This window comes from Eucyclogobius newberryi, unplaced genomic scaffold (genome assembly GCF_026437365.1).
Source record: "Eucyclogobius newberryi isolate DKJ021-1_F unplaced genomic scaffold, fEucNew1.0.hap1 SCAF_5, whole genome shotgun sequence".
NCBI classification, from domain to species: Eukaryota; Metazoa; Chordata; class Actinopteri; order Gobiiformes; family Gobiidae; genus Eucyclogobius; species Eucyclogobius newberryi.
Window position 1 is genome coordinate 10,423,377 of NW_027316167.1, and position 61,654 is coordinate 10,485,030.

A 61,654-nucleotide genomic window follows, 5' to 3' on the forward strand; every position below is an offset into this window, starting at 1 on the left:
ACAATCTTTAAAACAGAGGCTATGAAAACAGTGTTACATGTAGAGGTGTCAAAAGTACTGAATATCTGATACTTATCAAGACTAAAACTAGTATTGAAACTAGACGTTTGAAAAAGTATTGATCATTTAAACAAAATCACATCAACGGGACAACATGTGAACAGTTTTATAATGATTTAAAGTTTTATCAGAACTAGTTTCAGACCATGTAACAAAGAAAGTACTAAAATTGATTACAGTCTATTGTCTAAAATAAAAGGTGCTTTTTGTCCCGATTATAGTTACAGGTCAGGGGTCTCATTTAATGTACAAGAATGTTAAATATGCAACTTTCCACGACAAGTTCATGATCTATAAAGAGATAACTTAATGTGGAAATGAGAGATCTGGCGCTGAAATGCGGAACTTTGTGCGTCGGGTTTTCAGAGAAGAAGAAGGTTTGTGTAGTTTAGAGTTTAGACAAGAGCTCCAGGTAAAGTTGAATAAATGAGATCCTGATCTGTGGAGAGGCGACCCCAACAACACAACTGTAATCAAATACATGCATGAAGATACGTTTTAATGTCATACTTTGGACCATTCCTGGTAAAGAAATAACGACAGCACCTTGAAAATGTCGTGTATGAACTAAAGACGTATCGATAATGGACTGAAAAAAAATAATCTGATATTTAAAGTGTGTTTCAATCTCCCAAACATAACGACCAAACTAAACTCTTCTTACAGCCCCACCCAAACCGCTCACGAGCCTTTGTGTAGGTCACACTGCACTTAGCATAATTTTAATTTTGTTTTCTTTAATCTTAAATGTGAAGGAGGCCATTTCCCCCCCTTTATTATTTGGCATTTAAAACATTGCTGATAAAAGCCAAATTAATTCCTTAACGTAAAACTGGAAAATACTTTAACATCATTAGAAAGCATTTGATTTAGAGTAAATTTAGACAAAACAGGTCGCGTGGAGACGTCTTTTTCTCCTTTTTCTCCCTTTTCTCCTTCTTCTTGGGGCCTGTTTGTTGAGAAGCGCGCAAACAGGTGTGGCCCGGCGCGGCGCACGCGAGACACACGGTGCGTCCAGGTGCGCAAAGGTGCGACGTCCAAGCGCGACACTCACCCAAACATATGAAAGTGGCAGAAAACATCCACGTCCCCATCGCTGCAAATGTGTGGAGAGAATCCGGGAGAATCCGAGTCAACGCAGGCAGCCGCGGCCGCCCGAAACCTGCAGTAAATTGCGTCGAAACCCGGCGGCGTCCGTCACCTGTGCGTCAAAGGTGCGTCCCGACACGCGCAAAAACAAAAGATTGACAGGTTCTCCAGCCAATCGGGAAGCGCGTTTCTCGTGGCGTTGCGGGACCTGTTCAAACCTGCCTTTTCGCAGAATAAGAAAATAAGAAATGTGAAGGTGGTAAAGACGCACACGCGATCCGACTGGTCCAGGGTTTGAATGGAATAAAGCTCAGAATGATGGTGTTGTTTGTGCAAATTGCAGAGGATAAACAAATGTCAACAGGTGCTGTAAGAAATGCCAGTGCAGTTACTGGTTTAACGTTTAGCTCTGTGTGGAAACAGACAAAGCGGCGTGTAAACACTTTGGAGTGTGTGGGGGTGGTGCGGTTAGGTGAGGAGACCTGTCAGACTGGTTTGATAATGACCTGAGGCTGACGCATGCGCGATGAGAGAAGGAATCTGGCAAAAAAACAAACAACTATGACCGGGGGGATTATGGACATATTTGAAAGTGTTATTGATCATAGCAGTGGTGGGGACAGTAAAGATTCACAGAAGCAGCAGATCAGATGGACAGCGAGTGGACAGGCTGGACTATTGGGATGTATTGTAAAAGCAGGTTGTTTGTCGACCTCTAGTGGACGAAGCAAAGACCTACACTGAATAGTATAAATGTTGATAAAATGAAGTATAAACAGGTTAAAAAAAATGGAGTTGAAAGGTAATGTATTGGGGGGGGGGAACTAAAAACATAAATAGGTTTTAAAGTGTGTTTTTTATTATTTATTTTAATTTTTACTTTTTGTTTTGTGGTTAAAAAAAAGTTAAATTATTTATTTATTTCAAAACTGAAATAAAAGAGAGTAGATGAAAAGAACAAACAAAACACAAGACAAAAAAAAAAAAACGACTAGAAAATACAATATTCATCATATTTTTAAACATTGGTCCAGTTTGTGAAGAAACATTTTTATATGAAAGAGGGAATTTACAGGAGGCTGGGCTGATTTCAACAGCATCGCTCTGTGACATCATCACCAGGAAAGCAGGAGGAGTGGAAGTTTGGTGAGAATCTGAATGTGACAGGAAGCAGGTGTTAAAGGGACGACTAATAAAAAGAAGAGGAAAAAGAAAAGTGACAGGGCAATTCGAATAACCAGGAGTCGCACGGGAATAACGGACTGTGTTTCTCAAAGGCGGCAAAAATAAGCGCTAAAGATGCATCTGCGTCCGATGTTTCCCGCTCGATGGAGAGCTAAGAAGTGACTATTGATTTTGATGTGGAGGACTTTCTGGAGGGTATTTCGAAGTATTGGAGGAGAGAGTTTTTAGTAGGGATGTCAGATATAAATGTTATTATTACGGTTATTGTGGGAAAAAAGGAAAATCTTGAATTTTCTTTCGTTCCCGTGGTCTGACCTGTTACCATGCCCAGAATCAGAAAGGTGTTTATTGCCATTGTCAGGGAACAGAATTCACAATTTAGCAACTTGATTTGGCTTTAAGGTGCAAAATACAACAATGAATAATAATCGCATCAAAATATATCAAAAAGGGAATGCATACAATTTCGAAAACAAAGAGCACCAAAACACCAGGGCTTCTGTCTGCGGCGCCATCTTGGAATCACAAGGAATTCCTCAAGTTTGTGACCGGCTTTACAACATTTAACTTTGTGAAAGACAAAATAAAGGTTAATAAAGTTTAATGTGACAAAAACAGCAATATACAACAAGTTCTTTTACATTTATGTCTATTTTGGGGCAATAGATTGAACCAAAAATACTACTAAAAAGTGTCATGATTATTATATTTTTGTATATTGCGACCTGAAGATTCACAATTATTGATTAACCAAAGAATCTTGACTTCCCGCGTCTGTAGAAACTATGTCAGTGTGTCAAACGTTTGAGGGGAAGTTACAGGGGAAAATATGATTGGATTATGCGCATGACAGGGTGTGAGTTTGAGGAGTGTGTGATTGATCTGCATCGTTCAGAAAATGGACAATGAGCTAAATCGAGGTTAGAGAAGCAAGTGTCATATTCGGGAGCTGAACCGAAGCAATCAGAAAGAGACAAAGCCAAATCCGAGATGAATGTTTGTGGGCGAAGAAGCGTTTCTTTGCATTCAGAGCTGTGGTGATCAGCTGCTCTGTAGAAAGGCCGAGCGTGTCGACATGATACTGCACGCTGCAAGAACGTTTTGGGTGTGGGGGATATTACCGGGGAGGGGCCGGATTGAGCTGTAGGAGAGGGATTTTTCACTTCGGAGATCACTGTAAATAAATAAACAAAAAAAATGCCACAAGAAGAAAAAGATGTCATCAATAAGCCACATTCCACATAAAAAAACACAATTTGTATGTGACTGATACAATTTTCTGACTGTTTAAAGTCAGTTATAAAAAAACAAAAAAAAGTGTTATCAGGTGTTGTCCTTTGTCATCACATAACTATTTATATGGATTTTATTTTGGGATTTTTGTTTAAAGAATATGGTTGCTAGTGTGGCGTTCCGAGGGTCGTTTAGCTTAGCCCTCTGTCCAGTGTGGCTAAACCAGACTAAACCATCTCATGTTTTGATAAAAGCCAACAACGCCACCTGAGAGTTGGCCCAGGACCAGCTAAATGTACAAAGGCACGTAGGTTCGTCGTGATAGGCTGAGACTTGAGGTTAGCAAAAATAAATGTTTATTCGTACATTGTCAATAAATTAATCGGACATTACAGTTTGCATAAATTACGCGTGGTTCAGTGTTCAGCACCAAGCAGGAAGGACACAACTGCAAGGCAAGAAGACAAAGAAGGCAGCAAGTAGAAGGCAACAAGGCAAAGAAGGCAGCAAGAAAGCAGCAAGTAGGCAAGGCGGCGACAGTGCACCCTAGCTCCATGGTTCAGATCTATAAAAGACAACATGGTCACTAAATGTACTGTATTATTTGAATTACCCGCTACGCCCCGCACCTGCAGCTGGATAAATGAGACGGAGGACTGGACAGACTAAATAGCAGACTAACGGGCGGCACACAGAGCGCGCGGGCCAATCAGCGTTAAAGGACGCTAACGGTCTCACATCTGAATATAGGGAATACTACCTGAGAGTGGCGTGCGCAGCGCAAACACCGGGAACCCGGAAGCAAGAGCACGAGGTCAGGTAAGCGCGGAAGCGCTTTTAAGAGTGGTTGACGTCACCGTCAGCCAATAGAAATTCTGCTTAGGCAAGGCAAGGCAAGTTTATTTGTAGAGCACATTTCGTACACAAGGCAATTCAAAGTGCTTCACACAGCAGGAAAATGCATTCAAATCACAAAGAAATTACAGAAACAGAAATACAATAAAATTAACTAAATTAAGATTCCCCATGTTTTGTCCTGACTCTGGGCACCAGCAGGAGGCCGGTCCCTGAGGTCCTCAGAGTCCGAGATGGTTCATATGGCACTAACATATCCAAGATGTACTTTGGTCCTAGGCCATGGAGAGACTTGTACACAAGCAGAGCTGCTTTAAAGTCTCTTCTCTGAGCCACAGGGAGCCAGTGCAGAGACCTGAGAACAGGACTAATGTGATGGTACTTTCTGGTTCTAGTCAGGACCCGAGCAGCAGCGTTCTGGATGTACTGCAGCTGTTTTACAGCTCGTTTGGAGAGGCCAGTGAGCAGGCCGTTACAGTCTAATCTACTGGAGACAAACGCATGGATAAGTCTCTCTAAATCTGGTTTTGACACTATATTTTTGATTTTGGCAATGTTTTTTAGATGATAAAAAGCTGCTGATGTTATTGATTTGACGTTGCTATTAAAGTTCAAGTCTGAGTCCATTATTACCCCCAGATTTCTAATTTGGTTTGTAGGTTTTAGAGCGAGACTCTGGAGGTGACCGCTAACACTTTCTCTTTGTTTCTTTGGGCCAAAAACAATTATTTCAGTCCTGCCTGAGTTCAGCTGGAGAAAGTTGTTTTGCATCCACAAACTGATCTGTTGGATGCAGTGACAGAGTGAATCTACTGGTCCATAGTCACCTGCCGATAGTGAAACATAGATCTGAGTGTCGTCTGCATAATTGTGATAGGACACATTTTCACTGCGTATCAACTGACCTAACGGCAGCATGTAGAGGTTGAACAGAAGGGGATCCAGGACTGACCCTTGGGGCACTCCACAGGTCAGAGTCATGTGGTCTGAGACACAGCTACCAATTTCAACAAAGTACTTCCTGTCTTCCAGATAGGACCTTAACCAGTTTAGGGCAGTGCCAGTGATGCCCACCCAGTCCTCTAGTCTCTGTAAGAGGATCCCATGATCGACAGTGTCAAAAGCAGCACTCAGATCCAACAGAATTAAGACTGAGGCTTTGCCCGTGTCAGTGTTCAGGCGGATGTCATTTGTCACCTTGACAAGAGCAGTCTCAGTGCTGTGATGAGGTCTAAAACCTGACTGAAAAAACATCAAATGAGTTGTTTATTAAGAGGAAATCTGTGAGCTGTTGGTAAACAACCTTTTCAAGGACTTTGCCCCAAAATGGCAGATTAGAGATGGGCCGGTAATGACTCAGTACTGCGGCATCAAGACTGCTCTTCTTTAGGAGAGGCTTTATGACCGCAGTTTTCAAAGACATTGGGAATGTTCCAGATTGAAGCGACATGTTAACTATGTGAGTGAATGGTGCTAACAAACTGTTCAGCACAGACTTTAGAAATCTGGTGGGTAACAAATCGAGGCAGCATGTAGAACTCAGACTGGTGATGATCTCATGGACAGTTTTGTCAGTTACTGGTGCAAAGTGAGTTAGCTCTAAGTGTCTTGGTGATTTTAGGGTAATTTTTTGCATTGTGGGATTCATAGCATTTTTAATGCCCTAAACTTTGTCATTAAAGAATAATGCAAACTCATTACACTTGGATGTGGAAATGAGTTCTAACGGCAGCTGAGCTGGAGGGTTTGTTAATCTGTTTACTGCGGCAAACAGGACACGCGAGTTGTTACTGCAGCTTCCAATAATTTCAGAAAAATATCTTTCCCTAGTTCTACGTAAGATTAGGTTGTACATGTTCAGCTTCTCTTTGTAAATCTCTTTTTGAACCTGGAGCTTTGACTTGCGCCATTTCCGTTCGGCCCTGCGGCACTCCCTTTTCTGTGCCCTGACCGAATCATCATTTCTCCACGGCGCCTTCTGCTTATTTTTAACCATTTTAGCCTTCATAGGGGCGATGGTGTCCAGAACATTCAAAACACTAGATGTAACAGAGTTAAACAAATCATTTACATTAGAACATGAGACATTTCCATAAACAGTGCACCTGTGCCATCACTTATGTGTCTCCTCTGAACAACTGCAGGACCAACCGGTGGTTTGGGAGAAACAGACAGGTCAAAGAAGACACAGAAATGATCAGACAGAGCAACATCGATCACATTAACATTTGAAATATTTACCCCCTTTGTAATTATGAGATCTAGAGTGTGCCCTTTGCTGTGGGTGGGGCCTCTCACATGCTGAGTAAGACTGAAGGTTTCAAGGACAGCATCAAGCTCTTTAGCGTTTCTGTCGCAAATATTATCAACATGCACATTGAAACCACCTGTAATGACCAAACCATCAAAGTCTGTGCATTCGACTGAAAGCATCTCAGTAAAATCATCAATGAAACTTTGGCAGTGCTGGGGAGGCTTGTATAAAACAATGAAGAGAATGGATGGAGACCGTTTTAGCTCCATTTTAAAGGATACATACTCAAATGATGAAAACACCCCAAAAGACAACCGGCGGGTAATTATTTCATCTCTAAAGACAGCACAGACTCCACCCCCTTTTTTGTTTTCTCGTGTTTCAGATTCAAACTTAAAGTTGGGTGGAGCAGATTCTATCAGAACTACATTTCCTGTGTTTTTGTCAAGCCATGTTTCAGTTAAAAACATAAAATCAAGATTATAAGAAGAAATAAAATTATTAATTAAGAGAGATTTGTTACATAAGGATCTGACATTTAGCACAGCAAGTTTCAGACTAGTTTCAGTGAGACTGGGCTTTATCTTTTCACAGGGAATATGAATCACATTTCTCAGATTGGGCCTGACTCGCATTTTGTTTTTCCATCTGTGTGATGATGTGACTACAGAAATAGCACTAGGGGGGGCTCTTTTTACATAGGGCCCCGGGTTGGTTTGATTTTTAATGTGACAATAAGTCCCGGCAACGCTGAGACCCAGTGCATCCTAGCTATGGGAGATACCAGGTGAAAGGGGAGGTTGGATGGGTGGTGGGGCTTTTGTAGCCAAGGAGAGTTTGGGACCAGGTGAGAGGCGAGGGGGGATGGGTGGTGGGGCTTTTGTTGGTGCAGTCGGCTTGTGCTGGGAAGAGTTGATAAGTATTGACATAGCCCTTGCTATATTGGGCGTGAGTGGAGCCATCTTAATGCCTGATTTGATCAGACTTTCAAAATGGCTGGGAAGGCCCATGGGTGAGAGTGGAGATGAGAACCCTGGGAAATGACCTGCTGCAGTTTTCTTCCCCATCAGAAAAACGTGTCATAGAGATGAATTGATTTAATTTCTTCATTTGAGTGTCATATTGTTTAAGCTTTCAGTTATTAATCGGAACATAAATGTCAAACGGCTTTCCAGCTCAACAGTTGTTCACACTGATTGCGCTAATAAACACCTGATGGACCACGGCCAGTACATTTTATAAATAGATGTAATTGTCTGCCGCATACAGAGTTTCTCAACTGTGTGACTTGACCTGTACTTTTTTAGTCCTGCTCGTTTCGTCTGCTTTATGATTAAATATTGATTTCATGCATCGGTTTTTATATCAAGCCAAAACTATGAAATATCCCGGATGAATGAGGGATTACACCCACTTCCCATTCAGAATATGGTACATACACTTAAAGATAAGATAAGAGAAGCTTTATTCGTCCTACAGTGGGGAAATTCCACTGTTGCAACACAGATAAGGCACAGAAATACAGATTAGAAACAGAAGTAGCATAATAAAAAAAACGTCTTTAAAGATATACTTAAATCTGTATCAATGTAAATAAGAATAATAGAAAAATGACACACTCTTATTTAAAGGTGCACTATGTAACTTCTCTGCTTGTCTAAGGGAGATGTAGAATTTTCTACAGAAGAGCGTTTAACTGAATCCCCATGGAGATGCGCAGGTGACACCATTCCAAGCCTCCAAGAGCATCTGAAAAAACATCCAAAACCTGTAGAGCCTAAAAGTGCAGAGCTCTACTTCCTTCTCCATTCAATCCTTACGGGGAATTAGCAGAGTCTGGCTGGAACAAAAATCAATAATGAATGAACACAAAGCAGAGTTACAGATGGATAATCACAGGCAGCATGTTAAGACCATGTCAATACCTCACCTGAGACATGGATATGTTTATAAAATGCTAACATACAGTAAATGTAATCAATAATGTTGCAATAACGTCACAAACTGGACTGACCTGTTCACAAAAACACTCCACTTTGCATTCTATGTACTTTTATACGAGTTTGTCTGTTCTAATGTGTGTTAACCTTTAGCTGTGAGAGAAAAACACTTTCTTTTATAAACACGTCAGTTTATTCCAGTGAGAGAATTTACAGTGCTGACGGCTTTCGATGGTTTGTCACTTAATGTAGTACTTACATTAGGTTTATTCTAAAGCAAATACCTTTTATATGTCAAACTGCTCTGGCCCAACCCACTGTAATGTTTTTGGCCTGTGGCAGCTCTTCAAAAGTCGCCCAATTCCTTTGCAACACCGGTTTGCTATAAAACAAGCTTAATGCCTCATTGTGGAAAATCCCTGGCTAAGCAATAAGATCTCCATGGAGACATCTAGTGATAAACCCCCAAACAGACACGTATCTGAGGCATGCTTATTTGATTGTCCGTTCAGGTGCATTTTTGGTCCATATTTTTCTGCTGCAGTCGGTCAAATCCATGGAAGAAGAAGAAGATGAATCAAAGATGGCGTTGTATTGGTTTCAATGGCTATGTTTTCTTCTTCATTACTTCCTCAATAAGGGCGAGCGCCGCCCACTGTGTGACGACAGAATCAGTTCTTCAAACAGCGTGATGGCGCCAAGAGTGAAATTCAACGTGAGCTGAGAGCGAGGCGAGGCTAAATGTCACCGAATAGTGTAGAGTACCAGATATACTGTACGCAGAGCAGTAGTGAGCAATATAAACGCAGTAATAGATGAGTTATGGGCTTGGGACCTGAAGACTAGTTTTCAGGAGACAAGGACACAAGGAGGACGTGGCAGGAGACTGAAGTTTGCTTTTGGTTTGGTACCATATGTTATTAAGTGTAAGTTGAGCCGGCCGCAGTGTCGTGAGTGCAATTCCTGACTGTTTACTGCATGTCCTTCCCCCAATTCACACTACTTTCCTGTCAATAAATCCTAAAAAAAAAAAAAAACATATAACTCAAGCTCAAAGTGAATGACCATTCAACAATAATCAGATTCACAATTCAATTCTCTATGCACAACAATTCATTTTCGGTAGATTATATTCAAAGAAAATACAGTTCCGAGATGTAATTACCTTTGACATAATATTTCGGCTCCTCTCAGTGACTCCGAGCCACCTTCAGATGTGTCAGGTCAGATCGCACCACAGCTGACCCTTCTAAGCCCCGCCCCTCAGCCCCGCCCCTCACAATCTCTGGCCACAAGCACAGTTTCTTTCCTTCTGCCTTTGGACTCTTCACATTTTATTTTGCGTGTCCTTATTTCAGTGTATTCTAGTATACTTTTTACTTTTATTCATTATCATTCATTGTTGTATGTTGCACCTATCGTAGAAACAACTTCCTAGTTTGTTGAATTTTATTGATCGTCATTGGAAATAAAACTTTGGTGATTTTAGCTTGTGTCCGTAACAAAGATTACATGAAATTAATGAAATAATAGATTAAATAGCTTATATTTTACAGATTGCAGTCCGGCCCTCCAACACTGGCCCCGGGGGAAAAATAATTACCCACCGTGTTTACAGAGCATGATCTTGCTCTGTAAACTTTTCTATGGGTTTCAGAGAGATGAATATAAAACGTAACACCACTGTCATAGTAATTAGCTTTTGAATGGTCGAGAGTACACAAACTGGTGCCCAACCTCTTCTAAACCTTAGCTTAAGCTCCATGAGAAAGGTTACTCCTCTTGGGCTATAGCCTGCTCTGACCAGAAAGGTTGGACGAATCTTTGATTGCACTGAGTAAATATCCACGTTTCAAAAGATCCCCTAACGTTTCTGTGAAGTGCACCGGCTGTTTTAGTCTCTTGACCTTTTCAAAATCAACTTCGATCTCCCAGTTAACGCCTGCACACTCCACGTCTATTGGCCACATTCCCCTTTCAACGGAGAAGAGTTTTTGCATGACCGTTGACACAAGATGACGCCCTTTTTACTTCACGTAGTTTGTTCGTGCTGAGAGAAAAGACATCAACCAGTATTAAATAAGTATAAACCCCAAATGAGGACTGAATGTCTGCATTGTGACACGTAAAAAAATCAAAGCTCTACACAAATGCTCACTATTTTGTGTTATTAAAAACTGATCAAAATGGCTTTCAACATACATTTCCTGAACATAAACAATATACTTGGTTCTCCAGAAGATTCCTCATTTGACCTCCTGTGATCCCCCAGAGTCCTTGTCTCCTCTCTTCCAGATTATTTTGGTTCCTGTGGTGGCTTCTCTTAAATTATGACAAAACTCAGATCTTTTTCTGTATTTAATAAAGTTCAAGAATCCAGGTAGTTTACGAGGTGCATCCAAGGAGAGAGAAGGCACTGCGTCTGTTCGTGACCCACGGAATCTTACCTCTGTCCTTTGACCGAGCCCCCACAAGGGGCGGGGCTCCATCCTCTGTGGATCAGTCTATCTACGTGTAATCCGGATTTATCTGTTTTACAACCTGTGTTACAAGCCCTAAAGGTCGGGCCGTGTTCTTTTATCAACCTGGAAAAATGTAGAATAGAGTATAACATGGTATGGTGTATATATTGTAGACCTAATCTGATATTTATACTCTCAAGTCTTCTTCATCCTCTTCGTCGTAGTCTTCATTCTCCGCGAGTAGAATCACTTCCTGATAAGCTTGGTATGGTGGTGGTTTCTTGTCATTTGGACCTATGGCTCTCTCAATTGTCTGCTCAATTAAAGCTCTAAACATGGGGACACAACAGCGTCCACATAATACAGTGTAGAAATATGCAAATGATTATGGTCAAACCCACTTACCAAGAGTGGAGTTCAGCCAGTACTTTGGATTATTTATGCCAGACATTTATTTTAGTTCAATTGAGATAGCTCTAAGTTTCTGCAAGCTTTTTGTCAGTCGTCCATCAGGTGCAGTGTTTTTTGCTATAACAGTACAACCCATTGATCCGAATAAAGCAAAAACTCCGCCCTTTTCTATCTAAGGAAATGAGACTCAGATTTGGCGCCAAAAATCCTCCATAATTCTTCTAAGACATGTACCTTGTCCCCATTTGCTCCTGCTCCTACTGTAACGTCATCAAATTTAGGATCATCATAACTTCCACAGGTTTGTACGAGACTGTAATAGCACAGGCCATCGTTATCATCTGTAATTATTGTTCACATTCACTAAAATGAAAACAAAAGCCTACTTTTATATTTAAAACATCATGCAAAAAACGTATTTGTGATGTAATTTTATTCCTCAGTAGATATTAAACTTTGGGCGCAAAAATTTAACCCTTCTACATTATTTGAAAATACTTCACATTGAATTTATGCCAATGGCTCAAAAGTCTGAACTCTGCTTCAAATCACATTTTTTTAGTGTCCTCCTGATTAAAAAGACACAAACTGATCATTGACGACGATTGAAAATGATTAAAATTTGATTAACTGCACAACCCTAAGGGCCATAAGTGCGCAAACGTCTTGTCTGATTGTATGAACGCTCTCACACATAGTCGTAGTTTTGTCCCGGTTTGATCCCGGTTTAGTCCTGATACAGTCCAGGTTTACTGGTACTTCTGGCTCATAATATGAAGTGTTAACATGGCCCTGCAGTGACTCATATGCTGCATGTTGTCCTCCTGGAACACACTGTGAGGCTTGTGGCACTACAGAAAAAAGAAAGGGGGCTTATATGAGCTCGCACAAAGCACTCAAGTGGACATCCGTGCCACAGACACAGCTAAGGCTGTGTGCAGAAGGACACAGTGGTGAGCACAAAGCAGTAATCTTGGATCACTTACATGCTCAATCAGTGTATATCTGAGGAAGAGCAGATGCTGTATAAGAGCTTTAAAGGAAAGGGTTTTGCAGCAAATAAAGGGTTTAGAAAGGAGAGCAGGTGTCCTGATCAACTCTATCCTGGTGGAAAAACCCTCTACCGTAAAGCTCTTCAAGAGGTTTTAGTAACAAATTACACACAAACACACACACTACGCCACCTGATCTTTACAACCTTCCTTTTGTAAATATGAATTCACGTTGATATTGGTTCTGTAAATTGATAATTGTTTTCGAGCACTGTAAACCTGTCTCGTTTCCCCTCCATGTTGTACCAAGCGTGAGTCACACCATGTTCTCCTCTACTTTATAGTGCAGAATGCTTCATGTATATTATTTATAGTGTTGAAAGATGATAATAATGGCTGATATTTTCATACCTGAGCCAGGTGGCATTCCCGTATGTTTCTCAGCCTCTTTTGCCATTTGAACAAACTGAAAAAAATAAATGTCAATCTGTCATCTCAACATTGTCTCATTAAAAAGACAAATTGTGTCGAAGTATTGAAAAGAATCAATTCACCTAAATATTGCAATACTCCCATTGTGATATTTTGATAACATATTTATGAGCCTGCATTGTTGCCTGGATTTCAGTTGATTTTTATCAATACTTGAACAAACATTCCAGATGTGAGTTAGTAAGTATTTTGTCTGTGAATCATTCATTATCAATACCGGAAAGTGTATCTTATTTGTCTTACTTTATGACTTCATTTATGGCTAATCAACAGTGTTGGGCAGCTTTACTTTTAGAAGTAACTTGTTACATTACCTCGTTACTGCCCTGGAAAACTAACGTGTCAAGTTACTGTGTTATGAAAGCAATACGTTCGCTCACCTTACAACATTATTCCATAACCAATATAATTTGCCGACAATCCCTTTGCATTGCTGAACACAGAAACATAATCATTCAAATATAAAAACATGCAAAGTAAATGCGTCTGACCTGAGCTTTATTTATCTTCCATGTTGACTGATTACTACAATACAATGCCATACAATAAGCACGTGTAGGTCTGTCCTCAAGCAATGGAAAACATCGCTAAAACAACATTAGTGGATTGACAAGAGCTCAGAGGCACAACAACAGAACTCGCTTGTTTTAGACCTGTATTTTATTTCAATCAAAGTCACCACATCGCTGTTACCCTGCATTTACTCCTCAGCTACGAAATAGTGACATTAATAATAAGAGTTTTTCAAAACGTGCATCTGAAAGTTTATTTCTCTTTGGCATGAATCTTCCTAGTGGCACAATGTCTCACAACACGACGAGTTTTTGCTGCTGCGGCTCGGAAACAAACCTCACCACAAACTGGGATTGTGATGAGCAGATGAGGCAGAAGAAAAAAAGTAACTAATACTAGATTACATAGGTGCACAAAACTAACGCATTACATTACTCGTTACTCTAAAGAAAAGTCGCAGTAAATCGTCCTTGTCATCATTAGTATCGGGACAAATCGCGAAATACTGTATCGCGACACGTGAATCGTGATATGATCAATATGAATATGATCATTATTTCTTGTCTACACTTTTAAACCCAGAGCCTGTCCTGGATTATACAAATGTCTTTTAGACCTTTAGATTACGGTATTAACTGTTTATTTACGTTTTATATTCAAAGTAGACATAACCACGTGATTTTATTAAAGCACATGTTTATGCAAAGACCATCATTAACACAAATAACTCATTTTAGAAATGTTTGAAGTCAAATGTTGCAGTCACATCACGGGGCATTTTGGTGTTTTTGGTTGAAATTCCAAAGCATTGAAACACAACTCAAAACTCTGAAAGAATGTGTACTTCATAGAAAACATTTTTGTGCTCTGTTGAGTTGAATTTTGGAGGACGAAAAACATTGTTTAGAAAAACATCACTTCAAGTAGTGAAGTGTCTATATAAATGATATAAAGCCAAACTCTTACAGGTGATGTGTCTTCCCAAAAGAGAATACCGCTCACAATTATTCAATAATCATTCACTGCAGAAGCTCGAGGCCAATTTGATCATATTTTTCAACAGAAACATTGCCCACGCTCAAATAGCCGTTACCATTTTAACAACTTTAAACCCTGTCTAGAACATTTTGCAAGATGAAAATAGTGATTCGTTTTTTCCGTTGATGGCAGATGACAGCAAACATGTCCGTGCCGTTCTCTCCGGCCTCATGATGTGTCAAACTGTCAAGCTGCTTGTTTTGAACTCAGCCGCGTTGCTCTGTTGTTCTGAAAAAAAGTTGTACCTTTTATGCAGGGAAAAGCCAATAACTGTAATAAGTCTATTTAATTATCTGCTTGGCATTTCAGACAAAATGTAATAATGACAATTCTGAGCATGCAGCATAGATTTTTAAATTAGATTGATTGGTACAAGTATTTTTAGAACATGTCAAAGACTCTACAATGTCAAATGAGGATGATAATAGTAATAATAATAGTAATAATAGTAATAATAATAGTAATAATAATAATGATAATAACAGTGATATTTATAATAATAATAATAATAATAAATATAGCCGCAAGCGGCAATGATCGGCCCTCGCCACGCCGCCGCCACACCGCCGCCACGCCGCAAGAGGAGGGGGCGCTAACGCGCCCCAATTGTCCTTTTATTACGCCTACTGCTGAATCTGTGACGCTGTCACATCTTCTCCCCTTTGTTTTACCATCAATAAGCTATTTTATTTTGAATTCTTGGCAAAATGTGCGGCTTTGCCGCACAGACACCGTGACTCTTTGAATGAAAATGTGGATAACTTTTGATGGTCCTGAAGATGAGTCTCACCAAATTTCAGGTTAATAGGGCTGACGCCCTGGGAGGAGTTTGTGAAAGTCTAAAGTGTAAACATGTTCTGGCGATTTCCCCATTGGAATAACATGAAAGGTTTCGGTCATCGTTACGGCAACGCCATAACAATTATGACATGGGTCTCATTGACTTTTTTGATGGGGATGCTAAAATTGAGTTGTGTGTCAAATTTCATATAATTTCGCAAAACTAAACATTTAACCTCCATATAAAATCTGTAGGGGGCGCTGTGGCGCCAAATGAATTTATTTCACTTCAAGTAGGTTTAGGGCAAAGAGTTTAACAACTGATTCTAATTTGACGCAATTCGGACTTTATCTGCGCAAACGGTAGAAATTTTAAATATGGGAGATTTCTGAAATTCTAGCTACAGTTTGCGGCTTCGCCGCACCGAGACCGTGAGAGGTATCAATGTAATTTGGATAACTTTTGATGTCCCACTCCTCAGTAGCATTTTCACCAAATTTCAGCTTTTTAGGGCCAACGCCCTGGGAGGAGTTCGTAAAAGTACGACGTTTGGAAAAACTCCGAAGTCATGTTTAGCCATTTTTGAAGCAATATGGCCGACATTTGGTTGGGCGGACGGCGTTGCCGTAATAATATTTTTTACTTCTCTTGTCACCATCTACCTCTGCGCCAAATTTCATGATTCTACGATCCTATTTTTTTTGGGTCATTTCCCATCTCTCAATGCATTTTTGGTACATTTGGGGGCGCTGACGCGCCAATTTTTTTATTTTAGAAAAGGGAAATAGCCAGAATGTAGAGAGGCACGATTTTTAGAGGTGTGAACATTTTTGTGACTTTTCGTCAATGTTCACTGGGTGAAAAATAGGGGGGTTGGTCCCGAGAAGAAGAAGAAGAAGAAGAAGAAGAAGAAAGAATAATATTCCGATGCGAAAACAATGTTTCCCATTTTTCAAATATCATAAACTATACATTTTCGAAAAGCGCTCGCGCTTTCCTACCTCATGGTGTGGGTCCCTGGTCACTGACGGGTACTTTCGTTAATTTTGAGTGGGCTCCGCCCACTTTGTGTTTTTGGCCCTCTATACAGTAATAATGTTCAATTTTTGCATTACATGCTTATATGCACGGAACATGCAAGAGATGGGGAACGTATTCGTGAGCTACTTAGCGCAAATGAGTGCTTTATATGGGGATGACGACCGCTTCGCGGTCGTCATCTCAATGTAAAGTGCTCGTTTAGTGCGCACTTTTGCACGGGCTTCGCCCGTTTACAACGGTAATGTTCCATTTTCCTACTACTAATTAGTATGCACGGGGCGTGCATGAGTGAAGGAGTGCGTTAGTGAGTGTTTGGAAGTGGGCGAGCGCTTCGCGCTCGATTTCGTGCGCACTACGTGCGCACTTTCGCAGCCGTGCTTCGCACGGCCTTACGAGATTAATAGGCCTCTTGCCAGCTTGTGGCGCTCGGGCCTAATAATAGTAGAGTAGTGATAAAAATAATAATCTTGAAAAACATAATAATAATAATGATGATGCGATGTTATTGCTTTGCCTGGAATGTTCCATGACACGGTATTAAACCTGTATATCACCGTAAAAAACATTTACAGGAGAGGCAAAGCTCGCTCACTGTAAGAATGCTTTTCATTTTCGAGCAATCAATAAACACTTGCAACTGAATAACTGCAAGTATAACGTCTCTGTGGAACTTTCAAGGCAAAGCAAAATTTAATTACAAAGTGCATTATTAAGCTTATGAACAAAAAGGACGATATTTTGACATACCAAATAAACCTTCCTTTATCTGTGCCATCATATTACTGCAGATACAGAGTTTATTGAGATTATGAGATAAAATTGGATTCAAATCTATTGTATACATAGAAGGGACATTTTTATTTTGATGATTCATGAAAGAATGTGGGGTCAATGAAATTCCTGTTCTTTTTATTCATGCCAATTATGATAATGCACATATATTTGTGGGGACTCATATTTAAGTATGTATTTATGCATATTTTTCCCCTCCCAAGGGATTACTAAAGTATAACTGCACCTTTTACTGTCCTTTGCACAAAACCTATACAAACTGTATATCAGTGGTCCCCAAACTTTTTGACTCGAGGGCCACATTGGGTTCTAAAATTTGACCGGGGGGCCGGGCCAGGAAAATATGGTGTGTTTGTGTGAATTAATGAATTACTATAAATTACACGCAAGATTTGACCTGTAACTTGTAACAAAGGCTCAATGTACAAATTGTTTTCCAAATGCATTAAATAATGATTAATTATCTACTGTCTTCTACTGTCCACAAGAGTCTTCTTCAGTGTGTCAAACACTTGCGCTTCCTGCTTGTATTGGCCCCGGTGGCCGTTTGTGGTGAATTTTATTTTCAGCGCGCCATAGATTTTCTTGTGCGCGCACTAAGTGCGAGCAGTGCACTAAGTGCGAGCAGTGCACTATGTGCGAGCAGTGCACTAAGTGCGAGCAGTGCACCATGTGCGAGCAGTGCACCATGTGCGAGCAGTGCACCATGTGCGAGCAGTGCACCATGTGCGAGCAGTGTGCCAGTGCAGGGAACAGCGGCCATCTCTTGGGGAAATGTGGGCATTACAGGCGAAAGGTAAAATGAAGTATTGTGAGTTTGAATCCCGACTCCGACATTTGCTGCATGTCCTCCTTTCTCTCTCATCATACCCCTTCCTTTCTTTCTCATCCCATCTACTGTCTAATAAAGCCTGCGGCAAAAAAATAAATATATATATATATATATATATCGCTTGGCGGGCCGGATTGAAAGGCCCAACGGGCCGGATGTGGCCCGCGGGCCGTAGTTTGGGGACCACTGCTGTATATAGACAATATTGATTGGAATTAATATTAGAGGATTCAATGCATCTGACAGTTCAATCCTATCAAAAAGTCTAATCTTTCACCTCCTAAATCATAGTTCACCCGCTCTTGTTCTGCCACAGGTGCTGACAGTGCCATCAGTGAAGTGTGTCTGAAGAGAATGGGCACGTCAGATGGAGGATTCAGTTAAGGAACTGTTCACAGTCTCTTTTGCACACACACAGACACACAAACACACACACACACACACACACACAAACACACACACAAACACACGCACGCACGCACACACACACACACACACACACACGCACACACACACACATACACACACACATACACACACACACGTTAGAAGATAGATACATAAATAGAGACTGACTGATAGATAAATGTTAGTGATGGAAGTTTATTAGGATATTTTGAATACCTACATGAAAAAAAACTAAAAACCCAATGTTTACGTATAAGAGCTAATCACTATTTATTTCAATCAAGAACAGAACTATATACAAAATGATTTACCACTTCCTCTGCTTAGATACTTTACCAATATACAAAATTAATCACTGCATTCCTGAGTTTTTTGTGTCACCTCATACTAAAATGGCACCACATAGAAAAGTTACATGCACCTTCAAAGTTGTTATTTACAGTTTTTTACCATTGAATAAACACTAAAATCTAAAGTTTAGCCCAACTATCAAAACCTTACACTCAAGGAGCAAAACTCTGCCTCAGATCTGCACCACTGTAAACACAATAAGTCAGTTCACACTTTGGGCAAAACAATACACACAGTGATTTGCAACACTGAACACACACACTTGTATGTATTTAGACACAGAAGTTTATCAAGATGTCACTTCTTTGCAATTCTAAAGCACTGACTGTCAAATGACCACACCCATGTGCCAAATGACCACACACATGTGCCAAATGACCACACCCATGTGCCAAATGACCACACCCATGTGCCAAATGACCACACCCATGTGCCAAATGACCACACCCATGTGCCAGCTCATTGGACACTGTCATCAGGCGCACAAACACAAGATCCCTTAATTGTAAACACACCAATCAGATTTAAGCACTATAAAAATGCAGCAGGTGAGTTCACCAAACTGAACCAAAATGGAAGGAAGAGGAAGAGTGAAAATGAGAAGGAGGAAGAGGAGAAGGAGATGAAGGTGGCAGAGGCCGTGCCAGAGGTGGAGATGGAGGTGGAGGTAGAGGAAGAGAAAGAGGAAGACTTCAAGCAGGAGGAGGAGGGGGAGGAGTTTGGGAGGGTTCTTTTTTGTACTGGATAAAATGTTTTGTTCATGAAAATTGGGAAATGTTGTTTTGAGTATATGGGGAAAAAAAATACATTGAAAACAGCATTAGTCTTGTGTCCTGTGTGGTGTCTACAGTGACGCACACAAGTGTGTGTAGTGTTCACTGTGTGTGTTGTTTTGCAAAAAGTGTGAGCAGACATTGTGTTTCCAGTTGTGCAAATCCGAGCCATGTTTTGCAAATTCTCGGTGTACTTCACCCACACGACTCTATGCACTTAGAAGCAGAATTAGCCGAAAGTGTTTAAGGTTTTCAACAGCAGTGTGTAACTGGTGCAAACATAGTTAAGTCATATGCAACGTGTGTGTTTCATATGGTAAAAAAATATGGTTTTGATCAATTAGTGTAGAGTTTTTACAAGAGTGTTTCATTTTGCAAAGGAGCTAAGGTGTTTTGCTAATTGGGTTTGTGGTTGTGCTAATTGTGTGTAGGGTTTGCTAAATAAAACAAAACCATCAAAATTGTGTTTATTCAATCGTAAAAAAACTGTAATGGCGTTTTTGAAAATGTCCTGAAACATTTCTATTTCATGTTTATGAGCTAAAACGGGAATGATTACACACAATTCTCTTGTGTCATTAGGGTGCATGATGTGTACAAAGGACAATGTTGTCGAGTATAAATACTTAGGAGTACTCATGGACAGCAAATTATCATGGAAAGCCCACATCACTCATACAAAAAACAAAATAGCCAAGAGCCTTTCCATTACAAACATATAAATTATATATATATTGCTCATTAGGTCTCCCTTATTTCATTTATTGTGTTGAATTATGCAAAAAACAATTATCAAAGCTCAACTAACCCATTATTCATTTTTTTTTAGAACACACATGTGATTTTTTTCAGTCCAAATGATCAAAATTCTAGTACTTTCATTATTCAAAGCCTTCAATAGGTTTTTACTAAGTATTGTTTAAAAGTTATTTGCCCTCAAAGAGCATATATATAATTTGTTCGAACCACTTGTAAACGTTATTGTCTGACAGTATTTGGGGTGAAAATGTGGAAGTCTCTGGATCTCCAACAAAAGCGATGTTAAAATATCCATACATTTAAGTTTTTATATAAATACATGGCCTGGTCAGAATACAGAGAGAAACCGGCTTGAATATATTGCAATATTGCTCTTATTGTTGGTATGTGCTGTTTTTTTTTTTTTTTTATCATATCTGGTTATTTTGTGCTTCTATGTCTTCTCATATAATGATGTGACTCATATTTGTAAATTGTTAATCATAATTGTTTTATACAGTCCTATTTGAGAAGGGAATTTGATATTATGTTGTTGTCTTTTTGATGTATGCTTTCATTTAAAACAGGGGAGGGATTCATCAACTTTTCTTCTTCCCACTCCTTTTTAGTTTGAATAAGAAACCAAATTCTATATTTTTATTTGTTTCAGTGAAATGTACCTATTTGTACTTATTTGTATTTATTGACTTGCTTGAAATAAATAAATAAACAGATAAATCAAATCAAATAGATAAAACTTTCATCGAACCATCAACTGGACATTATCTCTCCTCAAACTGAAGCAGTAAACTGTGACTATGAGTTTAAAGTACAGGAAAGTATTGTTATTCCAGGTTTGTTTGTTCCCAACAGAAAGAACTGGAACCTCAAAGGTAACGTGGCTCTTATTTTTGAGAATTGTAAATGTGTTCCACTCTGTGTTACCCAATTAAGGGGCCGGTGTGTAAGAGCCATATTGAGGCCTTTTTACATGTTTGCAGCAGCAGCCACTGTGGCACTGTAGGTGGTCGAGGTGTGGGCAGGTCTGCCTATTTGAGGCCTCATTATGGTGGTTGTAGGATTACAGAGTGATGCAGACAGAGTTTTTGATCGTGGTGGTTTTGCAGGTGTTGAAAATGGCCAAAGCTGCCAATAAAAGGATTCTTCACTAAACACTAGTATTGGCCTCTTATTTCACGTGTCCTAACACCTTTAACTTGGTCAGTCTAGTAACTGGTGGCACAGGGCTGCTGGCCGCTACACAAAGAAAATCACATAATCACACAAATCTAATACTGAAGTGTATTTAGTTAAAGTGCCTATGACTGTTGTGTGCTTGTGAAGAATAAAATGTATAGCTGTCTGTCTCTGTAATTGTCACATCTAAAAAATTGATAAGCCATTCATTAAGTTGTTCCTTAAATAAAACAAGGGTGGCGCTGTCCCTGACCGCCATTGGCAAAGTGTTCCATCTTCACAGAGAGCACATTCTGGGTTAAAGTGCACTTCCTAAACTGCCCTTCACAGTCTCTCCTCATTGTGGGTCTCACAGGTTCTGTTTTTGACAAATTCCCCTAAAGGTGGTGCTGCAGAGACATTTAGTGCCTGATACACAAGACAACTGTTTTTGAAATGTTTCTGATTTTCAAATGTTAAGAAATTATATTTCTCTAGAAAAGCACAATTATGTGAAATGACCAAGTTTCCCGATCTAGTATCTTGACCTCTTGTAGAGTTGTTCAATTGGCATCCAATTGGCGAGTGCAGTAACACCAGCAAACGGCCACACTATAAAACAATAATCAATATGAGAAAAAGTATACAGTGGAGGTAGGACTTTGACTTGATGTCAAGTTTAACTGAATGGCATTTGGGACTTTTTGAATGTGTTTTTTTGAATGTGAGGTTGGACACAACAACACAATGTGCAATACTGTGAAATTCATGTGTAATCTATGTGCCGTCGTGACACATATTCATGTGCAATTACTGTCGTGATCACATGCAATGGTATTTATGTATTTATTTATTTGTCTATGGAAGTTTTTGTTTATAGGAGATCTTCTACTGAAAGTGTTTTTCAGACTTCCTATAAGTGATCTGTTCTTCTGCATCTACCTCTGTATCTTCCTGCGTTGCACCAATGAAATTTCCCCATGTGGGACAATAAAGGAATATCTTATCTTATCTTACAACCCCAATATATTTGAACTGAGTTACCAACTCCAGAACACAAAAGACTGATTTTATTTTTAATTTTTTTTTTTTTCACTGAATGTCATGCAAACAATCTTCTTTGAGTTAAGCAAATGGCAGCATTGTTCTAGCCAATCATGCACTTGATGAGCCTCATCTTCAACCTGCTCCATGGCAGCTCCCAACCAGTTCCTCCTACTTAGTAAGCATTTACTAAGCATTTAAAAAGCCTCTTCAAGACGGTCTTCCAAAGAAACAGTCAGATCCAGAGTGACTACCTGCTTTGTGGAATGTCAAAAAATAAAATGAATCAAAATAAAACTCTCCCATGGTTCCCTGTGGCCGCTGCACCTTGCGTCCTTTCTCTCTCTCTTCACAGAGGAGGAGGTGGTCTTCTATGAAGTGTGCGATATTTTTTCCAACGCTTCTTCTGCCCTCAATCACTGCCTCTTCTGGGCTCGATTTCACTCACATTCAACCGTCCTGGAAATTGCTCCAAAAAGGGAAAATCTACAGTTTTACAGAATTTTAATCTCGTTTATCTTCAAGATTCTTATCTTTTTTTCTAGAACTTGCAAGTTAAGAATTAGCCTATAGTATAGAAACACCAAAATCTGAACTAACCTACACAACATTGCTGAAAACAAAGTGATCATTGTGAATCCAGGTCCCTTTAGTGCGCGCAGGATGGAGATGGAGTTGGAGATGGAGATGGAGAGCTTGTGCCAAAACGCGTCGCGCGCCGCTTCCCCCTCGTCCATGTGGCTCACCGGGGCGGCCATCGCCTCGGTCTACGGCGTCATCAGCGTCCTGGGACTCGTCGGGAACGTCACCCTCATCCGGACCTTCTGCTCGGCCAAATCCATCCGCAACGTGCCCAACCTGTTCATGTCCAGCCTCGCGCTCGGGGACGTGCTGCTGCTCGTGACGTGCGCTCCCGTGGACGCGAGCCGGTTCCTGTCCGAGGAGTGGCTGTTCGGTCGCGTGGGCTGCAAAGTCATCCCGTTCATCCAGCTCACGTCGGTCGGGGTCTCGGTGTTCACGCTCACCGCTTTGTCCGCGGACAGGTATGGAAATAAGTCAATCATTTACCCGGAGACAGTGGCAGAAAAATACTTATAAAAGCACGTTTTGTTTAATTTATTTGATCATTTAAGATGTTTGTGCTGAAAAACAAAGAAAAACTTGCATCTCCACAAACCTGACTTGTACCACCTGCTTGTTTCCATGGAAATGTGGATCTAGAATGCACGCCTCTTTAATTCTTTCCAAAGAGTGGGTCTGGTCACTGCTGGTCACTCCCCCTGTCCCACCCGAGCCAGTGCAATCAGATGTGTTTCATTCCATGACGCATGTGGACACAGAGCAGTTCATTGGTCATCTGTCATGTAGAACAAAATTAAACATCTCTCACTTTCTTGTTTTGTGCTTCAGTCATTTATTCTGAAGAAATCAGCAATGTTTTTCATTCACTGCCTTTCTATTTTTCCCAGTAAACCGCCTTATTAGTGGGTTAAGGATCAGTGGTCTGTATAGAATTAGAAATATGTGTGAATGCGTGGTCCTCCATTGAGAAATATAAGCTGAGATAAGATAAGATAAGCCTTTACTTGTCCTACAATGGGGAAATTCCAGTGTTGCAACACAAAGTAGGTACAGAACCCCGCCTAAGGCCCGAAGTCACTGGGATAGGCTCCAGTCACCCGCGACCCCGAAAGGGAACAAGCGGTAGAAAATGGATGGATGGATGGATGGAACAATAGTAACACACATACATATGTATTCCTATTGTTTGTCTCTCAAATCAAAATTACCCTATCTTTTCAACTTATTTTTAATATATACAGGATAATTGTGGTCCAGATTATACATTCCTTTATATAATTTAAATATTATTCCCCTTGAAAGTTTTAATTTATATGCATTTATAAATATTACAATTAGAGAGTTATAATGGTCATTGCTCTGTTTAATTTCTTGGTTATAAATACCTATATAATAGCAACTGGTTTGCAGGAGCTAATGGGGATCTTAATAAACTAAACCTATTCACCTTATTACGCCCCGGCCACTTTTTACTCTTTTTTTTCCTTCTTTTTTTTCTTCTACTTATCGGCACTTCTGTTGTAATGACACTTCCGGACCAGCGGGAACTCCGTTGGTTTAACTGGAGAACGAGGAAGAGCTCTCACTGCTAAAAATGCTATAAAGTAGATGGATTTTTGTATCTAATGTTCATGTGACCAACAAGCCAACGATGCACCGATTCCATGGGCGGCCCAAAAACAGCTTTGTAGAGCAGAACTTGTTTTCACTCGAGGTCGGCAGCTATATGTAACTAATACAACCGGGAGAAGGATTACGTGGAATGGCGGCGCCTGGAATAAGGAGAATAAAAGTACTGTTTCTCCAGGCCAGAGGATTCCTTCAACATAACAAAGCTTTTCATTTGATTTTCTTTAACAATCTGGTAAAAACCTTTTGCTATTCAGACTTTAATGAAATTTCCCTGTGTGGGACAATAAAGGAATATCTTATCTTATCTTATAAATCTCAGGTCGGTGCTGTTTGCCACAAAGCTTTGATCATAAACCAACCAAATTTTTACATTTTTTTTTAGTTTGAATTTTTGGATTAGTTCTTTTCACGTTGTAAACACAGATTTTACCAAGAGATTCTTAACTTCCTCAAAATGACTCACTTTGATAATAGGGGTTTGAATCTGATGCAGGATTCTTTGCCTTGCCATACTAATCTAGAGATTGTTTTATTCCACTCATCAAATAGCCTGTTGGGGATGGAATAAATAGAGAAATCCATCACACAAACTCGTCACAGATGAGGGATAATCCAGCAGGGATTAGAAGCATCAAAACTCACTGGGTCTGTTTGGGGAACTTCGTTGTTAATTGTGGCAGAACAATAAAACTTGAAACTCGATGGCCACTCAGGTCAGGTCGCAGGTCGCAGTCAGGCAGCAGTCAGGGAGCAGTCAGGCAGCAGTCAGGGAGCAGTCAGGCAGCAGTCAGGGAGCAGTCAGGCAGCAGTCAGGGAGCAGTCAGGCAGCAGTCAGGCAGCAGTCAGGCAGCAGTCAGGCAGCAGTCAGGCAGCAGTCAGGCAGCAGTCAGGGAGCAGTCAGGCAGCAGTCAGGGAGCAGTCAGGCAGCAGTCAGGGAGCAGTCAGGCAGCAGTCAGGCAGCAGTCAGGCAGCAGTCAGGCAGCAGTCAGGCAGCAGTCAGGCAGCAGTCAGGCAGCAGTCAGGCAGCAGTCAGGCAGCAGTCAGGGAGCAGTCAGGCAGCAGTCAGGCAGCAGTCAGGCAGCAGTCAGGCAGCAGTCAGGCAGCAGTCAGGCAGCAGTCAGGCAGCAGTCAGGGAGCAGTCAGGGAGCAGTCAGGGAGCAGTCAGGCAGCAGTCAGGGAGCAGTCAGGCAGCAGTCAGGGAGCAGTCAGGCAGCAGTCAGGCAGCAGTCAGGCAGCAGTCAGGCAGCAGTCAGGCAGCAGTCAGGCAGCAGTCAGGGAGCAGTCAGGCAGCAGTCAGGGAGCAGTCAGGCAGCAGTCAGGGAGCAGTCAGGCAGCAGTCAGGCAGCAGTCAGGCAGCAGTCAGGCAGCAGTCAGGCAGCAGTCAGGCAGCAGTCAGGCAGCAGTCAGGCAGCAGTCAGGGAGCAGTCAGGGAGCAGTCAGGGAGCAGTCAGGCAGCAGTCAGGCAGCAGTCAGGCAGCAGTCAGGCAGCAGTCAGGCAGCAGTCAGGGAGCAGTCAGGCAGCAGTCAGGCAGCAGTCAGGCAGCAGTCAGGCAGCAGTCAGGGAGCAGTCAGGCAGCAGTCAGGCAGCAGTCAGGGAGCAGTCAGGGAGCAGTCAGGGAGAAGTCAGGGAGAAGTCAGGGAGCAGTCAGGGAGAAGTCAGGCAGCAGTCAGGGAGCAGTCAGGGAGCAGTCAGGGAGCAGTCAGGGAGCAGTCAGGCAGCAGGAGGCGGAAAGACAGCAAAACGACCAGGATCAGGAGATCAGGGAGGATAAATGATGTGTGTAAAAACAGTAGATGTGTTGCATTCATGTCATTTGATCAGAGGAAGGTCGTGACATCATTTGAGTTCTGCATTTGTACTTTTTATAAGTACTTTCTGATCGCCTACATTACTTAAACATTACGTGTACACATGTAAAATGAGTTGCATGCTTCCCAGTGTCGAGGGGTTAAGGCGGTGGCACATATGCCTGGCTCCATGTGCTACCGGCCGCAGTGTCGTGAGTGTCCTCCCTTCTCTTCTTCTGAGACAGTCGTGGTTTACCATTGAAGGGGCTGGTCATCTTAAAACTATCAGAATGCAGCTTTCTTTGAGTCTGGTTAATAGTTAATAACTCTGCAATTGCTGTCTGTATGAAACATAAACTGGCCCAAATTAATAGATGACATAAAGTCCTCACAATTGTGTCAAAAAGTGATTCCACTGTTCAATTAAAGGTGAAACTGTAATCAGCTGAAAGGATTTTGAGTCATGAGATTAATACAGCAAGTTTGGGACCTGTCTCTGAAAAGATGATCAGGTCAACATTTGTGGAATAGAAGAAATATCAGACCGAATACTGAAGCTCAAGAGAAAAAAGGAAAGAAAGTAAAAAAGTAAAAACCTGAAAATAAGATGTACTGTACCTCACATTGGCACTACCCCCTCTTTGTGCTTTGACTTCTTTTAAACAAAATTGAACATGACTTTCTTTAATGCAGCGCTGCTTTTCAGTGGTAACTCTCTGCATGTCGCATCATTTTAAAGTGTTCTGAGGGTCGAACGTGACTGGTGTGTCTGTGCAGAGTTTGAATGTTTCCTCCTGGCTCCAGTTTTCAATCATCCACATGCACATGAGTAAAATCCTCCTGCTAATGTCCTGACCAGTTCTCAAGATCCGTAGACGTGTCCCTGCATGGACGCTGCACTTTCCCCATGCGGCATTGAAGGATGGGTCAGAGGCAGAGGACGCATTTTCCAACAGGGACAATGGAGTCGCATGTTTGGTGGCACATGCACATTACATAGTCGAACAGCAGCAGCAGCAGCAGCAGCAGCAGCAGCAGCAGCAGCAGCAGCAGCCGCAGCCGCAGCAGCAGAGATGGGGTTCTTTTTCAAAGTCTACTAGAAAATCATCTTCTTTTCCCTCGTCTCTGTGGACTTGACTGTTTACCTGTGGTTTGGACAATGAAATGAGCCTCTGACCGCAGTGACTCATATCTTCTCCAATCTCAACATAACAGCAGCAAAAGCAGGACCTGAGGCATCGACCCAGCGTGAGATATAAGAAAACAGCCAGACGGATTATTGATCGCATGCTCAACAATTGTAAATGTGTCATCATCGTACATCCTGGCACTTCTAACTACCCCCACAAATGGTCGACGAGACCTCGATGCCACGATGATGAATGGTATCAATACTTTCGTTCGTATGGATGTGTTTCTATTTTATCTAACGTTACACATGGGAACCGTAAGAGCTGACCATTTACAAAACAGTACTGGACACAGCTTAAAGCATTGGTTACGACGGGGTGTGGTTACTGTCAATCAAGACCCGCATGACGAATTAAAATGGCTGAATATTTGTTTATATCTGTACATAACATTGATTTTGTATGTACTTAATCAAGAGAATACAAATTCAAAATACGTAACATTTCACATTTTCGTTCTTTCTTCTTCTTGTGCTTGTGTTGTGCTCTCAATATACAAATTATACAAAATAATACCCGTCGATATAACACCTTTTTATTGCCTTATAATGATACATTTACTGTGGATACTTTCAATACCATTGAAGTTATATAACTAAACTGACTTTTTTGAATTAACAGCAGCTGCCACCTGGTGCTCATTGTTCACACGTTGTTATTAATATTCTGTTGAATAATTTGATTCTATGCAGATATTTGAAGACTTTTTCCATTTCATTCCACGTGCCCAGTTGTGCTTGAGAGTGAACTGTTCGACCTGCTTCTCCCTGGTCTCGGTGCCGTTGTTTCCTCTGGTAAAAGCAGCAGTTGCATTGTAGAACCTGTCTCTTCTCCTCCACACTCACATGTTCTGTCAGGGTCTTTCCAATCAGAGCCAGCCCAGTATGTCCCAATCTTATCTTAGCGATGACTACTGACTCCCTTCTGTTCCAACCGCCATTCTCTTGTTCCCAGCTGAGAATATGATCCCCTTTTGTGTCATTTGTCCAACTGTGTTTTGGTTTTTACTGAGGAATTTCTGATCACACTGAGAGACTAAATGTGATGTGGAATCTGCCCTTTCATCCTCACCCATGTCCCGGGATTCAGATAAATATGCTGCATTTCCCTCCGCCATGGTTCTGGTGACAATCACAGGAAATGACACAGGCCGGACCAGATGCAGTTCCGAATAATATATACACAGTTCCTTACATTTTCTAAGCAATGGCCTGAATTTATGTAACTTTTCTGGAGCGCCTGGTTGTCTCCATGGAGGTGCACTTATATATAATGCTTCACATCTGTTCTTCACTTAAAGTCTATTTTGGCACCTTTTCATTAAGTGGCAGTTGGCGAGGAAATGTTGCTGAAATAAAAATGATGAGTTCTAAAACAGAATCCCTCTGTGAAGGTCACATGCCATTGAAGATACACAAGTTTAACAAACCTTCAACAAAATAAAGGTTGTTATTGTTTGCCAAATCATAACTGATGTATAATTGTAATGGATTTTTGCCCTTGTTTACAATATGGTTGCTAGGTAGCTGCTGTGGAATTACATCTACCTATGTCTTATTTGCTGCTCATGTCCAACCAGGAAGTACAATTTTAAACTTTACACCCCCCCGACCTCGCGAGTGCAGGGAGTCTGCATTTCTGGGTTTGAGAGCGGAGTCCAAGATATTGGTGATATTTTATAACTATTATGTTTTGGGTGTTATTATTATCTAATATGCCCTTAGGGTAGACTACGAAACGGGAAAAATAGCATGATATGGGATCTTTAATGTGTGTAACTCTAACATTGTTAATATCTACAAGCATTGTAGAAAAGGATTCAGTTGTAGTCATCTGGACACAAGTAAAATTAAAGCCGCAAGCGGCATCCAACGGCCCTCGCGGGCCGCCGGCCTTCCGACTCTGCGCTTTCGACTTGATAAAGATGGCGCCCTTATTGTGTGTTGAATAAAAAAAGAACTTGACAGACGGCGACACAATTGACATGGCCAATCCAGTGCAAATCAACACAAGTGTCAGTCAAATTTGCTGCGCCGCCGAACAGAGACCGTAGCACTTGGAATAAAAATATGGATAACTTTTGATGCCGCGCTTGTGTAGATGATTTTTCCCAAAGTAAAGCTTGATCGAGCTATTGCCCACGGAGGAGTTTGTTAAAGTGTGAAGCGTAAATGTGAACATTTCAAGGATTTGGCGTTTTTCCCATTTGTGACAGTATATTTGCAGCTCCACGGCACAGAGACCGTACCACTTAAAATCAAAATATGACTAACTTTTGATGCCCCGTTTGTGTAGATGATATTCTCCAAATATGAGCTTGATCGGGCAATCGCCCTAGAAGGAGATTGTTAAAGTGTGAAGCGTAAAAATGTGGTCATTTTAGAGATTTCGCTGTTTTCCCATTTCTGACATATATTTGCGGGTCCGCCACACAGAGACCGTAGCACTTAGAATCAAAATATGGGTAAGTTTTGATGCCCCGCTTGTGTAGATGATATTCTCCAAATATGAACTTGATCGGGCTATCGCCCTAGGAGGAGTTTGTTAAAGTGTGAAGCGTAAAAATGTGGTGATTTGAGCGATTCTACGATTTTCCCATAAGGATAACATGGGATGTTTCTGTCAACGCTACGGTTACGCCGTACAAAATATGACTTTGGCTCTCATACTTTTATGATCAGGATGGCAAATTAGAATTTTGTTCAAAATATCATGTCATTTGGAAAAAACTCTATTGTTTATAGGCCACTCTGAAGGCCAAATAGTCAGAATTCTGGGAAACGTTTGCGGCTCCGTCGCACAGAGACCGTAAAAGTTATCCTTAAAATTTGGATAACTTTAGATGCCCCACTTGTCTAGAGGACGTACACCGATTTTGAAGTCGGTGGGCAAAACGCACTAGGAGGACTTAGTTAAAGTGTAAAACATAAAAATGTGGTAATTTGAGAGATTTTGTGGTTTTCCCATAGGGATAACATGGGAGGTTTCTGTCATCGCTACGACTACGCCGTAAAAAATTAGGCATTTTTGTGATTGGCTTTTGTGATTGGGACGGCAAAATAGAATTTTGGGTAAAGTTTAGACAATTTTGGTAAAACAAATTTTTGACCTTCAATGTTAATTTAAAGGTCACTCTGTAGGGGGCGCTATCGCGGCCATTTCAATTTTGTCAGGCTAAACTGGTCCAAACTAGAAAGTTTAACAACTGATTCAAATTTGGTCCTAATCGGACTGGTTTTGATCAAATGGGAGCAATTTTTAGATCTGCAATATTCCAAAATAAGTTGTCCAACTTTGCGGCTGCGCCGCACACAGACCATAAAAGTTATCTCAAAAAATTTGATAACTTTAGATGCCCCACTTGTCCAGAGGACGTCCGCCGATTTTGAAGTCGGTGGGCAAAACGCCCTAGGAGGAGTTCGTCAAAGTTTGACGTAAACAAAATGGCTAACTCAGCTTGTTTTCATTTTCAAAGGAAGATGGCGGCCATAGGGTAAGTCTGGGGGCGTGGCCACAATAATATTTTTTTTTTGTCCTCACGAGAGGAATGCGTGTCCCGAATTTCGTAGCTTTACGCCAAAGTTGACCTCGGGGCGTCTCCCATAGGCGCAATGTATTTTGACTTTTGTCGGTGGCGCTGTCGCGCCATTTTTTAACGAAAAAAAAAATGGCCCAGAAAAAATAAAATATTTCGCCGATTCTGAATTTTGGGCAAAGTTTGGTGAGTTTTTGAGCATGTTCAGGGGGTCAAATTAGAGATCAAAAAGCAGAAGAACAAGAAAAATAATAAAAATTAAAGCCGCAAGCGGCATCCAACGGCCCTCGCGGGCCGCCGGCCTTCCGACTCTGCGCTTTCGACTTGATAAAGATGGCGCCCTTATTGTGTGTTGAATTAAAAAAGAACTTGACAGACGGGGACACATTGGACATGGCCAATCCAGTGCAAATCAACACAAGTGTTAGTCAAATTTGCTGCGCCGCCGCACAGAGACCTTAGCACTTGGAATAAAAATATGGATAACTTTTGATGCCCCGCTTGTGTAGATGATATTTCCCAAAGTAAAGCTTGATCGAGCTATTGCCCACGGAGGAGTTTGTTAAAGTGTGAAGCGTAAATGTGAACATTTCAAGGATTTGGCGTTTTTCCCATTTGTGACAGTATATTTGCAGCTCCACGGCACAGAGACCGTACCACTTAAAATCAAAATATGACTAACTTTTGATGCCCCGTTTGTGTAGATGATTTTCCCCAAATATGAGCTTGATCGGGCAATCGCCCTAGGAGGAGTTCGTTAAAGTGTGAAGCGTAAAAATGTGGTCATTTTAGAGATTTCGCTGTTTTCCCATTTCTGACATATATTTGCGGGTCCGCCACACAGAGACCGTAGCACTTAGAATCAAAATATGGATAAGTTTTGATGCCCCGCTTGTGTAGATGATATTCTCCAAATATGAACTTGATCGGACAATCACCCTAGGAGGAGTTCATTAAAGTGTGAAGCGTAAAAATGTGGTGATTTGAGCGATTCTACGATTTTCCCATAAGGATAACATGGGATGTTTCTGTCAACGCTACGGTTACGCCGTACAAAATATGACTTTGGCTCTCATACTTTTATGATCAGGATGGCAAATTAGAATTTTGTTCAAAATATCATGTCATTTGGAAAAACTCTATTGTTTATAGACCACTCTGAAGGCCAAATAGTCAGAATTCTGGGAAACGTTTGCGGCTCCGTCGCACAGAGACCGTAAAAGTTATCCTTAAAATTTGGATAACTTTAGATGCCCCACTTGTCTAGAGGACGTACACCAATTTTGAGGTTGGTGGGCAAAACGCACTAGGAGGACTTAGTTAAAGTGTAAAACATAAAAATGTGGTAATTTGAGAGATTTTGTGGTTTTCCCATAGGGATAACATGGGAGGTTTCTGTCATCGCTACGACTACGCCGTAAAAAATTAGGCATTTTTGTGATTGGCTTTTGTGATTGGGACGGCAAAGTAGAATTTTGGGTAAAGTTTAGACAATTTTGGTAAAACTAATTTTTGACCTTCAATGTTAATTTAAAGGTCACTCTGTAGGGGGCGCTATCGCGCCCATTTCAATTTTGTCAGCCTAAACTGGTCCAAACTAGAAAGTTTAACAACTGATTCAAATTTGGTCCTAATCGGACTGGTTTTGATCAAATGGGAACAATTTTTAGATCTGCAATATTCCAAAATAAGTTGTCCAACTTTGCGGCTGCGCCGCACACAGACCGTAAAAGGTATCTCAAAAAATTGGATAACTTTAGATGTCCCACTTGTCCAGAGGACGTCCGCCGATTTTGAAGTCAGTGGGCAAAACGCCCTAGGAGGAGTTCGTCAAAGTTTGACGTGAACAAAATGGCTAACTTAGCGTGTTTTCATTTTCAAAGGAAGATGGCGGCCATAGGGTAAGTCTGGGGGCGTGGCCACAATGATATTTGTTTTTTTTCCTCACAAGAGGAATGCGTGTTCCGAATTTCGTAGCTCTACGACAAAGTTGACCTCGGGGCGACTCCCATAGGCGCAATGTATTTTGACTTTTGTCGGTGGCGCAGTCGCGCCATTTTTTAACGAAAAGAAAAATGGCCCAGAAAAAACAAAATTTTTCGCCGATTCTGAATTTTGGGCAAAGTTTGGTGAGTTTTTGTGCATGTTCAGGGGGTCAAATTAGAGTTCAAAGCGATGAAGAACAAGAAAAATAATAATAATAATAATATTTTTAGCAAAAACAATATAGCCGTTTCCACTATAACAACAAATTATACATCGTTTGAAAGCTCTAAGCCTTCCCCATGCCGTCATGGGGTGGAATCATCATTACGAGCGCTTACGCGCTCGTCACTCCCTATTCCGTCGGGATGCCCCGCCCACTCCCCATAGATTTTCATTGATTTGAGCAGATACAAGCATGGCCCAAGCCTGCGGCATGGATTTTCGCGTACAGGACGATGCCAGGAGGGTTTTTGGAGGAATGCAGCGCTTCGCGCTGCTGTTGTCAAGAATGAGTGAATGGGCTACGCCCATTCACTCATTCTTGACTATTTCTGTCATAGCAGGAGTAAGTATGCATGATCCATGCCTTCGGCATGGGCTAGTTCACTGTACTTGCCAGGGGCGACGGAGTACCAAACATGCGGGCTGCGCCCGCATGTTTGGTCAGACAGTTGCAACGCTGCCTTCGGCAGCGTTGCTGGAGCAATAGGCCCTCCGCCCTGCTGGGGCTCGGGCCTAATAAAAAAAATAATAATATTTTTAGCAAAAACAATATAGCCGTTTCCACTATAACAACAAATTATACATCGTTTGAAAGCTCTAAGCCTTCCCCATGCCGCCATGGGGTGGAATCATCATTACGAGCGCTTACGCGCTCGTCACTCCCCATTCCGTCGGGATGCCCCGCCCACTCCCCATAGACTTCCATTGATTTGAGCAGATACAAGCATGGCCCATGCCTGCGGCATGGATTCTCGCGTACAGGACAATGCCAGGAGGGTTTTTGGAGGAATGCAGCGCTTCGCACTGCTGTTGTCAACAATTTGTGAATGGGCTACGCCCATTCACAAATTGTTGACTATTTCTGTCATAGCAGGAGTAAGTATGCATGATCCATGCCTTCGGCATGGGCTAGTTCACTGTACTTGCCAGGGGCGACGGGGCAGACAGTGCCCCTGCTGGGGCTCGGGCCTAAATATAGCCGCAAGCGGCAATGATCGGCCCTCGCCACGCCGCCGCCACACCGCCGCCACGCCGCAAGAGGAGGGGGCGCCCCAATTGTCCTTTTATTACGCCTACTGCTGAATCTGTGACGCTGTCACATCTTCTCCCCTTTGTTTTACCATCAAAAAGCTATTTTATTTTGAATTCTTGGCAAAATGTGCGGCTTTGCCGCACAGACACCGTGACTCTTTGACTGAAAATGTGGATAACTTTTGATGGTCCTGAAGATGAGTCTCACCAAATTTCAGGTTAATATGTCTAACGCCCTGGGAGGAGTTTGTGAAAGTCTAAAGTGTAAACATGTTCTGGCGATTTCCCCATTGGAATAACATGAAAGGTTTCGGTCATCGTTACGGCAACGCCATAACAATTATGACATGGGTCTCATTGACTTTTTTGATGGGGATGCCAAAATTGAGTTGTGTGTCAAATTTCATATAATTTTGCAAAACTAAATATTTAACCTCTATATAAAATCTGTAGGGGGCGCTGTGGCTCCAAATTAATTTATTTCACTTCAAGTAGGTTTAGGGCAAAGAGTTTAACAACTGATTCTAATTTGACACAATTCGGACTTTATCTGCGCAAACGGCAGAAATGTTAAATTTGGGAGATTTCTGAAATTCTTGCTACAGTTTGCGGCTTCGCCGCACAGAGACCGTGACAGCTATCAATGTAATTTGGATAACTTTTGATGTCCCACTCCTCAGTAGCATTTTCACCAAATTTCAGCTTTTTAGGGCCAACGCCCTGGGAAGAGTTCGTAAAAGTACGACGTTTGGAAAAACTCCGAAGTCATGTTTAGCCATTTTTGAAGCAATATGGCCGACATTTGGTTGGGCGGACGGCGTTGCCGTAATAATATTTTTTACTTCTCTTGTCACCATCTACCTCTGCGCCAAATTTCATGATTCTACGATCAGATTTTTTTTTGGGTCATTTCCCATCTCTCAATGCATTTTTGGTACATTTGGGGGCGCTGACGCGCCAATTTTTTTAATTTTAGAAAAGGGAAATAGCCAGAATGTAGAGAGGCACGATTTTTAGAGGTGTGCAAATGTTTGTGACTTTTCGTCAATGTTCACTGGGTGAAAAATAGGGGGGTTGGTCCCGAGAAGAAAGAAAGAAAGAAAGAATATTAAAGCCGCAAGCGGCATCCAACGGCCCTCGCGGGCCGCCGGCCTTCCGACTCTGCTCTCTGCATTTTACAGAGTTGGCGCTAACGCAATTGTCTAAGAACTAAGACAGCGACACATTGGACATGTACAATGCTGTGCTTAACCAGTGCAAATGAACACAAATGTCGGTCGAATGTGCAGCTCCAGCGCACAGAGACCGTGACACTTGGAATAAAAATATGGATAACTTTTGATGCTCCGCTTGTGTAGATTATTTTCCCCAAATATGAGCTTGATCGAGCTATTGCCCACAGAGGAGTTCATTAAAGTGTGAAGCATAAATGTGAACATTTCAAGGATTTGGCGTTTTTCCCATTTGTGACATATATTTGCGGCTCTACCGCACAGAGACCGTAGCACTTAGAATCAAAATATGGATAACTTTTGATGCCCCGCTTGTGTAGATGATATTCTCCAAATATGAACTTGATCGGACAATCGCCCTAGGAGGAGTTTGTTAAAGTGTGAAGAGTAAAAATGTGGTGATTTGAGCGATTCTACGATTTTCCCATAAGGATAACATGGGATGTTTCTGTCATCGCTACGGTTACGCCGTACAAAATATGACTTTGGCTCTCATACTTTTATGATTTGGATGGCAAATTAGAATTTTGTTCAAAATATCATGTCATTTGGAAAAACTCTATTGCTTATAGGCCACTCTGAAGGCCAAATAGTCAGAATTCTGGGAAACGTTTGCGGCTCCGTCGCACAGAGACCGTAAAAGCTATCCTTAAAATTTGGATAACTTTAGATGCCCCACTTGTCTAGAGGACGTACACCAATTTTGAGGTTGGTGGGCAAAACGCACTAGGAGGACTTAGTTAAAGTGTAAAACATAAAAATGTGGTAATTTGAGAGATTTTGTGGTTTTCCCATAGGGATAACATGGGAGGTTTCTGTCATCGCTACGACTACGCCGTAAAAAATTAGGCATTTTTGTGATTGGCTTTTGTGATTGGGACGGCAAAGTAGAATTTTGGGTAAAGTTTAGACAATTTTGGTAAAACTAATTTTTGACCTTCAATGTTAATTTACAGGTCACTCTGTAGGGGGCGCTATCGCGCCCATTTCAATTTTGTCAGCCTAAACTGGTCCAAACTAGAAAGTTTAACAACTGATTCAAATTTGGTCCTAATCGGACTGGTTTTGATCAAATGGGAACAATTTTTAGATCTGCAATATTCCAAAATAAGTTGTCCAACTTTGCGGCTGCGCCGCACACAGACCGTAAAAGGTATCTCAAAAAATTGGATAACTTTAGATGTCCCACTTGTCCAGAGGACGTCCGCCGATTTTGAAGTTGGTGGGCAAAACGCCCTAGGAGGAGTTCGTCAAAGTTTGACGTAAACAAAATGGCTAACTCAGCTTGTTTTCATTTTCAAAGGAAGATGGCGGCCATAGGGTAAGTCTGGGGGCGTGGCCACAATAATATTTTTTTTTTGTCCTCACGAGAGGAATGCGTGTCCCGAATTTCGTAGCTTTACGACAAAGTTGACCTCGGGGCGTCTCCCATAGGCGCAATGTATTTTGACTTTTGTCGGTGGCGCTGTCGCGCCATTTTTTAACGAAAAAAAAAATGGCCCAGAAGAAATCAAATTTTTCGCCGATTCTGAATTTTGGGCAAAGTTTGGTGAGTTTTTGAGCCTTCGGCAGCGTTGCGGGAGCAATAGGCCCTCCGCCCTGCTGGGGCTCGGGCCTAAATATTCCGATGCGAAAACAATGTTTCCCATTTTTCAAATATCATAAACTATACATTTTCGGAAAGCGCTCGCGCTTTCCTACCTCATGGTGTGGGTCCCTGGTCACTGACGGGTACTTTCGTTAATTTTGAGTGGGCTCCGCCCACTTTGTGTTTTTGGCCCTCTATACAGTAATAATGTTCAATTTTTGCATTACATGCTTATATGCACGGAACATGCAAGAGATGGGGAACGTATTCGTGAGCTACTTAGCGCAAATGAGTGCTTTATATGGGGATGACGACCGCTTCGCGGTCGTCATCTCAATGTAAAGTGCTCGTTTAGTGCGCACTTTTGCACGGGCTTCGCCCGTTTACAACGGTAATGTTCCATTTTCCTACTACTAATTAGTATGCACGGGGCGTGCATGAGTGGAGGAGTGCGTTAGTGAGTGTTTGGAAGTGGGCGAGCGCTTCGCGCTCGATTTCGTGCGCACTACGTGCGCACTTTCGCAGCCGTGCTTCGCACGGCCTTACGAGATTAATAGGCCTCTCGCCAGCTTGTGGCGCTCGGGCCTAATAATATTTTTAGCAAAAACAATATAGCCGTTTCCACTATAACAACAAATTATACATCGTTTGAAAGCTCTAAGCCTTCCCGATGCCGGCATGGGGTGGAATCATCATTACGAGCGCTTACGCGCTCGTCACTCCCTATTCCGTCGGGATGCCCCGCCCACTCCCCATAGACTTCCATTGATTTGAGCAGATACAAGCATGGCCCATGCCTGCGGCATGGATTTTCGCGTACGGGACGATGCCAGGAGGGTTTTTGGAGGAATGCAGCGCTTCGCGCTGCTGTTGTCAACAATTAAATTGTTGACTATTTCTGTCATAGCAGGAGTAAGTATGCATGATCCATGCCTTCGGCATGGGCTAGTTCACTGTACTTGCCAGGGGCGACAGTTGCAACGCTGCCTTCGGCAGCGTTGCGAGAGCAATAGGCCCTCCGCCCTGCTGGGGCTCGGGCCTAACAAGACATTTCGACTCTCATCCACGAGTCATCAATCTAAGGATCTGAGAAATCTCACCACCGGACGTAGCCTCTTGATAGCTCTTGATAGCCTGCTCTGATTATCTGTTTACACTGTCTAAGTTCCATCTAAAAAACAATCTTCTTTGTTACCCTAACTGCCCTGTAATGGGCCATAGAAATCCTATTGTTGGCTGGCAGCAGCTCCCTCATCACTGATGAGTAGCTGATTATCATCTGACTGGCCCCTGAGAAGATCCCATCCAAAGGCTTCAAAACACTGTTGTACAATACGGCTAAACCTCCATTTCTGTTCAAAAAGAGATTGTTGAAGGTCCAATTTAGCCGTGTTATAGAACAGCATTTTGAAACCATTTGAGCTACAAATGAAAATACACATGCAACAGATAAAACATGAGAGGCTTGATAACAGTCTCCCCAAATATTTGCTGTAATGAGTCACTAGTCTGTTAAATTCTGATTGTATTTTGCGTCAGTGAGTCAAAGTGGACACGTAGGTGTTTGTAAGAATGGACCTGAGCGACCTCACTGACGTGGTCTCCCAGAGGTCCAGAACTCAGACATCCCTAACAGTTAGATACGCTAAGATGGGCCTGTGCTTCAGACAAGATTCCTCCACATATTGGATACAGAAAGCTTCTCTCTTAATTTTGTGAGCGATGATTATCTCCCACCTGTGTTCTAATTCAAGAGCTGAATCAACTCAACATATTTTTCAACCTCTTCCAGACGACTGCAGTGAGCGCTCTCCGTTCTTTCGACTGAATTGGTAATTATTTTGTAATTGTGTGCATTTATGGCCTGATAAACATTCGGCGAACAACAGAAGCCACAGGTGTCACTTCTTTTGTTTGTCTTTGTGGCTGCTTCCTATTGCTGTACCGCTAATTTCTATCTGCATCATCCGTTTACATACAGCGTCTAGAATATAATGTGATGTTGCTGTTGAGACCTTTTGCAAACATCCCCTTGATTTGAGCTTTTCTATGTTAAATTGATACATGATTAAAAGCACTGAGCTGGTCTGGTGCATTATTCATAGTCCTTACCTGAACCGGCTGCCAATACATGCAGAGTGGAGCTGCTTCCCGCTGAAATACTGAGAGGAAAGCACGTGAATTACCCCTGCTCATTGTGCCTTTTGAGAGTCCATTTCTGCAGATTTGGCGTCGTGTTTGAGGTTGTTGAGTCCCAAGAGCTTTAGCTGAGGGCCACTTGACCAGAAGAGGGAAAAAGGGAAAGAGCATTATTTATTCACCTGAACGCTCGCTTGGATGCAGATGCTTGATGCTGGTTTTTTGGTAGTTTGGTACAGAAGTGCTTGGATCAAAATTGAGATATTATTGTGAATGTTGTTTATAGAACATGCAAAGTGTGAAGGACAAAGACAAAAAGAGCTGATTAAAAATGAAAAATGAAAATATGTGATATTTCTGCTCTTTTGGGACTCATTTGACTGACATTTCGCATTTTTTATGATATTTTAACCGTAAATTACATGTTTAAAGATATGTTTTAACACATTTCTGTTTGATAATATCGTGTGATCAAAAAATGGTCAATATCTCCCACCGCTGACCATTGAGCGCATCAGATAGCCGTCCAATCACATCATATATATATATATAGTTTATTTTTATTTATTTTCTATATGCTTTATCATAACTAGCCTAAGACCACAGCGTTAAATAAAGAAATAGTTTTTTATTTGGTATTGAAAATGTCGGTCCCTTCACCTTCATGATCGTAGTCATGATTGAAATTGGTATCGAGAATCGAGAATGTTCCTTTATACGGAAATTGAGTTTGAAATGTTTATATCATGACAACACTATTTTCCTATCTTAAAACGTAAATATGTATTTATAGTTTACAGCTAAGTACCTGAAATAAAACATCCACATCTTCTTCGCTATATGCTTTATTGATCCTCGTCCTCTGCATTGACCCGTGCTTCAGTGCAGCTGGAGCGACCGGTCAGCAGCTGTGGGTCAATCGTGCACTGAATTGTGTCGTAGACAAAAAGCTAACACTGTCCTTCTTCAATTCAGTCTTTACTAAACGGTCTTTAAAAAAAAAGTGAAAAACAGAACTAGTTCACATCAAGCAGTTTGCACCAGTCCAAAGATATTGCGTTTATTGAGTTTATAAGTTTAAGTTTATGAGTTTTCAGCAGAAGCTTGAGCGAGTTTTGCGGTCATTTGTCTTTTTTTTGTGCATAATACACCCGATGGCTAACATATTTATACTGGCGCAAAACAGACTGTGCTCAGATTCACAATAACCCAAAAGCCGGACAATCCCTGTAAAACCGTTTTTCATGTATGGTATCGTGACATGAGCAGCAATAAATAAATAAATAAATAAATAAATAGCAGAATGAAACCTGAAACAAGTCCTTAGTATCTAGAGTTAGCCACAAGGTGGCTGAAGAGCAGGTGGCTCTTGAGGTGAAGAGGAAATGAAAAGATACAGGTTTATTTGTGGTCGTTAGGTGTTTTCAGAGCTGTTGACAGTGAAAAACATCACCTCAGGTGACAATAGGCTTTCAGACCAATTTTCATGTTTACCATTCAAGCTAAATATTCATGAATTCATCCAAGCTGCTGGAATAAAAGTGTGAAAAGAGGACTACAACTCATATCGACCTCAAGGTGCTTTATTTGTCATTTAAAAGTTTAGTTTTGATGAGAGAATGATGTCATGGTTAAAAGCTTAAAAAAAGAAAAGAAAAGAAATTTAATTTGCATTACATTTGTGCCTTAAAGAATTGTGACATGGAGAAATGTGAATAGCAGAGACATTCACTAAACTTGAAAGGCAAGGCCCATTTTCCTATCTTCTACTGTACAACATTATGGATCAGCGAGGTCCCCCATGACTCTTTGAAGCTTCACATAAGGCACTCAATGGGACACTACGTGGTCTCTTTGAAACATAATGAATATATGTGAAATATTAATACACAGTGCAATATAGAACAGTGTTTTTCATTTACATTAATGGAAACTGAAAAAGGCTGGATTTGATATAGATAATATAAGAGTATTGATATTTGCAATATATTATTCAAAGGTGTATTATGCTATGTGGTTGCATGGTTTCTACAACATTTTATAAACCAACTCAAAAAATGATTTCCTTCACAGCTAGCAAAATGACTTTATGTTTTTTTACTTCAGGTACTTTTTCATAAAGTTTTACTCTTCTGAGTTGCTAATTAATTATTTTATCTCCAGAATTAACTTAAACTGATATTTTCCACCATTATTTAAAACTCTTTACCAGTGGCGGCTGGTGGTACAAAATATGGGGAGGGTTATTTGACATGACCGTGTTTTTTTTTTTTTAAATGTCCAAAATTGAAATTTTTAACATTGACTGTATGGATACATATTTTAAATACACATTTACAACTGAATTAATTAAGTAAACACACTTTATTTCCACTTTTGGTAATGATAATACAATGACTTAGAGGCAGATTCCATTTGTGAGAAAATACATTTGACATAAAATTACATTTTACACTTTATAAAAAATCTGAGTAGCAATTACTACCTAAAGAGGAAATAAAAACACAACAATTGTTGCAGGGGGAGCATTGGGAGATGGGGGAGCAGGGGGAGCATTGGGAGATGGGGGAGCAGGGGGGGATGGGGGAGACGGGGGAGCAAGAGCAGAGCACCTAAAGGACAGATTTACAAAGCGTTTTCACAGGTACAAAACTGGAGCAAAAGTGTGTGCAGTGCAAAACATTGATGTGCTACATAATTCAAATACATCGGCTTGTCTTGTACTTGTCTCCATGGAATCAAGCAGGTTTCCAACATATTTATGAGCAATAAAAACATTGAATGAGATAGATTTGTTTAATACTGCCAATCATTCCAGACGAAGCAAAACATCTCCAGCAGAAAAGTTCCATTGTGCACCTTTAATAAACTTCCGGGCCCTGATAATAATAATAAGAAACACAAATATGGACCGAGTCAGGCCCAGGTTATGTTGCCCTTTTCTCAAACACTGCAACAATTGTCCCGTACAGATCCTATAATTACAGCACACAACAATGATTATACTTCAATATTTTGATGACAGAAAATGTTAAGTGGAAAAGCCTTTTAGCAAAAGCTCAATACCGTGGTGGTTTTTGCTTTCAAAATGATTTATGAATATAACAAGCGAGCAGTAGGACTTTCTAAACAGACTAAGTTTATAGAATAGATCATAGCACACAATTATATATTGACTCAAGCCTAAAATGAAAAGGCATTTTTATTACACTTTATTAATAAATATGATCTATCAAGAAGCCTTCTGTCACCGAATTTCATCCTTTATTTGTCTCAACAATTTGTCACAATGTGCAAGAGAAATACTTGTTTGACTAGTCGACGAATTGAAAAAATTATTGACAATTTGTCTACTACTAAAATACTTGTTAGTTGCAGTCTTATTGACTAAGACTTTTTCTATACCTTTCTATACCCGTCTTTTGGTAACAATGCTTCTCAATAGGGTGTGTTTGTCACTGATATGAGTCATTAGCCTTTCTTAGTGTTTCAGATGCTTCTTTCACAAATAGACCTCTATAGCTTTTCAAGACAATAGTTTCTGATTAATCTTTGTCGTTTAGCACATTGTTAAGAAGTGGTAATAACTTATAATTGGCATTTGTTCATGAGAATTTACTTGAATTTCCTGCACACTTTTCACAACTGTCAAATCGCACCCGATTTCTATGGAGATTGTTGCTTTTGTGCAAAGTCCTTAAAGGGAACATATTCTACCAAAATCATACCACACTTAACACCATTATCTTGCTAAGAGTTGTGTTGTGAGGCTCAGAAAATTCCTGTTTTCACCTACCCCCTATCTCCGCCTAATTTCTTATACTTAGTTGAGATTATTTAAAGAATGGAAGACTCCGGATGACACGTGTATGTACTGAAATGTCACGTATTCACTTTTCAACAATAAAATACATGTTCATATCAGTTCTACAGTTTTGAACAGGAAGTCAATGGACTTTTTTCTATTACAAAGCCGTTTTAGTTCAATTTTGCAGTTTACAATGACGATCTACTTTGTTATAGTTCAGTGTGAAGTGTTTGAATAAAATGTACCGTAGAATGTCTCCTTCAAAACTGCAGATGGGGACTTTCTCCACACCTTTCCCAAAACATCTCGCAGGTTTCATTTATGAATTTACGCACGAGGCTTTGTCAGTGCTGTCGTCGTGTTCGTGAGCAAGACCTTGACCATGATAAATGTTTGCAGTTGGCACAGTTGTAATTAAAAGTTGACATTGCAGCTGAATTTAAACATCTTTTCCTCAGGTACAGAGCCATCGTGAAGCCGTTGGAGATCCAGACGCCAAGCAGCACTTCCAGTATTGTCCTGCGGGCGGCAGTCATCTGGCTCTTCTCCCTGGCCCTGGCCGTTCCCGAGGCCGTGTTCTCCGACCTCCACACCTTCAACATCCCCTCCACCAATGAGAGCTTCATCACCTGCGCCCCCTACCCTCATGCCGGGGAACTGCACCCGAAGATCCACTCCATGGCCTCCTTTCTCATCTTCTACGTCATCCCCCTGCTGGTCATTTCCGTGTACTACACCTACATTGCCCGCAGTCTGATGAAGAGCGCGTCAAATCTGCCCGTGGAGAACAACGTGCACGCAAGAAGACAGGTTAGTGCCTGTGTCAAATCGATTTTACGTTGATAGACATGGTATAAGTTTTCATGAAGCTAAAGAACAAAGGGAACTTGTCCAAAGATCTGATGGTTATATTATTTTCTAGATACTTCTACCACAATAAAACACAGTCAGTAGCAACACAGACAAAATATACCTGAAATAGAAATTGTATTGATCAATTCGTATATTACTATATTTTGAACATTGATGCTGCTATTATCCCTGCTCAAACAGACCAGAGCGGAGACAACACATTAAGTCATTCCATATATTCTTTCTTTTGGTGTAACGCATTCAAAATCTAAAATACATGTTGAGTAATGTAGCTTATAAGATAGAATAGGCTATATCTGTACACATTTTATTTAGATCATTTCCAATCCAGTCCAAAAGCCCCAGCACATGAGCTAATTTAAAACACGGTAGCCAAAACTTTAGGTGCCGTTGTGACACCTAAAATAGGCCAAAGGCTCAAATACAAGCTTTTGAAAGCACATTTAACAACCTTGAATTGCCTAATGATCTAAGGCAAAAATCATCAGCAACATGTTGATTTGCACAAAAAGGACATACAAAAGACGGATCATACAAAAGATGGTCAAGTAGATTTCCCCTTTATCTTCCCGAGCCTTTATCTAATCGCCATTCACCACACTTTTCTTGAGGGCGTGTGATCTCTGGGCCTTGCCTAACCCAGAAACACACTCAACCTTGTTCAAACTGGCACATTATCTTCCTTTGAATCCCCTGCTGCTCTTCAGCCTGCTCTCTGACACTACCTTTGAGCTTTCTACAGCTCAGCGACGGTCCTCAGATCTCAATTCTGCTGTCTAGTCAACGCACAGTGTGACAGATCTTTTAATAAAACTTGCAGCAAGATTTAAATGATTTTTACGTGGGCAGGGCATGGTAGAAATGTTGTTCTGTATTGCGCTCGCCGGTGGAGCAGTGGTTCTCCGCCCAGGGAGTCAAACACTGCACTTGTTTGTCCCTGTTTCTAAATGCAGTAACCTAACATACAGTGTAGGTGTAGGTCTGTCTCTCTAGGACGGGGTGTTCAAACAGGGCCACATTTTGAAACATATCTGAAGCGGCGGGCCACAGGCGGTGTGACAATGAAGTGAATCATTGACCATATAGCATTTAATAAGACTTGGGACATTCATTTTAGGTCCAGTACAATGTCTGTTTCAGCACAAAATCAATGATCATGTTGTCTTTGAATCGTTCTGGTCAAAACCATTCTAAAACTATTTACAAAAGGTTCAATGTTGTCCGGTTTTTAGTTTTTGCCAGTATCGATTATTCTAGTTTCACTACTAGTTTTAGCCCAAATCAGTATCTGAATATGCTTTTTATTCTTTTTGCAATCCTACTTAGGCTAATGTAGAATTCTTTGACAAACCCGTTCTCTTCAGCACATTCAAAGTCTAAAGTCTGCTCTCGTGTTGCAGGTTGAATCCAGGAAGCGCTTGGCTAAAACGGTGCTGGTGTTTGTGGCTCTGTTCGCCGTTTGCTGGCTGCCGAGTCACGTCATCTATCTGTACCGCTCCTACCACTACTCACAGGTAGGACTAGAGAAGAACGATGTACATATGGAAATCAGACCATGCGTATTTGTTTTTAAAATGTTAGTATCTGTGAATTCCTTGATATTTAGCGTTGGTATTTTCTCTCGAGGCTGATTCTGTGACCCACAAATTGCATTCAAATAAGCAAATACAGTAAGTATGAGCAACCATGTGGAAAGACGAGTCCCGTGGTCATCAATATCCATACAATATATTTCAGTGAGATGTTTAGCCCAAAATATAACTGTATGAAAATATTCTGAAGTTTTCTAGTTTTTAAATTGTACTTTTACATAGGCTGAAAAATAAACTTAAAAACTAAAACAAAGCTTGATGAAATAATAATAATGATGAGATGTGCTCTCATTTTGTTTCCTCACATATATTATTGATTGTTGTTGACAGCCAATGGCATGCGTTTATGTTGTCACGTGGTTTGAAATGATCATTAAAGGCCTGCGACTGTGAGTACATTTTAAAACGTGTGCCTGTGTGAATACAGTGATCACACAAAAGGAATGCAAAGTACTGCTGTGCAAAAAGGACCCTGATAATAAATAATAGATCTCTTGAAATGGTTACTGAGCAACAAGCTGAAAACTAAAGACCTACACCTGTTCTTCTGCATGCCTTCCTCTGCAGAGCAAGAACATGCACCTGTGGATTCTCAAGATAATTTCCCTTTAATTAAGTTCTAATTACCCAGAATGCCGTTCACCTAATGCCTCAGACAAGGGGTCGACTCCAGCAGTGCCTCTGAAAGAAACTCAAGCGTAAAAAGCTGAAGGAATCCTTAATGAAACAAGCTCCCAATGAGAAAGAAACACAACGTAATCACTGCAGTTATTTATTTTACAGATTATTGTAAAGGCTTTGACTGAGTAAACAACTATTGAGCCTGTCCACTACCAATAAAAGTCATTCTGATTCTGAATAGGCTAAAGTGAGGTGTATTTTCATTTATCTTGCAGCACTTGGAACAGGCTCAGTGAGCGTCACATGACCAGATGAGACGTGATAAAACTCTGAGTTATAACAAAAAACAATACTTTTAACAAATGGAAAGAAGCCAGAAATGTTCGTATGTCTCAATCTATTAAACTATGTACTCGAAGTAAATGTTGTGAATCATTTTTATCAAGTTATTTAGGCTGAGACATGCTGGTCATTTTATCCCCAAGCGCTGCCACACACAAACACATTCATCTACATCTAGGCTAACTGTAATGTAAAAACGATTTACTAAAACATGCTTATTTGAAAGCATAATTTGCTTGCTTATTTTGCAGCATGTGTCCAAATTAGAAATTGTCAAGAAATATTACACATGAATCAATGCTATTCCTTAGCAGTCAGAGAACATAATTCAACTTAGAATATTAAACAACACAGAAACGTCAGTCTTTTGCGTGGCTTGCAAGGAAGAGGAAGGCTTAGCCGGGTCAAGCTGTTGTAAGCAACCTGAACAACTTTCCAAATTCACTCTTAGTGTTTCTCCCTCTTACAAGTCTTTTATTAGAATTTCACACATAAAAAGCGGGTCACTTTTCTCATTGGTCAGCTCCACATCAAGCATTTTACTTTTACAACTGTCTCTGGTATTGTCTTTAGAGATAAGAGCCTTGGTGAATGTTTTACCCATTCTCGTCCCTGGGGACAATATGGGAGTAAACATTCCTCACAGCTGCTTTTACAACATCTTCACACATGTCATTAGAAATACATGCCGTTTCCTCTTAGGCTAATGATGCAGATAACATTTAACACACAAATATAATCATTTAACTGATCTAATACAAATGTTATCTGCTTTATTCTTTTTGTATTTCATCAGAATGCATTTCACAGCTTGAATCAAGTTTGCAAACAATAAAAGTTGCAGTGCATTGTGGGCAAAATGAGCAAAACGGAGGATGTGAGCGTTTGGGTGAATTGGAAACACACTTGCCGGAGATTCCAAAGGGTTTCAGAAGCCAAGGATAACATTAGAACATGAATAAAAGCCCAAAAAGTCATGATATAATTTAAGTTAGAGATGTACAAATCCTGTTCAGTCCTCTTTGCTCCCTCTCTCCTCAGGTTGACACGTCGCTGGTGCATTTCGTGTGCAGCATCATGGCTCGGATCCTGGCCTTCACAAACTCGTGCCTGAACCCGTTTGCCCTGTACCTGCTCAGCGACAGTTTCCAGAAGCAGTTCAACCAGCAGCTGTGTTGTTTGTGCCGGCTCATGGCGTGGAGGTCGCCCCAGAATCCCGTCCACTTCAACACCCGCGTCACCTCCGTCCGCAGCACCCATCACTCTGTGGCCAGCCTCAGCACGGCCAATGGGAGGCACGTCAGTCGGGAGGACTGTGTCTGAGGCCACACCGCTGACCCTTAGCAGGCAGCACTAGTGACCAGCATTTATTGTGCTGTGTTCCAGTTGTCCTCGGATTTTTCAGGTTCTGATTTCTGTAAATTCAAACTCTCACGCCTCAGAATTGCTACTTGTAAACACAAGACATTAGACAATCCAACATTATGCGTTTGGATAAAAGCATTCGACAGTTGAAATATCAAAACTACTTGTGTTATTTTCCCTTGAGTTTTGTTTGACTTGTTTTGAGTCTTTACAGCAGATAACCTGTATTGCTGTAATGTATATCTTTAATGATTTGACCACTGGAACACAGAAACACTGAGAAAACCTCTTTCTGAGTTCCGAACTCTGAGGACAACTGGAACGCCACATTAGCACTTGTTAGCAGCTTTGTTACTTCATTAACCTTGTCAGATATTATTTCTTGTCTCACCCAAGTATGTGAGCTCTACTCCATGCCTTTAACATTTTTGATTTAAAAGACACTTTAGATGATACTGAGACAATACCAAATGTGTATTATTGAACTTCTGGAGGTTTACCTTGGAGTAGAGGGTCTAATCATCACTTTTTATACTAAACACTGATCAAACTATTTAAAATGGATCAATAAACAAAATAGGATATGCCCCATACACTTTATTAGACAGGACAGGCGTGACATGGGGTGGGAGAGCAGGGAGGACATTCAGCAAATTGTGGAAGCAGAGAATCAAAACTGCCCGCAGGTCAAGCTCGAACATGTTAGCGACGTACAGTCCTTCCATGATGCACAACTTTTACTCACCTCCTGTAGAAGCGTCTCCAGGGACCTCATGTCTTTTCATCAATATTCTTAGACAATTCAGTTAAAAAAAAAGTTTAACACTTTTTTTTAGTTTTATTGTTTCTTTCATTCAGAAGTAAAACAAAATTCTACATCCAACTTTTTCACTAATGGCCGCAAGTGAATCATTACATTATTAAGGTTTGGAACATTAACTTAAAGTCTGTATAACATTTTTTTTTATTTGTTCTTTAAGTTATGATAGCAGATTTTCTCAAATTTTACAGCATAAAGCACTACTTTTGGTTATTTGGGCCAATAGGTTGAATTCACATGACATCACAACCCTCCATCAGCCAGTCATATTTAACAGATGGTGGGCAGTTAAAATGTTAAAATATTATTGTGAAAATGCAGATGTTTATGAGTTTAGTGATTAAGAAAAATCATCAGGTTGTGTGAAATATTTCATGGCAAAGTCCAAAGCAAACAATAGCGCCTTCCACCTGAGTCTACTTTTCCTTATGGAAATATTTGTATCTTATTTATGTCCAATCTATAGTCAAACAGTGAGAAGTGCAGTTACCTCATGTCAAAACTGTATCCAGACCTCGAAGAGCTCATGATGTGCCTGTAACAAAAAAGAAGATTAGGGAGTAAATGATGAAGCGTATTTCACCCTGGAGAGACTCAGACAGACACAGAGAGGACAGTTTAGCAGGTTTTATTACGAAAGTTATTTGGCGCTCAGACCCCGGCGGAAGACAATGCGATTACGGGCGCTCCGTGATATGATCGTGTTTAGATGTCTCCCCCCGGGTCTGGGGATTGGTGGTAGGTAAGAGGGGATAGAGAGGATGAGAGATGCAGAGGAGGAGAGGGGGAGGTGGTGGGTCGCAGTACGGTCAGGAGCTGCCGAGCCAACTGCGCGTGGGTTAATGTGGGACCGGCTGTGCGCTGATTGGAAGCGAGGAGCTGTGTTGATTGGAGATGGGGAGCAGGTGCCTTGATGTAGATGGATGGAGTTAGGTCTTCCAGGCTGAATTTACCGTATTTTCCGCACTATAAAGCGCACGTAAAAGTCTTTAACGTCCTCAAAAGCCGTCCGTGCGCTTACTAGTCCGGTGCGCTTAATATATGGTTTATTTCTGGTTGTGCTAATGACCGCGAAGATATTTTGTGTGGTACATGGTGTATAAAGAAGATTTGGGACACGAGACGCCGATGCGCGACTATATTTCCAGTACTCCGGAACCGGAAGTCAACAACAAGTGTGCAAAGCATTCTGGGAACAGTAGTCTACCTGCACGCGGCACACGCGACACTTTGTCAAAACGTAAACAACATTTTCAGTCAGGCCCAACGCAGACACCTACCGGTAAATGAAGGACCCCAAGATGGCCCAAGATGGCTGCTGCCGAGAGACCATTGGAACTCTTATATTATTAGAAATGCGCTTACGGGCTAAATTATCAGTCAACTGTGGGATCAAAAGGCCGGAATCATCACTGAACTGCCGCATGGATCCGAGATGCGGGATCACATGACCAAAGAGATTTTAGCACCGAGCACTATCGGCGCTTTGGCTGCTTTTACCATTATGCGCCCCAGCAGACATTAAACCGGGACACGGGACGTAAACAATCGGGGCTGTCCCAGGTAAATCGGGACGTCTGGTCATAGCTATGCGGGATGTACTTTGGCGCATTTGAAGGATTTGATGACGAGGAATGAACTGAAAAAGTGAGTGTATTGTGATGTATTTTACGTGTTGCAACTGAACGAGGCTGGGAGTTGTTGTTGACATGCTAACGTGTCTTTTAGCGGTATCAGACAGTGTTGTATTTTACGTGTTGCAAGTGAACGAGGCTGGGAGTTGTTGTGAATACGCTAACGTGTCTTTTAGCGGTAGCAGAGTGTGTTCGGTGTTTGTATTTTACGTGTTTACAAGTGATCTTGACTGAGAATTGATTTGGATATGCTAATGTGTCTGTTAGCGATAGCAGAGTGTGTTTTGATGTTGAACAATGTTGATCTGAATGAGTTGAACGCGTTTCATAAAGCTCAACTGACTCTGACTTATCCGTCTGTTTTGTTTATCTTATGCGCTTTATCGTCCGGTGCGCTTTATGTATGGAGGACCAGTACACATGGTACACAGATAGCTGATGGTGCGCTTAATGATCCGGTGCGTGTTTTCGTGAGCAAAATACAGTACGCAGGCTTCATTTGTGCATTTGTTGAAGACATATAACGCTTGTAGAGAAATATGATGTATTTATTGGCTCGAGCCATGGAGTTCCAACGGAATGGAATGCTCGAGCCTTTGTTCTTGCCAGGTTTCTTCTTATTATTATTGGCTCGAGCCATTCCATGGAATGGAATGCGGCAAGTCTTTGTTCTTGCCAGATTTCTTCTTCTTATTATTCTTCTTTCATGGTCATTTTGCCACAACTCGGGCATGAATGTCACACATGGGGGCATAGACGCGATCGGCTCGTCGCAACAGTGCCGACTAGTTCAAAAAAGAAAAAACATGAAACGCTTTGGCTTAGGCACATGAGACTTGGGACAGTGATAGAGCTACCTTTGAGGAGTAAAACGCACCTGGCAGCATCGCTCTATGATAAACAGGAAGTCGGCCATGTTGAATCAAAGTGGCGCCGCCACGTTTGACTTTTTTTTCCTTCAAAATCGTACTTGTCCTAGGTTTTTCGTCCGATCAAGCTCAAAACAACACTTTTTGCATCTAAAGACATTGAAATTTAATAAAAATTCAATGTTGATATTCTTTACGGTCTCTGCGTGACACGCCCTCAAAAAAGGCTTTATTTCCTGTTTTTTCAAGGACAAGTCGCGCCTATTGGAATTGATCTACGGAGCTCATATTTCACTCACTAATGCGTTTTTATGGTCTGAGTGGAAATAATTAATACTATGTAACAAATTTACTCTATAGCGCCCCCTACCCATTGTGTGAAAAACTCAACATTGTCTGATTTGTTTGAAACTAATGGGTTATATTCTCCTCGAGATGCTGTGAAAAAAGGGCGTTGCAGATATTGTGTATTTTCACAATTGGCCAGCAGGGGCGCAATGAATGCCTTCACTTCCTCTTTTATTTTGATGGAACACTTCCTCTTGTGCCGTGGTCTTAGCGTTAGCTTTAGCATCAGCATTAGCGGCGGGTCTCTGTTGCTAGGTGATGGAGGTACAGGGAGGAGGGGGTCTAAAGAATAAAGTCTAAAGAATAAAGTCTAAAGAATAAAGTCTAAGAGAATGCAGTGTCGGGGCAATTGCCATCAAAACATGGTCGTGCGGGAAGGTGCTCGCGCAGGAAGGAGGTTGCGCAGGTAGCGAGAGCCATCATCGCCGCTACCGAGGCTTTAATTTTGGTTTATATGTAACTTTCCTCTTTCTAGTCACCTTTTTTTTCACTGTTTGTATTATGTGTATGTAACAACTCGGCAGCTTCGTGTTTGAGTTTGTGCTGGAATAACAACACCAACAAGGACCGAAACGCAGCGGTAATTCGTGTGGTTGTGGCCCACTGCCCACTTTGAAATATGATTTTCCCTCACACTGGCATTGTTCACAAAAACCTTCTCAGTTGGGCTGTCGAACTCTTTCTCAAACACATCAGAGACTCACTGATGTGACTCACAACACTCACATCTGGAAAAAAAAATCAATAAATAAATACGGGTAACTGAAAACTCACCTGGTCAAAATCACCTTCACAAAACGGCATCTTCTTTAGCACCTACTGGCTTTTCTTGTTTTATTTGTGCTTTTGTTTGTCCAAAACTGTGAGGAATATTTGAGTGTCATGAATCGCACCATTCAGTGTTATGAATTGTAATAAAAAAAATCTCGTAAAATAATAGTAAATATTCTGCAATTTGCTTTATGCTTGTTGCTCATTTGTCTGAATGGAATATGTGCAATTGTGCTTCAGTCCTGCCGACAGCAATGTTGTTTACCAAAATGGTTTGATATCTGTGTTTCTTGTACTAAAAGTGTGTTTTGAATCGATTATAGAGCAGACATAGACCTGTGTATTTGAATAGACTGTATACTGAGCTTATGTAACCTGTGTACTAATGCGTTTTTCAAGAGCTTTGACTCTGTGTCACTTTGAATGTATCAAACCAGGGATTTTCTCACAAAGAGAATCAAAAATACACCTATGAATTGGTTCTGGCTGCCGTCTCATTTTAGTTCAGGTTTTTGGTCATGAATCTGAACTGTTCTGGTTATAAAATGGTCACCACTGCTGGAGTGTAATTTATAGAAGAACAATGTATGTCTCTGTCACCACGAGACAAACACCTGTAACTGAATATAAATGCAAGATAGATGAGTTTAGTACCAAAAGTTTAATACCAAACGTTACATAGGCAAGTGTAGTTTTTTTTTTCCTTTCTCAAATAGGTTGCGTTCACACTCTAGAATTAGGTGGTGGCCTATGTAGCTCAATGGGGGATCCATTCTTATTTATTTAGGATCGCGCCACAACTTTGGTGCTGATTAATGGCACCAAAAATATGGCGCTGTTGCCATAGCAATTGAGTACACATTTACATACCGTCGGTCTCATTCTACTCTCCAGACCCTGCAGCATCTAAAGGCATGACAAGGGTTTTTATGTTTTCCCAAAAACCTTGAAAAATGACTTATTTGTTAAATCCTCAAACATCACCATGAACAGGAAGCTGAAACCCACAAACTGTGAACAAATGATTTCCCTTTTGTTTGTTTATGCCGACAGAGGAGCAATTACAGAGATACCAACCATAAACAAGGACAACAAATCTGACATCCAAACATATTTATGTGATAAAGAAGCATTTGTGTCGGAGAAATGAGACCAAACATTAAAATAGTGTATTTAAAGAAACTTAGAAGACGCACAGATTCCACCATAAACCCTTTGTATCTGAAAGTGTAAAAGTGGACGTCTTTAACTATAGTGAGTCTGAAGTTTTGAGGTGACATGTGTAAGGTATTATATGTAGCATATGCATCCTCGCGCGGGCTGCACCAGTATATGTAGGGTATTCTTACTAGTACAAGTACTGCAAGGTTATGAATGTCCTCCCACTTGTGAAGGAGGGGAACATTCAAGGTTGATATTGATGAAAGAATTGTTCAAGAATTCAAACATGACCCTGCATAAGTGTGGGTATGTTTGATTTCATATTTTAAGATTAGATTGGGGCATCAGCCGGATATTCGGCAACAACTGTATAATCAAAATCTAAATTAATTTATTTATAAAAAAAAATATTTGCTCGTTTATCTGAAGGTTTGTGAGAACGTAACCGTGACATTGACCCCATTTCTGGAAATGAATGAACACTTGTGTGGGAGGGAGAGAGAGGGAGAGGGGGAGAGAGAGGGAGGGAGTGGGGGGAGAGAGGGAGTGGGGGGAGAGAGGGAGTGGGGGGGAGAGTGGGGGAGAGAGGGAGTGGGGGGGAGTGCGGGGGGAGAGGGGGCGAGAGGGAGTGGGGGGAGAGAGGGAGAGGGAGGGAGTGGGGGGAGAGAGGGAGAGGGAGGGAGTGGGGGGAGAGAGGGAGGGAGTGGGAGGAGAGGGAGGAGAGGGAGAAAGAGGAGAGGGAGGAGAGGGAGAAAGAGGAGAGGGAGGAGAGGGAGAGAGAGGAGAGGGAGAGAGAGGGGAGGGAGAGAGAGGGAGGGAGAGAGAGGGAGGGAGAGAGAGAGAGGGGGAGAGAGGGAGGGAGAGAGAGGGGGAGAGAGGGAGTGGGGGGAGGGAGAGGGAGGAGAAGGAGAGAGAGGAGAGGGAGAGAGAGGGAGGGAGAGAGAGGGAGGGAGAGAGAGGGAGGGAGAGAGAGGGAGGGAGAGAGAGGGAGGGAGAGGGAGGAGAGGGAGAGAGAGGGAGTGGGGGGAGAGAGGGAGTGGGGGGGAGAGGGTGAGAGAGGGAGTGGGGGGGAGAGAGAGGAGAGGGAGGGAGAGAGGGGGAGAGAGGGAGTGGGGGGAGAGAGGGGGAGAGAGAGGGAGAGGGAGAGAGGGAGAGAGGAGAGGGAGAGAGGGAGAGAGGGGAGAGGGAGAGGGAGAGAGAGAGGAGAGGGAGAGAGGGAGTGGGGGGAGAGAGGGAGAGAGGGAGTGGGGGGAGAGAGGGGGAGAGAGGGAGTGGGGGGGAGAGGGGGGGAGAGAGAGGAGAGGGAGAGAGGAGAGAGAGGAGAGAGAGGAGAGAGAGGGAGAGAGGGAGTGGGGGGAGAGAGGGAGTGGGGGGGAGAGTGGGGGAGAGAGGGAGTGGGGGGGAGTGCGGGGGGAGAGGGGGCGAGAGGGAGTGGGGGGAGAGAGGGAGAGGGAGGGAGTGGGGGGAGAGAGGGAGAGGGAGGGAGTGGGGGGAGAGAGGGAGTGGGGGGAGAGAGGGAGAGGGAGGGAGTGGGGGGAGAGAGGGAGGGAGTGGGAGGAGAGGGAGGAGAGGGAGAAAGAGGAGAGGGAGGAGAGGGAGAGAGAGGAGAGGGAGAGAGAGGGGAGGGAGAGAGAGGGAGGGAGAGAGAGAGAGGGGGAGAGAGGGAGGGAGAGAGAGGGGGAGAGAGGGAGTGGGGGGAGGGAGAGGGAGGAGAAGGAGAGAGAGGAGAGGGAGAGAGAGGGAGGGAGAGAGAGGGAGGGAGAGAGAGGGAGGGAGAGAGAGGGAGGGAGAGGGAGGAGAGGGAGAGAGGAGAGGGAGAGAGAGGGAGTGGGGGGAGAGAGGGAGTGGGGGGGAGAGGGTGAGAGAGGGAGTGGGGGGGAGAGAGGGAGAGAGAGGAGAGGGAGGGAGAGAGGGGGAGAGAGGGAGTGGGGGGAGAGAGGGGGAGAGAGAGGGAGAGAGGAGAGGGAGAGAGGGAGGGAGAGAGGGAGAGAGAGGAGAGGGAGAGGGAGAGGGAGAGAGAGAGGAGAGGGAGAGAGGGAGTGGGGGGAGAGAGGGAGAGAGGGAGTGGGGGGAGAGGGGGGGGGAGAGGGGGGGAGAGAGAGGAGAGGGAGAGAGGAGAGAGAGGAGAGAGAGAGAGGAGAGAGAGGAGAGAGAGGAGAGAGAGGAGAGAGAGGAGAGAGAGGAGAGAGGAGAGAGAGGAGAGAGAGGAGAGAGAGGAGAGAGAGGAGAGAGAGAGAGAGGAGAGGGAGAGAGGGAGTGGGGGGGAGAGAGGGAGAGGGAGGGGGAGCGAGAGGGAGAGAGGGAGGGAGAGAGGGGGAGAGACGCAGACACTCTAGCAATGGCTTCATCATTGCAAATGATCTAGTTCTCAGATGATATCATCAGCCTGTGAAGTGCTTTCATAGGAACAGGAGCAGAAGCTGTGAGGAGATGGGCCGGCGTGTCGTTGGCTCTGAGGCGATCCTCTGAAGAAGAGCTGTTGCTCTGATTCACAGATGAAGCTGATCTGTATGTTTAGCTAAGAAAAATACATGTTTATAGTATTTTATTCTCATACTGATATTTGATTCCCTCTGTCCATAACAAACAAAACATTTCGCCTTGAGGATGAATGCAAATATTTGTGATTCTGAACAAATTACATTTTAAACTATAGTGATGTTATATCTATGTGGAACAACCCCTCAAATGTTGTATAACAGGAAGCTTAAACCCATGAATCTTACCCTCACTAACTGGTGCTACGTTGAATTGAATGCCATGAATACAAGCCTAATTGAACACCTCAGCAGTGACCTTTGCCTTTACCTGTCCATCCACCGGCTCAAATGAGGAAATCTTCTCATCGTGACAAGCTGCGTTTCAATGGTCCTTTTGCTACATGCAGTCGTGTGTGGGTGGCCTTGCATGACCAACAAGAACAATTTATTTCACATTTTAATTGGATGCGAGGCTCGCTGTGGCAGTGCTGTTTTATTTCTGGTGGTGACTGAATTTATTGCTTACACAACTTACTTTCCTCATAAATTCAGACAATGTTTGCGCTGCTTTCAATATCGGCGATGCCTGAAAGAAATACAAGAGCTGAAGCTATTTCTTTATATAGAACAGTGCATGGAAAGTGACTGAGTTTTACCTTTCATTACATACATACATTAATAGGTTGCATTCATGTGTAGGATGTGCAGACCTGTTGCCATGGTGACAGGAATGCAGGCTAAAGGTGTTATCAGCCAAGACCCCCGCGTGAAGTGTAGTGGCAAAAATCTCTCGATAAACTCGGCCATTCTCGTGTGGACTCGGCCATTCTCGTGTGGACTCGGCCATTCTCGTGGAAGACCGAGTCCACACGTCTGTCTCCTGCCTCGCTCCCCAGAATGTGTCTGTCCCAACTCAATAAAGAGTCATTTCCCCTCCAAGACAAAAGCTAAAACGCTAAACAGACAATGCGGTTTTAGTGGTTTTAGTAAACAACCATCTGGTTAGAGACATTGTCCACAAGGGAATTTACTGTACAGAATGTTATCGTGTTTTACATTATTCATTCATTAAGTCAGTCATTAAATCAAATCAAATCAAATCAATTTATTTTTGTAAGGCCCAAAATCACAACAACAGTTACCTCTGAGGGCCACAGGGAGAAATGAATCAACAATGTCTGTGGTGGCGAGGGAGTCAGACAATGTCTGTGGTGGCGAGGGACGATGTCCCAGGGTCCTCTGTCCTTAGACTCTCCTTCTCGGCCAGGAAAAACTACCAAAAAACCTCTTTGGGAAAAAAGCGTAGAAACCTGGAGGAGTTCCAGTGAAGGAGAGATCCGACTCTCACAGACGGACAGACGGACACGAGGGAGACTGGAGCTGGACCCACTCTTCAGGCAGATGAGGGACCGACTGAGGCGAACTGGACCCACTCTTCAGGCAGATGAGGGACCGACTGAGGCGAACTGGACCCACTCTTCAGGCAGATGAGGGACCGTCGGAGGCGAGCTGGACCCGCTCCTCAGGCAGATGAGGGACCGTCGGAGGCGAGCTGGACCCACTCTTCAGGCAGATGAGGTACCGTCGGGGGCGAGCTGGACCCACTCCTCAGGCAGATGAGGGACCGTCCACACAGGGCAGGGATTACTTCACCAGGGGAGGGGCATCTGGGTCCACAGGTCCTCAGGAGTGAGAGAAAGAAAAAGAAGGCGGTGAACAGTTTGCAAGTGGAATCAAAAAATAAATATTGTTTGATAGCATACGTAGTCAGAAGAGGAGGATAGTGCTCAAGCTGACATACTTCCCCCAGCATAGTTACTCCTTGGGCAGCGTAGCTAAAGCTGTGGGTTTATGTTTCTGTTCCTAACTACTCTGACCATAAGCGATTTCGAAGAGGAACGTTTTAAGCCTGGACTTAAATGAAGAGACTGTGTCAGCATATTTAACATGGGTCGGGAGCTGATTCCATAACACAGGAGCTTGGTAGCTAAACGCTCTACCTCCTACTGTACTTTTAGAGACTCTTGGGACCACCAGAAGGCCGGCATTCTGAGAGCGAAGAGCTCTGTTTGGATGATATGGTTCTATAGCATCTTTGAGGTAGGATGGGGCCATGTCATTTATGGCTTTGTAGGTCAAGAGTAGAATTTTGAATTTGATTCTAGACTCGACGGGGAGCCAGTGAAGAGACTTCAGCACTGGCGTAATGTGCTCTCTTCTTTTTGTTCCTGTTAGTAATCTTGCTGCTGCATTTTGAACCAGTTGAAAGCTTTTTATGGAGCTTTTAGGACACGCTGCAAGCAGGGAGTTACAGTAGTCTAATCTAGTCGTTACAAATGCATGGATAAGTTTTTCGGCATCACTTTTAGGCAGGATTCTTCTGATTTTGGCTATGTTGCGCAAATGGAAATAGGCTGTTTTACAAGCTTGGTTTATATGAGCTTTAAATGAGAGCTCCTGGTCAAATAAGACTCCAAGATTTCTTACAGTAGAACTGGAGGCTACACTGACATTGTCCAGTGTGACTATCTGCTCAGATAGAGCATCTCGTAGATGCTTAGGGCCAAGCACAATGACCTCGGTTTTTTCAGGGTTAAGAAGCAGGTAGTTAAGTGTCATCCAGGTTTTTATCTCCTTCACACAAGTACTACGTCTGTCTACTTGATCGCTCTGATCAGGTTTCATTGATAAATACAGCTGAGTGTCGTCTGCATAGCAGTGGAAGTTAATGTCATGCTTTCTGATAATGTTGCCTAATGGCAGCATATAAAGAGTAAACAGAATTGGACCGAGTACCGAACCCTGTGGCACACCGTAAATTACTTTAGAGCTTGGTGAGGAGCTCTGGTTTACATTAACAAATTGGAACCTATCAGATAGATAGGATTTAAACCAGCTGAGGGCTGTTCCTCCAACACCTACATCACATTCTAACCTCTGCAGTAGAATGTTGTGGTCAATGGTGTCAAACGCTGCGCTGAGGTCCAACAGAACCAGGATTGAGACCAGTCCATCGTCAGCGGCTAATAACAAATCATTTGTGACTTTAACTAGTGCAGTTTCAGTGCTGTGGTGGGCTCTGAACCCTGACTGGAAAACTTCAAATAAGTTATTGTCCTGCAGGTGGCGACAAAGCTGTTTTACTACAACTTTTTCAAGGATTTTAGAGATGAAGGGAAGATTTGAAATAGGTCTGTAGTTTACCAATAGGTCGGGATCTAGATTAGGCTTTTTCAGAAGAGGTTTAATGACTGCATGTTTGAAGGACTGTGGAACATAGCCACTTTCGAGTGAAGTATTTATTATATTAAGAATAGGGTCTATAATTAGGGGAAGAATGTCTTTGAGGAGTCTGCTTGGAATGGGGTCTAGGACACAAGTTGAGCTTTTAGAGGACATAATGGCTGAAGTTATCTCTGCTTGATCAACAGCTGTGAACCTTTCTAAGTTTACAGGTGGATTTATATGGGACGTTAGATTTACAGCTTGGGCTAGTTCAGGGCTAATAGCGGGGGTAGTTTCATCTAATTTATCTCTGATTGTTTTTATTTTATTATTAAAAAATAGGAGGAAATCATCAGAGCTGAGTGTAGCTGGGATTGAGGGCTCTACTGCACTGTGACAGTTTGTTAGCCTAGCTACAGTGCTGAAAAGGAATTTAGTGTTACTTTTGTTGACTTCTATTAGATTTGAATAATATCTGGTTTGGGCCTTACGCAGAGCCTGCTTATAGGACAGCAGGCAACTTTTCCATGCTTTTAGGGATTCTTCTGTGTGAGAGCGACGAAATAATCCCTCTAACTTTCTAACTCTTTGTTTATGTGAACACAGTTCTTGGTTGTACCATGGGGAGGCGCGCTTTGGCCTAATGACCTTCTGTTTTAACGGCGCTACAACGTCAAGAGCAGACTTCAGAGAATTCATGGTCAAGTCGACAAATTGATCACTTATACTGGGACTAAAACTATTCTCAGCAGGATCACATGACATGTCACTAAATATTGGCTCTATTATTTCTTTGAATTTTGAGATAGATTTTTCAGATATTGTCCTTTTCATTATAACTTTATTTTGTGGGACTGGATGATCTTTAAGAATAAACTGAAAGGTAATTAGGAAATGATCTGACAATATAGGGTTTTGAGGGAGGACAATCAGGTCACTAATCTCTGTTCCATACGTTAGGACAAGATCCAGAGTGTTCTTGTGAGTGTGAGTCGGTTTATTTACATTCTGAGTGAAACCAATGCTGTCTAACAAGGCGCTGAAGGCATTACTGAGAGCGTCATCACTCATGTTCACGTGGATATTAAAGTCTCCAGCTATAACTATTTTATCCCAGGCTAACACTAAGTTTGATATAAAGTCAGAAAACTCGGTAGATAACTATGAACAAAACTCCTTTTTGGTTTTTCATATTTGGACATGTGATCGACAGCATAAGGCTTTCAAATGAGTGAAATGCATTGTTAGTTTTAGGGCTCATGAGTAGGCTTGAGTGTGAGATCACTGCCACACCACCACCTCGGCCTGTGCTCCTGGCAGTCTGAAAGTTTACATGGGTGGGTGGGGTGGACTCATTTAGTCTGACGTAGTCGTCTTGTTGAAGCCACGTTTCAGTTAGAGCTAGAAGATCTATGTTATAGTCACTAATTAATTCATTAATTAATTCATTAAACTGTTCTATAACTTGTGAATAATTTACAGCCTTTACATCCTGGTAAAATAGGACACATTTGCACTTACATTAACTTTATATTAATATTCTCACACACCCGCACTTGTGCAAGAGCCTATTGTAATGATATTGTGACGAAAGATTATCAGTTAGATTTTAAATAAAACATTGGGTGTGGCCATGGATAATTTTAAACAATTTTGAAGTGTTTTTACATCATTTGAAATCTTTTACAAACATTGTTGTATTTGAACAGACCCAATAGAACTCACATGCAGATTATATGCTAATGAACTATCATTAATTATGGCTCTTTGGGACCCCCTTCAAGTGTTTTCTGAATAAATAAATATGTAATCATTTATAGAATGACATCTGTTTGAAGTAGTAAAAATATGAGTGAGTGTTTGTAGTGGGGAACAATCTGACAAAGTTACACATTTTTTAACTTTAATCATTTAAGAGTAGAGAAAATGGGAACGACGCAAAGATTATTATTATTATTTTTTTCTCCACCAAATAAAATGGAGTTTTGAAAACTTAATCGTCAAAACGCAAAAAGTCAAGCGCTTGAATTTACATAACATAAAGTTGCAAGAATCTTAATACATTATGACATAGTAGGGGCAGAGCTTATTTTTTTATTGTAGACAAATTAAAATTGGCAGATATATACATAGAGCATCTCGAAATAACAAAAAAATATGTTGTGGCCCCGCCCTAAACCACACAGGTCGCCAGGACAAATGTGGGGTCAAATGTTATTGCACAAGTCTCAAGGTGTGGTCATAACGAGCTCTTAACGAAGCAGCCATTTTGAAAGCAGAAAAATCCTGTTTACTTTTGCAAACATGATTGTATCTGGACAGACCCAATGAGGCGTGTGTCTAATTTGATGAGCTGGAC

General features: G+C 41.9%; 2 protein-coding genes across 2 annotated transcripts in view; one reads left to right on the top strand and one right to left on the bottom strand.

Moving 5' to 3' along the window:
* LOC140380930 (cell surface A33 antigen-like) overlaps nucleotides 1-1,253 on the bottom strand; it is a 12,657-nt gene extending 11,404 nt beyond the window's left edge. Inside the window, exon 1 of the mRNA XM_072464913.1 lies at nucleotides 1,115-1,253. Within this exon, the coding sequence (XP_072321014.1) occupies nucleotides 1,115-1,154 (40 nt within the window). The 5' untranslated portion in view covers nucleotides 1,155-1,253. The remainder of the gene's footprint in view (nucleotides 1-1,114) is intronic.
* Nucleotides 1,254-23,195: 21,942 nt separating this feature from the next.
* On the top strand, nucleotides 23,196-48,012 carry LOC140380932 (gastrin-releasing peptide receptor-like). The gene is made up of 4 exons (XM_072464915.1): nucleotides 23,196-23,503; nucleotides 43,653-44,004; nucleotides 45,468-45,581; nucleotides 47,664-48,012. Exons 1-4 carry the CDS (start codon nucleotides 23,196-23,198, stop codon nucleotides 47,943-47,945), a joined length of 1,056 nt encoding a protein of 351 aa, XP_072321016.1. The 3' UTR covers nucleotides 47,946-48,012.
* The last annotated feature ends 13,642 nt before the right edge of the window (nucleotides 48,013-61,654 follow it).

Bases quoted from the DNA above. Each gene is read 5' to 3' on its own strand.
- LOC140380932 (XM_072464915.1), top strand. From the start codon at position 23,196: ATGTGGCTCACCGGGGCGGCCATCGCCTCGGTCTACGGCGTCATCAGC. The intron at 23,504-43,652 runs GTATGGAAATAA...TCTTTTCCTCAG, and splicing joins ACCGCTTTGTCCGCGGACAG to GTACAGAGCCATCGTGAAGC. The intron at 44,005-45,467 runs GTTAGTGCCTGT...CTCGTGTTGCAG, and splicing joins ACGTGCACGCAAGAAGACAG to GTTGAATCCAGGAAGCGCTT.